At 40.0% G+C, this 65,476-nt stretch overlaps 1 protein-coding gene across 1 annotated transcript; it reads right to left on the reverse strand.

The window, feature by feature from the left end:
- Window positions 1–1,801: 1,801 nt before the first annotated feature.
- Nme8 (NME/NM23 family member 8) lies at window positions 1,802–48,962 on the reverse strand. Its single transcript, XM_004668829.2, has 15 exons — window positions 48,930–48,962; window positions 48,796–48,853; window positions 48,515–48,621; window positions 43,375–43,446; window positions 39,843–39,959; window positions 39,213–39,276; window positions 38,456–38,529; window positions 36,417–36,509; window positions 34,325–34,521; window positions 25,084–25,256; window positions 20,215–20,359; window positions 19,458–19,565; window positions 17,857–18,008; window positions 3,998–4,142; window positions 1,802–2,039 (listed from the first exon to the last, which is right to left on the reverse strand). Exons 1-15 carry the CDS (start codon window positions 48,960–48,962, stop codon window positions 1,802–1,804), a joined length of 1,776 nt encoding a protein of 591 aa, XP_004668886.2.
- Window positions 48,963–65,476: the final 16,514 nt, after the last annotated feature.

Genomic DNA, 65,476 nt, shown 5'->3' on the forward strand with positions numbered 1-65,476 from the left:
GAATCTCTGCTCATCCCCAGTGTCCTGAGAAAAGCTATTTTGGTTGTCTTCTGGTAATGTCTTCCATGCTCCCTTGGAAGTGTAGAGTGTGAAGCTGGGGTGCCCACCCCACCATTCTGCTGACATCATCCTTCTTGACCTCCAGCTCTGGGAATCTGTCCTACTCTAAGTTCACTTATCCTCTACTCAATAAGACCCAAACATAATTTACAGTGCTGCTTTCTAAAGTACTTCTCTTCTCTGTGGCCTCCTTCAGTGAATGACTAGGTCATGTATTCAGTTTCTGGAGTCAGCAACTTTGTATTTCTTCACCTCTTTGATAGGGTATCAGTCAACTATAAAGTCCTATGCATGCACTGCAGCCTTCCCAGAATCATCCCACTTATCATAAATTCATGGTTCAGTTCCCAGGCTAGCACAGACTTCTGCCAGTGTTGACTGTACTGCATGCCTCCTGCCTGAGTCCCTTGTATTTCTTTTCTCCTTCCTCCACTTTCAGCATGCATCGGTCCAAATCACTCGTGCTTTCCCCAGTACTGCAAGGTCACATATACATCTTCTCCCTACTGCTCTTCTAATCATAAACTTCATTAGCACAACTATGTAATCTAACCCTGCAGAGGAATCCAACATAGCAAGAGTTGAGAAAATGATTCTTCAATGTTTGAAACAGACTCACAGTGATGGCATTGGAGAGGATTCCCAGGTAGGCAGACTCATAATGTTATCTACCTATTTTTCAATATTCATGAAACATGTACTTTCTAATTAAGCAATTCACTTATTCTAAATCTCCTAAGTCAGTAATAATGCTGCCTGACACACACATACACACAAAGGAAATGCAGGAGTTAGGAGGGAGAGTCATCACTAACAAAAGCTAGAAGCAGAATGTAGCTCTGCTGAGAAGTCTTATTCTGATCAGTCATTCATTGCTTGCCATCCCACTGGGTTTGCATTTTCCTGGAAGTAGTAATCTTCACCCAACCAGTTTGTGAATTTACCACATATAAGCCATACATAAAAATACACATATATTTACATACAATATAAGTATCTAAGGTTAGCAAGCATGCCTTCACCTACAGTTAAATCACATTGTGAAACAAGCCTTGTTAGCACTATTTTTATACATACAATATTTTTATTCTGTGTTCTAACAGTCAGATAGAGCATGGATTAAATGGCAGTATGAGAGGATCGATATGCTCTTCCTGCTGCATCTTGCTGAAGGGGTTTCTTCACTTATATATTTTTTTAGGTTTCTTGGAACATTGAGTTTAATTTGACCCATGCCGTTGAGGACAACAGTCAATATACACATGGAGCTTATCATTGAAATGTGGACAGATTTCCTTCTACTCTGTGGTAGTTAACCTTCTATTATATTACACCATCATATATTACCACAGGTAGTTAGGAAGCTTCACATTCAGGAATATATGAAAAACAACATTCATATTTGAACGATCCTTTAAAGTGGAATCAAGAAAGGGACTGTATGAAAGTCTTTGTGATATGTCAGATAACAATTAGCTTAAGACAGAGACTTACAAACTAGAAGAGAAAGGTTTGTTCACCCTACTGTGTCCATCTCTGTGGCCTGAATGCAGTTACCTTAGCCAGCAACATGTAACAAGAATCCAGGTCACTAGAAACAAGACTTTGATTTGGTTCTGAGGTGGGCATAGAAGATGAGAATGGTTCTGATATTTGCAGGACAGCCTTATACTAGGCCTAGTCCTTGTAACCAGCAAAGGAAAATCATCCCTAAAGGAACATATGCCTTGTGGTACATACTCTAGTGTTCCTCTAGATTCTCAGATTCATCTTCTGCAAACATATTGTTAATGCTGCTTGATGCTTCATATAGATCAGATGCTCCATGGGCAGCATTTTTCAAAATATTTATTCCATATTTGGCTCTGATAGAGTCTGGGGACAGGAGTTTTGCTTCTTCTGGGTCTACTGGACCCATCATCCTTCTCCACTCTGCAATAGCTTTCCATTTGGTCAGAACCATGACCAGAGATGGGCCCCTGCAAACAACAATGTTTTAGAAGGCAGACTATTTCCAATGACATAGAATGCATGTATGGCTTAGGACAGAAGACCCTTTGGAGCATCCAGGGACTCCATCCTTTATCCTAACTAACATGATTGAGAGTTTTCTGTTTAAAATGTTTTTCCTTTTCCAACAAGATTTTGTGTTAGATGAGTGCAATAGTTTCATTCTAAAACATATTAGTGAGTGGATTCTTACTTTTGCCAGTTTGGGAACCATATAGGCATTGTCATGGACCAAGGATTTGTTATGTATATGGTAACCCTGTAGTTTATAGCCTTAGGGGAATGCTTTCATTACTGAAAGTCAATTTGCACAGACCACCCTTATTTCAGGGTGAAATATACAAAATGACTGGTATGTGTGAGAATGCAAAGACCTGTTCATCTCAACTGAACACAGAATAACTCAGGTGAGCCAAACAGAGGGATTGTCACATATGCACAACACTTTGCCTTCTCCCTCCTAACAATCCTCTCTTCATTTATCCTCCTTTCCACAATGTGTCCTAAATACAGTTTGAATCCTAAAGTCTGCTTCCCAGGAAATAGGAACAACAAATTTGAAAATTCATTTTATTTTTCTAAGCAGTGTGCAGTTGCTCAAATTCCCTAGGCTCTGTTTATATTATCTAAATAATAAATATTGGTCATTTGAACTCTCTGTGTATTGCCTTTCTATACTCATTGATGAAAGGTTAGGGACTAACTATAAAGGCAAGGTTTACAGTTAAAAAAAGACTTGTTAGTAAATATGTGTATAGAATACCAAAATATTTTAACTCAAAGTAAATTGATATAGGTGATCAAATTATTATGAATTCTGTGACATTAAGAGTATAGATAGCTAGTAGCTGATGATGACAAATTCCATCTCTAGTCCTCAGTTATTTCACAATAAAAGTGGAAGTTCTGATAAAATTTTTTTAATGAGTTGTTATAAGAATATCTCAATATTAGCCAAATGCATAAAATCAAGTAAAGAGCCAAAAAATGCTAGATTTAATTCTTCTGGAATGCTTTAAAATTATGAGCTTCCTGGAACAGATGTGGAAGATGGAAGTTCAAAAGCAACATGCTTGGCATTATAATATTTATGTAACTATATGCATCTCTTACATATAGATTAAGAATATGAGGGGCTCAGAAGAAGATCCAGCTAGTAAATGTGCTTTCTGATAAAGCATGAGGATCTGAGTCCAACCTTCAATGTGTATATAAACCTAGGGCATGTCATAAAAGCCTTTAATCTCAGCACTGGGTGGGGGACAGGTTCAGTGAACAATTCTGTCTCAGGAATGAGGTACATTGGTGACAGAGAGAATACCCCATGCCCTCCTATGGCCTCTGCACTCATGTGCATGGGATTGTGGGCATGTGGCACATGTATATGTGGTGTACACACACACACACACATATACACACTCGAAAAACATGTGAGAAGATGTCCTACACACACAAAAGCAAAAAAAAAAAATGTGAAGATAAGTTAACATGCCTTGAGTACTTAATATAAGTCACAGTCATTCCTATTTTTTTCCAATTTGTCAGACAGTTCTCAGAACCAACTGTGAGAAACGTTCTGTTGTTCTTCCTGCTTTATAGGCAAAGAAATGAAGGGGTACACAGTCATTATTGAAAAATCAGTAATGTGAACCCAAACAACCTTCTACTTGGACTGTGAATAACTAAAGAAATAGGAGTAGGGAGGTATGAGAAGTAAAGCAAAGTAGGGAATGAAGGAAGAAAAGAGTAAGGGAAGGAGAGGGAAAGGAGGAATAGTAAAAATAAATATGTCCAAAATGTTAACAAGATGTCTTTTCATGAATGTGAATTAATGAAAATTAATTACAATAATTTCTGCATTCCACATAGTTTCTATAACAAACATTTACCACTTTTACAATGCAAGCATTACATTTCAGAAACTTACTCAGCTAAGACTTCCAATACATTTTTATAAAATGGTTTGTCAGATATTTTGAAGTAAATTTTAATTGCATATTCTGGAGTCAAGACCATCTCCCTCATCTGGGTCAGATCAAACCTGGCTTCCTTGATGTGATCCAGGATCTCACCTACAGAAACAGACATTAGAATCTTTCAAACTGTTCACTTCATGTTCAAGTAAGTTAAAATAACAGGATAAGATACTAGTCTTATTTTTCTACTGTGGTTTACATATCCAAAGTTGTGTGAAAATAAATTTGATTTTTTAAAGCACTAAATTGTCTCTCAGGAGAGCTTTAGGATATTAATATTCAGTTGAGTCCAAGGTCTAATGTTCCAGAAACCCCTCAGAATACCTAGTAACCTATAAAAGTGGCAAGAAAGAGATCTGCTGGCAGATTGAGGCCTGTATTTTCATCTCTGGGATCCAAATGCCAAGGAGGTAAAGCTAGCTCTTTACTGAAGGGGAAAACCAAGATGCACTCTCATACCTACATGAGCAAGGAACTGCTGGGTGAATAAGGCAAAGAAAATATTGTCAAAAGTCACCAACAGCCTAGATTTTCAGAATTATATTATTATCTGCCTTTATGAAGATAATAACCAACTGAGAAACTGAAACATTTCTAATAAAAGAGGTGGAGAAGGAGAAGAAATAATAAAAAGAAGAAGGAGTAGGCTAAGGTAAGAAAAGAAGAATAATTTTCTTGCTCTAGGATAAAGGTACTCAAAAGTGCTAGTCAGGGAAGGAAGGTGAGTGTGACTTAAGCCATAGAAAGCATGAAAAAGGTTGGCCCTTTCCTGTTAGAAAGGCAACAGCTAGGATTTGCCCAACAGAAAGACTGTGCAAACAAATGTAAACAGAAAACAAAGCCTTCCTCAAGTATAAATTATCTGGTCACAGAGCCAAGCCTATACTCATGAAAAGATAATTATTATAAATAATGTTACATATGGATTTACAACTACAGTCAAGGGGAACTTCTCTTTGGAGAGCTCATGGATTTCATTTTAGAGATGTTGACCACTGAAGTATAAAAAGAATAAGGAGGTAGGTCATTAAGCAGGGAAAGGACGTAGCATGCAGTGCAAGCAATATATGATAATTTCAGAAGGGAGAAAGGGGTAGGATGAAAACTAGGAGTTGGCAATGTAAATGAAGAAAAGATTGTAAAGAGCTCTGTCTTGTGAAGAAACACAATGTAAGGAACATTTACAACATGCTAAACAGTACCATGTTCAGATTCTTACACGAGGAAGTTCATCTCCTTTGAGGGATGAAGGATGAATTAAGGTGAAACAGGTACAAATAGCATTGGAAACAAGATTTTTGTAGACTGATGCAGTCATTGGAAGGCACTAAAAGCAGTATTTTGGAAAAGAAAACTAGCTTGCCATTCTCGACTTGAACAGAAAGGAAGTAAATGGCTGAGGTTAGTGTTTGAGATACACAAGAATACTGTAGGAATGAGGCATAAACTCAATCTTTTGCCAAGGTGGGTCTATTACAGAAATAATTCCTTCATTGCATAAGACCAAGAACATATCCTGAATAGAGAAACGAAACAAGGAACCCTGATTCTCACAAACCTCTCAACTATCACAAGCCAATCCAACACATTAGCAATAAATGATGTGTGAACTCATCCCTGAATTCATATAATGGGAATATAGGAAATAAAGTCAGTTTTCTAATTAAAATTATGTTTCTTCCCCCACCAAGTAAATAAAGAAGATGAGAGTAAGGAAGTTAGGGAAAAAAGGGAAGGAGGGAAAAAAGACCAGAAAGCCCAAAGTATACTGTAAAACAATACTTAAACATGAAATTATGAATTGGAACTTCAGCCTCAAAAGGAGAAATAATCAACAAGTAAATATGAAATAAATGCTGACTGTACTCAAGAAAGAAATGAAAGAAAATGAATTTTGGGCAGAAATTGAGACTAAACTAAAAGATTCCTAGTGGAGGGGAGATTATAACTTGAACATTAGAGCCCAGTATCAACAAGAATAAAATTAGCTAAGAGAAGAAAAATCAAATAAAAACAGAGAAGTTAATTATAAAGTGAGTATAGGAGTTGGACAAAAATAAGCATATGTGTGTGTGTGCACATGTGTGTGTTAAATAATTTAATATTATAGCTAATTATTAAATTTTTAATTGGATGCTATTGATTAAATATTGAATACTTAAGTTATATTTATTTTTAATTTTTTATTGACAACTTCTATACTTACAGAAAATAAACCATGATATTTCTCTCCCCTCCCCCATATTCCCCTACACAACTCCACTCTCCATCATATCCCCTTCTCTCTCCAGTAGTCTGTCTTTAATTTTGATGTCATCATCTTTTTCTCTGATTATGAGGGTCTTGTAAAGGTATTTATGTTAATTTTTACTTCATCATACCAAAAGAAGGAAAAATTTTTAATTAAAAGTCATAGGTTGTTGTAGGTGAATCTCAATGCCAGGGGTAGGTCACCCATCCAAAGTGATTTGTTGGTCAAAGAGGCTGATATGAGAGACTTCTGGCCAAGATGGTGACCGCCTAGCTGTACTCCTGATACCAGGGGGAAAAAAGGCAAGTATTCAAGGGCTATTAGGGTCTTTTTTGCCAGTGGGAGCACACAGACTGGGAAAAACAGGGAAGCACACACTTCCGCACACCGTGACCCCTTTGCACCCCGATGGCCTAGCTCGCCCCTCGCCTCAGCATGCCCCGCATGCCCCGCCCCCCTGCGCCCCCCACACCCCCCCTGCGCCCCCCGTGCCCCGCCATGCCACAACGCCCAGCCCCGCATGCCCCGTGCCCCCCTCCACCCATGCCTCGTGCCCCGCACGCCCCGTCCTGCCCCCCGCGCATCCCGTCGTGCCCCCCACATGCCTGTGCTCTGATTGGGCACCCACCAGCCACGCCCACCAGCCTGCTGCACTGAACCTGCAACCTCCACCCTTGTTCTCTGATTAGTTGGCCAGCCACGTGGTGCTTGGTTTGCACGCCCGCAGGGGCCACCTCTGCCGTGATTAGGTGGCTGCCAGTTCCCCTGCTGCTGTGCTCCCAACACTTGCCGGCCGGCCAGCCTCTGCTGTGTCCTGATCCCGTACCCGCATCAGCTGCCTCTGCACTACAATTGCATGTGCAGTGGGCCCAATTCCACAGCAAGGGCCACACAAGTCCACACTGAGTCACTAGCGCCAGCGTAGGTGCCATACCCTACAGGTACATCGCCACCCACATCCCCCACTCCCCGTAGGCGGGAGAGCGCAGATTGTTTGCCGGTCCCAGTGTTCCCAGCCAGAGTTTGGGCAGCATCAGGGCTTGCTACCTCAGTCCCCTTTCAAGCTCTAAGGCAGGCAGCTTAGGTGCATTACTGGGTGAGAATTCAGGCAACTTTGGCGCCCCTGTCAGACTATAGATAGGCGGCATTGGCAAGAGAGAGCAAAAACCCAGGCTACTTGCAACTGCCCCAGGCTGCCTTGGATTCTCATTAAGCTAGCTAGATCCCAGGCTGCTCCACCCACCTACCTGCCCATACACTAACATGGGTAGACCACAGCGCAAAAGAAATAATGTGAAAAATAAAATGCAAGAAAATCCAGACAGATCACCCAGTCCAATAAGGATTACATCTAACCAAAACATAGAAGAGTGTTTAGGATCAGAACATCAAGTGGAAGCAATGAGCAATGCAACCCTGACCAGCCTACTGCTAGAACTGGCAGGAAAGCTACAAAGGACAGATAATCGTGTGGATACTACCATCACTAAGCTAGAGCAATATGATAAGACACTGAAAGGAATTCAAAGAGAGCTAAGAGAGTTGAAGGAGAGTGAAAAAAAAGAGGACCTTAAAAATCAGCTGGCCACACTAAATGAAAACATAAAGAAATGCAAGGATGATTTCCAAGAATCATCAAGAAAATCAGAAAATGAGATGAAAGGGAGCTGGACAAAGCGATGGAACTGATACATAGGAACGTAGTAGAAAATGCAAACTTAATTGAACAAGTCCAAAACTCACTAGAGGCTCTCAAGAATAGAGTCAGCGAAGTGGAAGATAGAAATTCTGATCTGGAAGACAGGATGGAAGAAACAGTTCGAGAGTCCAAAATTTCAGTAAGTTCAAAAGTTCCTGTGAACTGAACATGAGAGAATTGTGGGATACACTTAAACGTCCTGCTATCAGAATCACTGGAATACCAGAAGGAGAAGAATTTCAGTCCAAAGGCATGGAGAACTTATTTAACACAATAATTGAAGCAAACAGAACTCCTAACCGACTAGCCCAAAGGAGAAACTCCCCAAGACATATTATCATTAAGACTCTAAACATTGACACCAAGGAAAAAATCCTAAAAGCAACTAGGGAAAAACAGCACACCACTTTCAAAGGAAACCCCATCAGAATTACTTCAGACTTCTCAATGGAAACCCTGAAAGCTAGAAGGGCCTGGAATGATACTCTCCAAACTCTAAGAAACTATGGCTTCCAACCCAAACTACTCTACCCAGCAAAAGTCTCCCTTATAATAGATGGTGAAAGGAAAACTTTCCATGACAAAACTCAGCTTTATAATTATATGAACACAAAAGCAAACCTACAGAAAATATTCCAGGAAATTCTCCACAGAGAAGAAACAAATAACCAAACACAAATGCCTACAAGAAGCAGATCACAGCAACCAAACCCAGAGTAGATAGAAAAAAAAAGTAAATTCCATGGAAATGCCAACACATCTCTACCACCACAACATGACAGGGATCAAATCAAATTTCAAAGTCATCACCCTAAATATTAATGGCTTTAATTCACCCATCAAGAGACACAAGCTAACAGGGTGGATCAAAAAATTAGACCCCTCAATCTGCTGCCTTCAAGAAACCCACCTTACCACTAAAGACAGAAACCTCCTCAGGGTGAAAGGGTGGAAAACAATATTCCAAGCAAATGGGAAAAAGAAACAAGCAGGTGTAGCTATATTAATATCAGATAAAATAGACTTCAAATCAAAAACAATCAAAAAAGACAAAGAAGGATACTTCCTACTTATAAAGGGAACAATCCATCAAGAGGATATTACAATCATAAATCTGTATGCACCAAACACAGGGACACCACAGTTCATAAAACAAAACCTACTTGACAATAAAACAGAAATAACCACCAACACCATCATAGCTGGGGACTTTAACACACCATTATCAGTAAAAGACAGATCATCCAAACAGAAGCTCAACAGGGAAGTAAGAGAGCTCAACAAAACCATAGAGCACTTAGACCTAACAGACATCTGCAGAACTTTCCATCCCAAATCCACAGACTACACATTCTTCTCAGCAGCCCATGGAACATTCTCTAAAATAGACCATATACTGGGTCACAAAGACTGCCTCCACATATTTAGGAAAATTGACATAATTCCCTGCATGATATCAGATCATAATGCTATATTCCTAGAAATCAACAACAAAAAAATCAACAAGAACCCCAACGGCAACTGGAAACTGAATAGCACACTCTTAAACAATAAATGGATAGTGGATGAAATAAAAAATGAAATTGCAAAATTCCTGGAATTGAATGACAATGAGAACACATCATACCAAAATTTATGGGACACAATGAAGGCAGTCCTCAGGGGAAAATTCATAGCATTCAATGCCTTCATAAAAAACACAGAAAGATCCCAAATCAATAGCCTAACCATCCACCTAAAGTCATTGGAAAAACAAGAAAAATCCAACCCAAAGAGCTCCAGAAGGAAAGAAATAATTAAAATCAGAGCAGAAATTAATGAATTGGAAACCAAGGAAACAACTAAGGCAATTGACAAAACAAAGAGCTGGTTCTTTGAAAAAATAAACAAGATTGACAAACCTCTGGCCAATTTGATCAAGCAAAAAAAGGAAAGACTCCAAATTAACAAAATTCAAAATGAAAAAGGAGAGATCACAACAGACATAAGTGAAATCGGCAGAATCATCAGGACTTATTTCAAAAACCTCTACTCCACAAAACTGGAAAATGTGGAGGAGATGGATAAATTCCTGGATGCATATCATCTACCAAAGCTAAACTCAGAGCAGATCAATCACTTCAATGAACCCATCACACTCATGGAGATTGAAAAAGTAATAAAAAAACCTCCGAGAAAAGAAGAGTCCAGGACAAGATGGATTCCCAGCTGAATTTTATCAAACGTTCATCGAAGAACTCGAACCAATCTTTCTAAAACTGTGCCACACAATTGAAGAACAGGGAAAGCTTCCCAACTTCTTCTATGAAGCTAGTATCACCCTAATCCCAAAACCAGGCACAGATGCCACAAGAAAAGAAAACTACCAGCCTATTTCCCTAATGAACATAGATGCAAAGATCCTCAACAAAATACTCGCAAACCGAGTCCAACAACACATCCAAAGCATTATCCACCTTGACCAAGTGGGATTTATCCCAGGAACACATGGGTGGTTCAACATATGAAAATCTGTCAATGTAATACACCACATAAACAAGCTTAAACATAAAAACCACATGATCATTTTGATAGATGCAGAAAAGGCCTTTGACAAGATACAGCATCACTTCATGATCAAAACATTGGAGAGAATCGGCATGGCCGGTTCACATCTTAACATAATAAAGGCAATATACAAAGCTCCAAAGGCCCAAATAATACTTAATGGAGAGAGACTGGAGGAATTCCCATTAAGATCAGGAACAAGACAGGGATGTCCTCTCTCACCTCTGCTTTTCAATATAGTTCTGGAAGTCCTAGCCCAAGCAATAAGGCAGGAGAAGGAAACAAAAGGGACACAATTTGGAAAGGAAGAAGTTAAGTTAGCTGTATTCGTTGATGACATGATTGTATATGTAAGAGACCTGAGAGACTCCATCCTAAAACTCCTGAAGGTGATTAACTCCTATAGCAAAGTAGCAGGATACAAAATCAATGCACAAAAATCGGTAGCATTTCTGTATGCAAATGACAAAGACACAGAATAAGAAATAAAGGACATAGTCCCATTTTCAATAGCAACAACAACAACAAAATACCTTGGAATAACGTTAACCAAGGAAGTAAAAGATCTATACAACAAAAATATAAAAACTCTCAAAAAAGAAATTGAGGAGGACTTGAAAAGATGGAAAGACCTCCCATGCTCTTGGATAGGCAGAATTAACATTGTGAAGATGACAATCCTACCAAAGGCAATATATAGATTTAACGCAATTCCAATTAAAACCCCTACAGTGTTCTTCACAGAGATAGAGAAAATGATCTCAAATTTCTTATGGAAATGCAGAAGGCCTCGCATATCCAAACATATCCTCAGCAAAGAAATACCTCTGGTTGCATCACCATACCTGATCTAAAGCTATATTACAAAGCCATAGTAATAAAAACAGCATGGTACTGGCATAAAAACAGGAGTATAGACCAATGGAATGGACCTGAGGACCCAGATTTTGGGCCAAGCAACTATAGCTACTTGATATTCGACAAAGGCCCAAACAATGTAGACTGGAAAAAAAGATAGCATCTTCAACAAATGGTGCTGGACAAACTGGATAATCACATACAGGAAACTAAAACTTGATCCACACATTTCACCATGCACTACACTCAAATTCAAATGGATCAAAGACCTCAACATAAGACCAGAAACTCAAAAACTACTGGAAGAAAATTTAGGAAGTACTTTCCATGATATAGGAATGGAAAAAGACTTCCTGAACAAAACCCCAGTGGCTCAAGCTCTTAAACACTCACTCAACCATTGGGATCATATGAAGTTGAAGAGTTACTTTACAGACAAGCATATAATAAGCAAAGCCAATAGAATACCCACAGAATGGGAGAAAATATTTGCAGGTTATCCAACTGATAGAGGCCTTATCTCTAGAATTTACAAAGAACTCAAAAGTCTAAACAATAAGAAGACAAATACCCCACTCACAAAATGGGGCACAGAGTTGAACAGGCAATTCACAGAGGAAGATATACAAAAGGCAAACACACACTTAAGAAAATGTTCATCATCCCTAATTCCCAGAGAAATGCAAATTAAAACAACTATGAGATTCCACCTTACCCCAATAAGGATAGCCAACATCAAAACGTCAAATGAAAATAAATGCTGGCGAGGATGTGGAGAAGCAGGGACACTCATTCACTCTTGGTGGGAATGCAGGATGGTACAACCACTTTGGAAAGCAATATGGAGACTCCTGAAAAAGCTGACTATAGAAATACCAACAACCCCAGTTATACCCTTACTGGGCATCTACCCTAAAACCTTCAAACCAAAGGCCAGAGAGATTTGCTCAACCATGTTTTTAGTGGCTCAATTCATAATAGCTAAAAGCTGGAATCAACCCAGATGTCCATCATTAGAAGAATGGATAACAAAGATGTGGTATATCTACACAATGGAATTATATACAGCAGTAAGAAAAAACTACATAAAGAAATTTGAGGAAAAATGGTTGAACCTGGAACAGATCATTCTCAGCGAACTTACCCAATCACAGAAAAAAATTCGACACATAGTCTCACTCATCTACAACACCTAACCTGAATCTACCCAAGATACCTTACATACCCAGCAAGCACCTCATGGACTAGACAATAGGATGGATGGGAGGGTGGGGAGGGCATCGAAGGGTGGAAAACAGTAATCTGCACCCAAATGGCAATGGTACCATAAAATTCTACATCCTAAAAGACAGACCAAATGGCTGAACCTTGACTAGACCCTTACAGGAAACACCTGTACCACAAGACACTGGAGAGGGTAGGATCAAGACTAACCTAAATCTTCCACATCTTCCCTCCCTCCCTCTCCCCCCTCCCCTCTATCTCTCTCCTCTATAACTCATGTATATTAGTTATGTTCTTCCTCAATTTCTTAGTGGACACTGACCTGTAACCCCCACTTCCAGCTTGGGCCCCCATCCACAATGAGCTTTTGATTAGAGAAACCTACAAGGTTTCCCAAAACAATGACAGACTTCTGTCAGAGTACTTGATGACCCACCAAAGGCCAGTGCCAGTGATAAGACCCTATGCTGAAGACTCCATACACAGCTGACATGTAAAATGGAATGACATGGTTGGAAGCCAGGAGAGAGTCAGTCCCCAGACGGTCAGCATGTCTAGTGCCAGAAGGTGCAACATAGGTGACTGGAGGAAATGACCAAGATCTGTCCAATCAACTCATTGTTTAACCTAATTAGCAACAAATAACCTTATGTGATGCCCACACAAGTGCAATAGTGGTACACAGCCATGGTGAGGAACCAACTGTTCTTGATTTGGCTAACTGATCCACTCAGTGGTACTAGACCCATAGCTGGAGCTGGGAAACAAGTCAGAACCATACCCAAACGCAAGCCCACTCTACAATATCAAGCTACCATCAATCACGGGGTATAAGAGGGCTTACACCTATCAAACTGTCTATCAAAAAAGTGTTATCTCAATTTTCCGGGTGCTAACTTACTCTCTGTTGGAGAATCTGCTTCTCTTTTTCAGATAGATGTAGATCCTAAGGAGAGAGCTGCCCCAACATACCTCAAAAGGGGCCCGACTGAAACTAAGGACAACTGGCAAAACAAGCAAGGGTGATGTTTTCCTGTGAACCGGATACCAGCACAAAGGGGAAGGAGACCAACGCAGAGAAAAATCAACTCCTACCCAATCAGAGAGCCAAAGCCTCAGAGGCCCCCAACACCTCAGCACTGAAGCAGACCAAAAGTGAATCCAACATGGCTCAGGGAAATTTTGTGGAAGAGGGGGCGGAAAGAATGTCAGAGTCACATGTTGGGTCATGATTTGCAGAGACATTTATCATACCAATAACTGGGGGCTAACTCCACAATGCACGACCCATTTACATCAACAAAGAGGGACCAATGGGAGGGGTAGATCACAAATGAGCCTAAACAAGGGTACCAAACTGCCTGTATTTACTGAAAAGAAAACTAATAAATTAAATTTTAAAAAAAGAGGCTGATATGACCCTCAAAATAATGCAGGTCATTGTCAAAGCACTTGGCAACCCACCAGAATGAAATGGTAAGATCATAGTGCTAAAATGCCACAGATTGTGGTTTCAGTGCATCAAGAAATCTAGATGGAACTGAGATGGAAACTATGTCCATGACAGATATCTGCCATAGTGCAGAAAGGTGCTCTGTGAACTACTGTGGAAGAAAAGTCCTCAACAGTTTGAATAAACAGTAGATCCAGAGATCCAGCAAGCTACAAAATCAACCAGCCAGGATATATGTACACACCAGTGCAAAAATGTCACATAAGTTGTAGGAGTAACCAGCTTTTTTATGCTTGGATAAGGAGATCTGCTCAGTGGGAGGATAACTCACGCCTGATACTGAGAATCCAGTCACAACCTATGGTTTGAAAGGTCATAGAACCCAGAGGGAAGATTTCACTCTACCTTGGTTAAACGGAAACATTGTGTCCATCAAAAAGCCTAGACTGGGAAGATGGCTCAGCAGTTGAAGGTGCTTGCTTGTGAAGCTTGATGGCCCAGGTTTGATTCCCCAGTAGTCACATAAACCAAGATGTATATGCATCTGGACTTGTAGCGGCAAGAGGTGCTAGTGTGCCCAACATACCTCTCCCTTGTTCCCTCTCTCTGTTTGCAAATAAATAAATAAAAATACCTTTTTACATTAAGTCTTCTAAATGTATATGTTTAAGCCCTTTGATTAATCATTTACATACATAATATATAATATATATTATACATATAATATATATTATATTATATATAATATAGTATGATAAATATATGTATGTATGCACATATATATATATATATATATATATATATATATATATATATATATCATTGTATATTATGCTTGGATAAGGGGACCTGCTCAGTGTAAAGGATATATAGATGTATTGCATATATATATGCATGTGCGTATAGAAACTTACTTAAAGAGAAAAGACTCAGATGCTCCTTTAAAAGTAAGGACTGAACAGATTTTCCTAATAAAAGAAAAATTTTAAAGCTCACTGAATGAAAACAGTAAGTGAAAAATAACATGGGAAATAAATATAATTCAAAATAAGACAGAGTTGGAATAAAACATGTTTGAAGAATTTGCTTCTCTTTTTCAGATAGATGCAGATCCTAAGGACAGAACCACCCCATGATACCTCAAAAGGGCCCTGACTGAAACTAAGGAAAATTGGCGAAACAAGCAAGGGTGCTGCTTTCCTGATGCACCAGATACCAGCACAAGGGAGAAGGAGACCAACACAGAGAAAAATCAACTCCTACCAAATCAGAGAGCCAGAGCCTCAGAGGCCCCCAACACCTCATCACTGAAGCAGACCAAAAATGAACCCAACATGGCTCAGGGAAATTTTGTGGAAGAGGGAGTGGAAAGAATGTGAGAGTCACATGTTGGGTCATGATATGCAGAGACATTTATTGCACCAATAACTGTGGGCTAACTCCACAATGCACGGCCCATATACATCAACAAGGAGGTGCCATTGGGAGGGGGTAGGTCAAGGATGAGCCTAAGAATGGTACCAAACTGCCTGTATTTGCTGAATAGAAAACTAATAAAAAAAATTAAATTAAATTAAAAAAAGAAAAAGTAAAGAAAACAACAATAAAATAAAATCAAAATTCACCATGAATTCTGAATCACAAATATCTATGGAATAACCCATCTTTCACCATTACAATCAGAATTATAGTAGTCAACAAAATACTAGCAATGAATAACTAATACATTGTCCAACAGTCTAAGATCAGATTGTGAAAATGTAAATTAAGAATACTGATTATTAATCAATGAGTGAGATATGTTTACACAATGAGAGTAGAGAATACTACTTTCCCACACAGAATCTTTACAAATATTTAACATACAACAAACCTAAAATAATTTCAACAGAGAAATAATGTAGCAACATTAACTAATCTCAATATGGTAAGACAAAATACCAATAAAAATACCCTTTCCATATCCAGGCATGATGGCACACACCTTTAATCCCAGGACTCAGTACTAGGGAGGCAGAGGTAGGAGAATCACCATGAGTTAAGGCCACCCTGAAACTACATACTGAATTTCAGGTCAGCCTGGCCTAGAAAGAGACCTGACCTTGATGAAAAAAAAATTCACTTTCCAATAGAATTTTTAAAAATACCCTCTTTCAAAATATACTGAATGATTCTGAATCCCAAGGAAAAACAGAAACCAAATCACAAAATTTCTACAAAATAGTGATAATGTGAACACTATACATGCATTAGTCAGGATTCTCTAGAGGAACAAAAGCAGTAGAATGAATATGTATTAAAAAAGGGATTTACTTTACTAGCATATAGGATATAGGCTGGGCAGTCCATCAATAGCTGTCTGCAGGTTGAAGAGTTGAAAGAACATAGTAGCAGATCAGTCCACCAGGCTAGATGCAGACTAGGTTCTAATACCCTCAGAAGATAACTGAATGGCAGATACAACACATGTATGGGGCAAAGGGAACCAGAAATAGGCACACACCAGTGAATAGCATGGGCAGCCAGACAAAAGTGGCCCTTCTCCTAGAGCTTCCATTTATAGTCTCCCCACTGTGAGAGCTGACCATTGGAGGAAGGCTTCCTTCCTCCATTAATCCTTACTTAAAACACCCTCACATATCTGCCCAAAAAGCATGTCTCTCATTCAATTTCAACCCCAATCAAGTTGGCAATAAAACTTAGCCATCACAAGACATTAGAACCTATTATTTAAGAGAAAATTATAGAAAATGAATAATCTGGGAAATTTTTATCAAGAGAAGTAAAAGAGTAAAAATAAATGAATTAAATATCTAATTCAATAAGCTAGAATATTTTAAACACTACTGAAATACAGAAATAATCAAATCAATATGTAAGGAATTAGAAAAAAGAATTTCTTTGGAAGGTAATGACAACAACATCAAAAGGTAAGTGCAAAATAAAAATAAGCTGGAATCAGAGAAAATACAATAGTAAGAAATTATAAGCAAATTCCTTTAATTGCTGAACCATCTCCCCAGACCCAATAATAAGAAATTACTTTGATAACTTGGTGTAGATGTGTGTAGAAGAGCTGCAACATTTAAACAGATACAGATCAATATCTATGAACCATACAAAATATGTTTTCATAGGAAAATTCTACCAAATCTTCAAACTTTATCCCCACCCAGTGCTACTTGAACTTTCTGAGAAAATATTCATACTTTTCATGAAGTATGCAATTATTTCAAATTTGATGAAAATTTTATAAAAAATATAACAGTCTCACTTCTAATTCTCAGTAGTATAATCCCTAAAATATAAGCAAGTAACCCATAACACTTATTTTGAAATTCATCATGGCTAAGTAGAATTTTCACAAGAATAAATATATGGCTCAGGATAAGTAATAACATTAAGAATTTCCAAGTGGATATACTGATAGAGAGAAAGCCCATTATTCCCATCAACTCTGAAATGGCCAAAAATTAAAACCATTTTCCTGCTGCAGTGCTGGGGATTGAACATAAGGAAGGCTTCACCCATGATAAGTATGTGCTCTTCTACTGGAATACACCCAAGCCAAATATAATTTTTATTACAGGGTAGAGAAGAACAGGAGAGGGCAGGAGAGACAGATAAATAACACATGTAGACATAACAATTAGGTGCTCAGTCAAGATGAAGGGGCTATAGATATTCATTGTACTATTTCAATTTTTCTCTAGTTTGGAAAATTTCACAGAATCTGGATGAAACATGTACAGGTTTACTTTTATTTGCAAATATTTACCTCTTTCTTTGTGCGTTACGTGAGGCTTAATCAATGCTAAAGTGCTCTCAGGAGGAAAGAAATGCTCTATTTCTTTCTCAGCTATCTTGGTAGAGCTGCTTCCATACAACTGATTGATCGGCAAGCTTCCCATTGCAAACTGTGCACATAAACTTTGAAAAAGAGATCAAGCTTAGAATCCATCATAACACAAAACTAACTATGTAATGTGACTCTACTTATATAAGTTGCTGAACAATAATCAAGTAATAGCAACCCAGTTCAGATCTAGTTACTGTACAAAAAGGAATAATCACACAGAAGATTGGGAATGCTAGATCCTTTCAAAGTAACAGTCACCAGGAAGAAAAAGTGTGAACACTTAAATCACAGTAAGCATGGATATTGACAGGAAACCTACTAAAAAAGAAATGGGCACTATACTATAGTGAAACGACCCAGACTGGAATCCTGACAATTCTATTTCCTTGCTCTTTGACTCTGTGCGATGATGACATTTCTTTTTTTTTTTCCAAAGTTTTTACAGACAACTTCCATAAATGTAAACATATATCATGATCATAATCCCCTTCCAGTACCTTTCTTGTTCCCCTTCCCAAATTCCCCTCTACTGAATCACTTCTTTCTAACAAGTCTATTTTCTATTTTGACATAATCATTTTTTTCTCCTATTATGCAGGTCTTATGTAGGTAGCATTAGCTATTGTGGGGTCATAAATATGAATGCCACTGTCTGGGGAATGCTTACAGTAAGTATTCTCTTCCAGTTATAAAATGATGACATTTCTATGCATTTGTTGCCTCAGTTCTGCTTCAGAACTGCAAGAGTACTTTAACCTTGGAGTGTGATTTTGAGGATGCACTTAAGATAATGTGTCTTACATACTACTTCCTAGTCAGTTCTCAAGAAATATGTCTTCCCTTGCTTTCATCATTAACTGTTATCAAGTATTGTATGCCATTGATTCTATATCAAAGATAATAAATGATCAACATTGAACCAAGGAGGTACTATAATGACATTCCCAAAGGTATATTTTGATGATCAAAATCCAGTCAAGTTGACAATGAAGGTGAACAATCACAGCTCTATCCCTTGTCAACTCAACATTAAAATGCATCACTTTAAATCATATACCAGGTGCTATACCTTATGTTGAATTGATGACAAAATTTAGCTGATTTCTAAGCTTCATCAGTAAACAAATTAAATTGCCATCAACCTGTTGAGGTCATATTCAGTTAGTCATCAGTGTTTCAAGACATTAATGATTAATTAAAGCACCAAAAACTGTGATCACAATCTTTCTCAAAGAAATTTGTCATAAATAACAGGTAGGAGGGCAATGGCCTATTGGCTAGGCATTCACTTCTTGTTCCAAGGCCCAAATCAAACATCCCATAGCCTTTCCTTGCAAAAACATGGTAATTTGAATGCTTACCAGATTTCTATCATAAACCATCCACTACTTCCCCAAGAAAAGTAGCTTTACTGAGATGCTTTTTTGGATAAAGCTATAGTTTTTATTGTACTCCAGACCTATGAGGAAATAAAAATGCATCTCATGGAAAAAAGTAGAGGCTCATGATATAAGTGGTACCTCTTAGGATCATAATTACTGGCTTCTTCAACAGTTCTTGGTCCCAGTAACTCTTTCCAGTGTTCCAAACCATCCTCTCTCAATAAAACAAGAACAAGAGATGAACTGCTGTTAAAAGAAGAAATAGTTAAGGGTATGACTCAGTAACAATGGCATATAGATAATATAAATGTTTGTTGTTAAATTGACTAAAAGCATGCCAAAATGATCCTTGAGAGCTCTAAAATTATCATCCACTGGTATCCTTTCAAGAACATTTTTATAAGAGACTAGAGGTAGAAAGAACAAGGGAAGAGAACCATTGTGTCTCCTGTAGAGTGGTTGCTTCATGGTTTCCCCATTGCCGTATTGATTGTTGTCTTGGCTACTATTACAGTTAGTATCTCATTTATTTCTATAAATAAATCTATAGTACTTTTAAAGCCCTGACCAAAAGCAATCAAACTGATGCTCAGGTCTGTCAGTCCTCATCTTGCACTTGGTAATATTACATACTCTGGATTTCTGTTGACCTATTCTACTGAATGTTGACTGCTTCCTCTGGGACCTTCCCATTGCTCCAACAAATTTCCAAGAAAGTAAAAGAAGGCAGGCAGTTGATCCACAAATGAGGAAAGCAGCAGGAATGACAAAGAAGTAGATGAGGCAGCTGTTTGTATAATTTAGAAGTTTGCCAATCAAATAAAAACAGATAAAAACAGGTTGAAGTGATTCAAAATTAAGACACAAAATACATTCTAAAACTAAACTGTGTTACCTGATCATGTATTCTATAAGCTCCTTAAAATAGTCTTCATTTTCATATTCCTTGCACACACTTCTTGCTTCCTCTTCTGATAGTACTACTTGTCTTTCCATCAATATTTCAAACCCTTCATTATTAATAATATTTAAAACATCATCTAAGTGAAAATAGTCATGGAAAAGTTAGTTTCAAACTTCTTTCAAACAGTTCTCTGGACATATACACAAAGCACAATGTAGTATCATGAGGCCATCTCATATATTTAATTCTCATATGAATTATAAAAGTGCACAAACATAACTTCCCAATGATGCTTCTTTCAGTTTCTCATAATGTAGGAATCATGCACAAATACATATAGAAGGGAATCTCAGGAAATATCCTCTTTGGGATACAAGCACTTTGTCTGTATATGTATACATAATAACTTAAAGAATTGTCCAACTCGAGCTTGTCTTAGTAAATAATAATTATTCTTATTAGATACCATTAGAATTTATAAAGAGAAAACCTGTTTCTTTCAGAGAAAGAATTTTGACAAACTAGTAAAATATGAAGATTTAGAACTTGATTAAGGGTTGATTTGCTTTACTTAGAACAATGGAAAGAAAGTGTTGGCTGTTGGAGCATGGAAGTTCTCTGAAGCTAATGTCACTCCAAACAAAAGAGAACAATGTGGACATGGACACTGCGTTAACTACTGTTGAGAGAGGAAATGGAAGACTGCATTTGAACATCTGTTGGTCAACCTCGAGGACATGGGAAGCTTGGGCAGAAGATCAGTTGAAGTGAGGAGAGAAGGGGATGGATTTAGAGGTTTTCAGAGAGTGCAGACATCACTTCAAGCCTTTGAAAATGTGCCCACCACAGGAGAGTAGAAAAGTGAGGTATCTATTGAGAGAATGCTGGGATCCAATGATCATTTACAGTTTTTTTTCTGTCATTAAATTGTGTTTATTAACATATTAGAGTATATCTTTGGGATAATCAGAAAAAAATATAGTCTTGAAAAAAAATGGATGTTGGAAAAGAGTAAGGGGCATCTGCAGGCATGACGTTCATGGGAAGCAGAGATGTCATGTCATATGTTAATTAAGAAAGAGCCTTGTTTTTAAGGTGTGTCTTTCTCCCTCAGCCATTGATGGTGTTTATTCCTCTATAAAACAAAAAGGTATCAATGAAATTAAAACTCCTTCAACTTTCTGTCACCAAACACATGAGCTGACTTTCATGGCCCTTGGACCTATTGTTCTTTTTATAGAGAAGGGAAATAACTTCTCTGTGAGGCCAGGCCTTTACCTTTTCTATAGAAATAATTTCTCAATAAATTCTGCCTGTCCTTTCAGTCAATTGGCCAAATAACTCACATGGCACAATTAAAATGTGAAGAGCTGAGGGGTATAACTGAGAGAATAGGTGGTAATAGATACCATGACACTAGTTTCACCTCATGCAGGAAATCTTTTTTTATAATATTTTCAGTGCTTAGTATTACTGGCCAATGCCAAATATAGTTGTCTCCCTCCACTAATCTGCATCTGCAGATTAAACCAAGTGCAAATAATAACTGTGGCTAGGTATGTGATGGTTGTTAAATGCGTACTGAATTAGCAAAAAATTTCCTAAACATAGAATAAGAATAATTTATGTAGATTTACATTATATTACTTGCTACAAGTAACATAGAAGATGTAGAAACCACTGTGTGCATAAGTTATATACAAATAATATACTTCTGGATAAGGGGTTTGGTATTAATAACAATTCTTGGGGCCACCCAGGGAAGACTCCCAGGGAAGACTGTACTCAATAAATATTATTTAAGAAATGACTGAGGAGGGTCCCAAGTTTAATGGGGGCAGGGACAAGGAAAAAGATGGTACTAACATATGATATATTCATTCAAAATACGTTGTTAATAATAAGTAATAATATTAAAGAAAAAAAGAAATGAATGAGCAAAGATTTATAAATATAAACAGTTTGGGGTTTTGAATAATTGAATTATGAGGTATAAAAAGCATATCTTAAGTAGATATTCTAGAAGACATTTAAAAAATTTAAAACTGTCCCAAAATTAGACTGACAGGTTTGAGTAAAAATTAAAATATAAATAAAAACCTAAAGTGAAATATTAAACATTTAAAAAATAATAGGATAAGTACTCTTCAGTTATAAAAAATAATTATTCAGACCATTGAGAAACACACTAAGTTCTCAATTATTAATACATTATCAGCAAACTCGGAGATTAAAACTTTGCATCTTTGTGCCTGCAGAACCAATACAACACAGAACACACTCTCAAGTTCTGCTGCCAGCTTGGCATGGAGCTTTCCTCTCCATGGGCCACAGTTGCGGAAGTTTCTGTGTGCCTTCCAGGCTAAAACTGGGCAAACCTTCTCTAGGCAATTACTTTTGAGCAGGGAACCCCCATTAGCAACATTCTCAGTTTAGACTCTCTTTTCAAGTGAAATTGCATGTTCACAAGATGGAGCCTTTGATGGCTGGACTCTTGCCCTTTGTACACCTTTCCTATTGGCTTTGCAGAGTTCAAGGTTTCTCATTAATAGAACTAATGTCTTTAAGAGTTTCAGCTTGCTTTGAAGCTGCCTTAAAATCCCTCACACTCTTTTTTTTTTTTTTTCAAAATGGCACATATTTCATGCTTCTGCTCCACATGGTTCTTCTCCCCCCCCCCCTCTCTCTCTCTCTCACTGTAGACATGGACCAGATCAGTGAGAAGTAACCATGAATGCTATCTGACCTTGGTATTTCCTCCACTAAACAAATTTCTCCATTATTTTTTAATTCAGTCAAGTTTTCAGGACAGAGGCAGAATATAGACAGATTCTTTGCCAGAATGTAACTTAAATGACCTAGTTTCAATAAAGTCATTTCTCCCCACTGAAATCTGATTCACTAAGTTGCATTTCTCTCAGCATTTTGGTCTTCCAAACTTCTATCAGAATGGCTCATTAAGCTTGGATTACAACATTTTAGGGATATGCTACCCCTACCCACAAATTCCAAGACTTGCATATTCCTCCCTAAAACCAGTTCCATAGGGTCAGGTCTATGAATACATGGTCAGGTATATCAACAACAGCCCTACTTCTTGGCACCTAATTTTTATAGTGGTTACTTTTCTCATTGCTGTGACAAGATATATGACAAGAAGCTACTTTAGGGAGGATGGTTCCATGTTGGCTTATATATAAGAGGATAAAGTTCATCATGGTAGTAAAGATATGGTAACAGAAGCATGAACCAGCTGGTCTCACTCAATCCACAGGTAGGGAATAGAACAATGAGTGTTTTTTCTCAGCTTACCTTCTCCTTCCTGTTCAGTGTAGAACCATAGCCCCTAGAATGGTGCCATCCACAATTAGTGTGGGTCTTTCCACCTCACTTAACATAATCTAGAAATCCCCTCAAAGGCACGCCCAGGAATTTGCCTCCTATGTGATTATAGATCTTGTTAAATTGATAATATTTAACATCACCCAGGAAAAAGGCCCAAACAAATATTGTTAACTGAGTTCTGACACATGAGCAAAGACAGTACATTTGAAAGAGGGTAGTCTTGTCAATATGTAGAGCTAGAATAAGAATAAAACAAGTTTTATGTTGTAATGATTAATGCAAAAGTGTTAAGCTAAACAAAGGTCTTACAGCTTCACAAAAATGAACAACAGTTTATGGTTTATGGTTATTTGAAATATTTTACCTATTTGATCTCTAGCACCACAAAATATTAGAAAACTGTAAAAAGGAAAGAAGGGACAGGGGAGGCAGGGAAGAAGGGAGGGAAGAAGGTTCTTCTTATATCACATGCTAGGTGGAAATGACCTTAATTCAATAAAGATGATGAATAACATGAATGTTAGCTAACATTCCACTGACTAGTGAACCTTCTGCTGTAAGATCAGATGTCTCATCACATGTGAAATGTCAGCCAGTCCAAGGAGAAAAGCAGATGGGAAGGAAGAGGTGGCATGTCTCACAAGTCAGATGGCACTGCTGTCAACATCAATGGTTCTCAGTCTTAGTACAAAGCATATGACAACAAATGTCTGGAGACATTTTTTTGGTTGTTACAACTTGGGGGAGGAGGAACTTTGGCACCTGGTGAGTAGAGGAAAATGTGCTGGTATGTATACAATACAGCTCCCCACCACCAAGCCAGTAGGAAAGTACCTGGCCTGAAATGTGAGTATAGTTGAGGTGGCAAAACACAGGTTCTCTGTAGAAACTACCAAAGAGACCACAGCAAACTCCTATAACTAAGTTCAACAAGTCAAATAATAAGAGGTTAATACACAAGTGACAATTATCTTTCTAGACATTAGGTGTAAAAGAAATTAATACTGTCCATTTATGACTTTGTTCTGACTCTGGTGAATTACTCTCCATGTGACTATGAGATGATACTTTCAATGACCAGCACTTTGGGATGGTGCTGCAGCCCTGTGGCAGAGTGCTTGCCTGAGCAAGTTTGAGATCCTGAGTTTCATCCCCAGTACTGAATTATAACAGTCAAAACATAAAATAGCACTAAAATTGCCAAACATTCTAGTTAGGTTTCTCATTCTATTCTCAATTTTGCAAAGAAGAAATTGTTTTGGTAGAATTTCTTATTCACATCCCACTGTTAGTACTGCCCATAGCTCTGAATTGAGGTGTTACAGGCAGAAGGGCCCTTGGCATCTGCAATACAAGTTTCATGTCATGGTAAAATGAAGTCTAGCAAGGTCATAGGTTAGAAAACACTCTGGAAACTCTCAACTGAAAAATGTTTTATTCATTGTTATTGAAAAGCTAATAACTGAACATTCAAATTCTGTCTACAAAGTATGTAATTTGTATTTCATCTCCTACCTTTTCTTTCTGCACAGACGTTTGGTCGCAGCAATGCTAGAGTCTGTACTAATTTTATGCCTCTTGTTTTAAAATCAGGGAAAAATATATCAATGAACTTAGTAACATAAATCGGATTTTCTTCAACATCACAAAATTGAGATATATGTTGTCGTTCCAAATATTCTTGCAAACTGTTGAAATTCAAAATGTAATTTAAGATTACTATAAACTGAATTTTAATAGGCATGCAAATTAACTAATTATATGCTCCTGAATTAGTTGGAGCTTAGTAATACAAATAAACTAAATTTCATGTAAAGATAAGTCATAATTCCCTTTTGTGTTCAAGAATATGATATTTGACTCAAATTTTTATTAAATCACTCTAAAAATTAGTCACAAAGTTGTCTGTGTCTGTGTTGGAATTTGTAGCTTGCAATCTTAAATTTCTATTTTCCCAATATAGTGTACAAACAACAGACCAAAGCAAGATAGCTCCAAGACCATTTTGGTGAATCAATGAGTTTATGGGGATTAGTTCAAGAGCATGGCTGTCCCAGCAGTGCATCACCGGAAAGCTCCCCAGCCTCAGTGACAGCTCGTAGAAGTGGAGCTCATTCTGCCCACTTAGCAGACCCCCACTTGGTCACAGATTCTCCAATCCGACGTTTGGGGAGTTGTCTGCGGCAGGTTCTTGTGACCTTTCAGGTTTCAGCTTTCTTAAACTTGTTCAGCTGCTAAGCCTTCATTCAAACAGGTAATATTCCACTTCAGTGATGAAATTCGAAGGACATTGCTACACAACAGATTCTATGAGAATAAGCAATATTCAAGATAAAATGTTATTTTTATAATGAATTTGTTCTTTCCTCTAATTCCATCTTTTAACCAAGAATTTTTTGCATGTAAATTTCATATTTTCAAGTAAGTTTTTGTTCAACTTTTTTTTATCCTTTTTTTTTTTTTTGAGAGCGACAGACACAGAGAGAAAGGCAGATAGAGGGAGAGAGAGAGAATGGGCGCGCCAGGGCTTCCAGCCTCTGCAAACGAACTCCAGACGCGTGCGCCCCCTTGTGCATCTGGCTAACGTGGGACCTGGGGAACTGAGCCTTGAACCGGGGTCCTTAGGCTTCACAGGCAAGCGCTTAACCGCTAAGCCATCTCTCCAGCCCTTGTTCAACTTTTTACCATTTATTTCTTATTGTATTGGATTATAATCAGCAAATGTGCATGGCAAAATATTAATTACAATGTTTGTTAAAGTCTTATCTGTGAGCAAAGATAATTTATTTGGGACATGTAGGGATATTACATTAATGTATTACATATCTATTATATATTGTTTATAAAATATACATTTTTCATGTCTCCCTGTCACTGCTTATGTTGATCTGCTAGCATGTTATTTTTATCCATTTTGCTAAGTGATTGAATAAATTTATCTTTAGCTATTCAGTTGCTACATTGGTTGAATCATAATTTGTTGGGATACCATTAGAAATGTTGACTCCTACATTTTACTCTTTTTCTTCAAATTGAGGCATTTTAAATGAACAATTTTAATAATTTACTTTTCCTGGCTACTTTTCTGACAGTTTTATTTGCAGTTTTCTGTGTTTCTCCTAAACAAAATATAGAAAGTGAAATTGGTTAAATTTTTAATTTTGAAAAAAATTTAAATTAAAAAGATAAACTTGCAAGGAGACTAGGACAGTGACCCCTTCCCCATGTCCTGTCCATCTGACCCATGTGATCATCAGTGTGCTTCCCTTTTCTTCTCTTCAGCTCTCACCATTCACAAATGCAGGGCTGGAGGGGGGACCAAATATGACTATGCATTAGAAGAACCATTGAAAAGTAAGGTGCAGATATTTTAAACAGGTACACTTAAATAATGAAGGAAATTTATGTTGATGTGAATCTATTATCTCATGAACAGTCCACTTTCAAATTTCACCAGTTTCATACTCATCCATAACATTTTTTTCACTAATCCAGCATCATGTCATCTTTGCAGTTGTCCTGTACTTTTGGTCTTTAGTCTTCAACAGTGCCTCAAACTTTTCTGCAGCTTATAATACTTAGGATATTCATGTTATGAAGAGTCTAGAAGGCTGGATTTGCAGATCACCTTCCTTTTAAATGGTTTCAAACTTTAGATTAGCCCAGAGCTTTCCATTATGTTCAGGTTATGAACCTCTGTAGGAATTCTAAATTAGCAATCCCTTGTTCATAGTCCATCACAATAGGAGCTAGGTGATATCAATTTTTAAAAATTACTTATATATGTAAGAAGAGAGAAAGCACACATGCACACATAGAGACATCAAGAGAGAATAGGCATGCCAAGGCCTCCTGCTACTGCAAACAAACTCTAGACTCATGTGTTACTCGGTGCATCTGGCTTTACATATTTAGGAATTAAATCCAGGATGTCAGGCTTTTTAAGCAAGCACCTCTAACCACTAAGCCATTTCTCCAGCCCCAATATCAATTTTTTTGACATTAATTATGATGTCATCATGGCTAAGGTTAAAAAATACCCAGTCCCCCCCAAGCTATAATTTATCCTTTATAAATAATAAGCAATCCATGAGGGTAATACATGAAAATATGCATGTGTTTTCATAATGATTCAGTGCCAACTGAGTATTATTTTAATAATGTATTGCAATACATTTAGCCTTAATCTGTTAACACTATATTTAGTAGAGTATTAGTCTTTTGATAGTTAGGAGGATAGCCATAGTCTTTCCCCTATTTCTTTAATAATACATCATGATTTTTCTGTTAAACTGTGGTTTCTGTTTTAGTTCTCTCATTTTGCTGGTCTACATGTATTACTACCTATTCCATGATATTCCTTATTTACATAAAGTACTGTGGTTACCCAGGGCACAAATTCGGATTAGATTCCATATTTTCCTAATGACAGAGAAATATTCCATGTACTTCTTGCCTTCTAGCCTTAAAATGTCTTTGAACATCTTCCTGTGCCTTATCAGGCAAATATCTTGAAAGTAGGGCATATTCTTTTCATCAGTACCTGTGTCTGCAGATCTCTCTCTCTCTCTCTCTCTCTCGGAAATAACTTATTCTCAGTTGATGCCATGTGTGAAGCTGGTATATAGAAGTTACTTTAAATGCAAAGGAGATGAAAATTGATAATCAAGCCAACCCTGTATCAGACTATTTAGTATTTCCGCCTTCATCATGATTCCAAACAATGTTAGGGAAAAAAAATGAAACTCTTCAAAAATAGCTTTCCTCTTCTATAGCCTCAACAATTCCTGTAGTGGTTTTCTTTTTCTCTTTTCTTTCCACAGTTTTCTTTTTTTCTCTCTCTCTCTTTTCTTTCCATGGTTTTCTTTCTTTCTTTTCTTAAATTAGTTTTGTATTCAGTGAATACAGTCAAGTTGGTACCATTGACAGCCTCCTCCCTATCCTCCCCCCCACAAATCATGGGTTACAAGAGAGCCTACACCTATTAAATTATCTCTTAAAAATTGCCTATCCCATTTATCTGGTACTAACTTTACTCTCTGTCAGAGATTTTGCTTCTCTTTTGCAGACAGATGAAGATCCTAAGGATAGAAACACCTTATCATACCTCATAAGGGCCCCAGCTGAAACTAAGAATATGTAGTGTTTAATTTTTTAATTATTTATTTATTTGTTTTAGAGACAAAGATATATATATATGTATATATATATATATATATATATATGTGTGTGTGTGTGTGTGTGTGTGTGTATATATATATATATATATATATATATATAGAGAGAGAGAGAGAGAGAGAGAGAGAGAGAGAGGGAGAGAGAGAGAGAGAAGAAGAAGAAGAAGAAGAAGCAGTAGCAGCAGCAGCAGCAGCAGAGGCAGATAGAGAGAGAGTATGAACATGCCAGGGTCTCTAGCTACTGTAAATAAACTCCAGACACATGTGCCCCTCGTGCATCTGGCTTACATGGGTCCTGGGGAATCAAACCAGGGTCCTTAGGCTTCACAGGCAAACACCTTAATCGCTAAGCCATTTCCTCAGCCCTGTAGTGTTTAATTTTAATAGTATGCATGCATTCTTCAAGTTTGCACACATTTAGTATTGTCTGTTAATCTAAAATGTCATCTTCAGAGGCTAAGGCAAGATAGTCCAATATACAGTACTTATCTGGCTTTTGTGGGTGCTTGGATTAGATTCATACAAGAAAAAGCAAGATTAAAGAAAGAAAGAGAAAGAAAGGAAGGAAGGAAGGAAGGAAGGAAGGAAATTAAAAGGATAGAGAAAATGAAGGAAGAAAAAGAGAGAAGAGTTGAGTTTCTGGAATTTATTGTGAAATGGAAGTTTCATAAACCTCTGACTAACAAATATCACTACATGAGAAGGCTTGATTTGAGGAAGATCATTGACAGGGCTTCAAAAATTAAGCACATATTTAATCACCATTTCTTTGCTGTAGGTTAACATTGCCTCATCTTCATAAGGGAGTTTTTGTTATTACTTGGTAAATGATAACATCATACCAACCTATTCTTTCTTTTCTGTGTGGAATTTCTCTTATCTGTACACATAGTATATTCTCCCGCTAGCTATTTCTGCTTTCATGTTATCTGTGTAGCTTCTTTTCTTCTTGCTTTCTGTATTTGCATTTGATTCACAAATTGTTTGTGAGGCACCAAGTCTGTGCAATAGAAGCCAGAAGGCTATTCCTCGCCAGCAAGAACAATTAAGAAAAATAAAATAAAAAAGCAGTGCTATTGAACCTCAAGTACAAATCTCAGGAATGCTACTCAACTTCACCATGTCTTTTCAGAGTTAAGAAAGAGCTATGAAATCTAATATCAATCTTCCCCTTGCAATCACAAGCCTGTTTGGTCTAAGGAAAGCCTGGAGTTGTCTCCAGGTTCCTCCTGCTGAGCTCAGGTGCTTCTCAGTCTCCCAACCTCAGTGGAGACTGCTCCATACCACCCTCACCATCTCTCAAACTGGGCGCCTCAGCTAACCCTGTGGCCAACTGTTACTGTGGGCCCCTTTTGTTTCTGGTAATGGAAGAAGAATCAGGATGCAAAACACACACTAACTGGATCACAGAAACAGCTTTAGAGCTTGTATTAAGGATTGTATCTTTTTTATGAAAAGTATGAGAGTGCCTATGTTGTGTGTTCGCAGCTCTGCCTCCTCCTCCTAGTCAGCCATTGGAACTTCAGGACATCACTGACATGGAAGAAGTGTTCTTGTGGCATGGGAGTTTTCCCTGTAGTCAGGACAAATGTGAACAAGTCCTATGGCCTGCTGTTCTTGACACAGCTCATATGCATGGAAGAGAACAACAACCATTCCCAAGTTCGGAGCTAGTGGGAGACATGGCAATTAAAAAGCAAAGTTAGGTAACGCTTTTGATGTGTTATTGAATTTATTTTGTGGGAATTTTGTTCAGTATCTTTGCATCTAAGTTCATTAGGGATATAGGCCCATGTATTCTTGTATCGCTGTCTGATTTTGGTATTAGGGTTATGCTAATTTCATATAAGAAGATGGAGATTCTCCTATTTTCTAGTTGTGTGAAACAGTTTGAGAAAAATTGGTTTCCGTTCTTCAGTGAAGGTTTAATAGAATTAGGCTGAGAAGCCATCCAGTCCTGGACTTTTCTTTTGGGGGAGGTGTTGATTACATTTTCAATCACAATGAATGTGGTAGGCTTATTTAGGAGATTAATCTGGTCTGAATTTGATTTTGATAGGTAGTATGTGTCTAGGAATTCATTTATTTCTTCCAGATTATCCAATTTTGTGGAGTAGAGGTTTTGGAAGTAAGTTGATTATTTTCTAATTTCACTGATGTGTGTTGTAACCTCTCCCTTTATTTCTGGTTTCGATAATTTAAGACTTCCCTTTTTCTGTTTGATCAAATTGACCAAGGATTTGCCAATCTTATTTATTTTTTCCAAAGAACTGGCACTTCATTTCATCAATTATCTTAAATGTTTTCTTAGTTTCCAATTCACTAATTTTTGCTCATTTCTTGATAATGTCCTTCTATCTGAAGCTTTTATGGTTGGATTCTTCTTGTTTTTCCAACACCTTTAGGTTGATTGTTAGGTTATTAACTTGAGATCTTTCCATCTTTGCTATGAAAATATTTAGTGCAATGAATTTTCACCTTGCCTTCATTGGGAGAAAATTTTCAAGAACTATACCACTGACAGAGACCTAATATCTAGAATTTACAAAGAACTAAAAACTAAACAAAACGTAAAACTTGGGGTAGAGAACTAAACAGGGAGTTCTCATAGGAGACATACAGATGGCTAATACAAACTTCAGAAAATGTTCAGCACCCCATTATGCAAATTAAAACAAATATGAGATTGCACCTTACTCTGGTAAGGATGGCAATCATTAAAAAAAAATCAAACAACAACAAATGTGTGGAAAAAGGAACCTTCATTTATGGTTAGTAGTAATGAAAACTTGTACAATCATTATAAAAATCAGCATGGAAATTCCTGAAAAAGATGAATATAGAACTACCAACAGACCCAGTTTTCCCCTTACTTGGCAGTTACCCTGAATGCTCCATACTGTAGTACAGAGATATTTGCTCAATCATGTTCGTAGCTGCTCATTTCATTACAGTTAAGAACTGGAATGAGTCAAGGTTCCCATCATTGGACAAATGGATAACCAAGTTGTGGTACATTTACACAATTGAATTCTACTCAGTAGTAAGAAAAAAAAAATATACAATGAAATTTGTAGGAAAATGGATGTACTTAGAACAGATCATACTTAGAAACCACACACAATTACAGAAAGACAAACACTGCATGTCCTCACTCCTCTGTAGTTCCTAACCTGGATCAGCTTGAGTTGCTGGCATAACTGCTAGACAGCTGGAGTTCCAGACAATAGGAATGGAAGAGTTTGGAGGGAGGAGAAGGGGATTTGGGGGAAAATAAACACAAAACCAAACCCAAAATGAATTGGTACCATCAAAACCTTCCTTCTGGAAGGCCGACTAAAAGAATTAACCCTCACTAGGACTATAATGGGGACATCTGAAAAGAAGGGTCCTAGAAAGGGTGGGATAAAGTACAATCTTAAAAAATTGTGGCTGTAGCCTGTAACTCACAGTACCAGAAATGTCAGTGCTACCCACAGTAAGCTGTTGATCAGAGAGATCGACGAGACCCCCCAAAACAAGACAGGCTTCTGTCAAAGCACTTGATTACCCACCTGAGCTATTGCTGAAGACGTCATATATTGCTGACTCAGAACACTGAGAGACCCAGCTGGAATCTGTAAGAGAGCTAGTCCCCAGACAACCTATCTATTGCTGGAAAGCACTACATGACTACATGACTACATGAGCTACTGGGGGAAAGTGGCCAACAACAGTGTGAGCAACCAGGGTTCGAAGCTACTCAGAAACAACTAGCCTGACAAGAAGAACACAGCAATGCAGTAGTGGCACACAGTCTTGGAGTGCAACCGATGGCTTTCTGATCCACTCAGTGGAACCCATATCTGTAACTGGGAATCAAGTCAATTATCAAGGAGGACACAATGCCTCTGGGTATGGTGTACCAACCTGTGGCTCTTACAATCTTTCCACCCCCTCTTTCACATAATTCTCTGAGAAATGGTGGGTGTGTTTTAAGTCTACTTCAGTGATGAGCTCTTAGGAGCTTCTGAATTTCTGCTTTGGTTTGTGTTGAGTAAACTCAGTGTCTGTCTCCTTTACCCTGGGGCTGATAGTCAGGCTCACCATGGAGCAGCACTCCATTTTTGCTCATCTCCCCAGTTCCTCTGTGGGTTCACTTGGGCCAAGGGCAAATGGAATCCCTTAGTTTAGAAAGAAAATGATGTGGACCTGGTCAAGGCAAGGTTGCCAGTCTAATTTCATTCTCACTCTGCCAACAAAAACATTTAAATATTTTATTTATTTATTTATTTACTTATTTATTTATTTATGAGAATGGGCACACCAGAGCCTCCAGCTACTGCAAACAAACTCCAGACACATGTGCCACCTTGTGCATCTGGCTTTTGTGGGTACTGGGGAATCAAGCCTGGGTCTTTAGGCTTTGCAGGCAAGCACCTTAACTGCTAAGCCATCTTTCTAGCCCCAATCAAAACATTTAAACTGTTCTTATTGTTATGAGGCTGTGGAACAACCAGAATCCATTACTTCTCAAAGTTGCATGTAATGTAGGTTTATTTCCTGAGACAAGGCCCTGGTGAAATGCTGACTCCTCTTGCTTCCCTTGTGATGGCTGCTTTGTTTCCCTACTTGTTTTGAGTGGATCAAAAATACAGGTATAAAACCTGTTATCTTAAAAAAATACCCAACACTCCCCATTCAACACTTCCGTCTGTTCACACATCTCTGTTTTCCTCAAACCCTGGAATTAATGCCCATGGTTTATGAATCCCTTTGTCATCCACTGAAGTCCTGTACCAGGTCCTTTATCCTGCTTAAAACTTGGAACTCAGGACATTTTAATTTCTGCTTGGGTTTGGGAGGTGCCTCAGTGGTAGAGCATTTGTCTGGAATGCACAAGGAGCTGGGTTCCATCCCCAGCACTATAATAACTAAAGTCTAGAATTTCCTGATGAGTAAAAAGTGTGGCATTACTAGGAAGCAGGAGAAGTAGCTATTCAAGTAATTACAGCAAGGAAAGATCTGGAAATTCTTAGAAAGTGAACATACTACATAGCAGCAGGGGACCCACCCACAAACACTGTCGGGCATCTTTCAGTCCATCAAGCTCCTTCATCTAGCCTGCAGCATCACATAGAATGAGCAGCCTGCATACACTTATGTTCAATTTCAAATATATAAAAATTTGTTAATAAAAATGTACAATTAATTATTTTGTTATTAGCTATTTAGAACCAGTTACTGTTCAATTTAAACAGTGGGTCTAATGTTTTAGGGCACACTTAAAAGGAAACAAACTGTTGGGTGATGGAGGGGAGATTGTGTTTGAAGTGATTATGCATGGTTCCAACATACCCATTGAGCCTCAGGCCAGACTGGAGTGCCCAGGTTTACAAATACAAAGAGAGTTCCCTTTCTAATGTTCTTATAAACCTGGGAAAGCCTATCTTTTCTGAATAGATAGTATTTTAGTTTGGTTAGAAGAAATATCTGTTGTCTTATCATTAAAGCATTTGTTTTTAGGTGTTGATATATTTTGTTATTATATTCCATCATTTAAGGACACATTCTAAATGAGAAAGTCCTGATTTAGCTACCTGTCCCGTTTCTTCTTTGCCATCCCAAGTTTGGCTTCAATGTCATTCTCCACTTGTTGCTCTGATAGTCTTTCAGATTCCACCACAGGCTGAGTGTCAGTTTCCTTCTCATCACTCAGTGGTTCTTCTCCTTGTGATATAATGAGCACACAGCTCAGACAAGATGTCATGAAAGACACGAATTCTTCAAAGTCAGGCTATAAAATACAATGGTAACTGTCAACCCAAGGTTTCTTGTGTAGGTGGACTAAAATGGCAGCTATTGTGTGAAAGCTTCATGATCACATGACAAATTCATGCTATCCTCATTAACCTTCTGTTTGTGGAGACTTTTTGGGGCAGTAGAAGTTTACTTCTATCAGAATTGACTTTAAAGCTAGTTTAACAGGACTAGGGAGATTTCTCAGAGGTTAAAGTCACTTGCTTGCAAAACCTGTTTGCCTGAGTTCAATTCACCAGAAGTCATGTAAGACCTGACACAAAAAGTAACACGGTTTCTTGGCATTCTGTTTGCAGTGGCAAAAGACTCTCTTGGCATGGTCTCTCTCTGTCTCTCTCTCTCACACACACACATATGAAATTATAAATAAAATTTAAAAAAAATTAAATGTATTTTAACAGCTACTTTCAAGGATATTGTTATTTACATGTCATCTGAGGGGCTTGTAAAAATGCAGTTTTCTGGAGCTCAATCCTAGAGTTTCTAATTCAGTAACTGTCATAGTTTGGATCTCAACTGTCCCCAATGGCCTGCAAGCTTCCAGTGGGAAGAAGACAGGTTACTTCCCTTGAAGGGGTGGGTAGGTCCCTAGCTCCTCTTTTCTGTCTCCTGTTACTTTGTGGCCTTCATGCAGTGAGCAACATTGACCTACCCATGGGCTCCACATCAAGATGTGGATTGAACCTTCTGAAAAAAGTGATCCAATATGAAACCTTTCTCTTTGTATGTGGATGTTCTTGGGTATTCTATCAGAGTGATGGAAATTTAACTGACACAATGACTTTTAAGCAGTGTTTGTAAGCTAAATTTTCTTAAAAGTTTAAAGTTGTTGCTGAGCAGGCTGTTCTAATCTTTTGTTGCTCACATGTGGAAGATAGGCCAAGAAAGAGGCCTGGAGAGGTGCTGCTGGCTCTAGAGGTACCGCTTAGTAGAACTTTCTGTGAGGCAGGCTCTCCACTCTCCAACGTAGCACCGGCAGTGCTATCGGATACTTGAAATACAATGAATGCAAGATAAGACTGAATTTTTACTATTACTTAGTTTGAATGAGTTTAAATTCAAAATTTCCCATAATGTTGGACAAAGCATTTTTAGAAGCTAAATTTCCAATCCTCCCATCAGTATGTTTTTCAATACATGCCAGTACCACCTTCACCATGTTCCTCCAGGCAAAAGAAAAATTAACATGAATATTTCCCTAGAAGAAAGGCTTCACCTTAAGAATGTAAAAGAACATTCTTCCATTTTTTCCTAGCCAATGACTAGGAACATCTTTAGCTCAGGGTAAAAAGTGGTAGAAAATACTGGCCATTCACTTCCAAAGACAGGAACAAAACTGAGTCAACAAAACATAACTAGAATATTAAGTTTTGCCTGGGTGTGTTTATTTCTACTGGAGAAATCAGCAAGACATAGAAACCATCGGCACATCAGAAGCTTGTTTAGGTAGTCAGACTTACTACTTTCCTTTATTTCATTGAAGAAATGTAAAGGAATCACTGTATCTGAGTATACATGATTACCCAGTGGCCTTTATAAAGTTTTTTGTGGTGGTTTGAATGCACAATGTCCTCTCTGGCCTGATAAGCTTCCTACTCAGTCCTCATCTGTGGTGGCTTTGGGAGACGGAACCTGGCTGGAGGAGTTATGCTGTTGGGGGGGATGGTGAGGGGGCTGGTTCGTGCGAGCTCAGAGCTCACTCACTCAGCCTGCTCTTGCACACTGCTGGTCTGCAGGTTGTGCTTTCTCCACTGCCAGGAAGCTTCCCCTTTGAAACTGTGAGCTTGAAATTAACCCTTTTCTTCCCATAAGCTGCTTCTAGTTGGGTGTTTTGTCCCAGCAACTTGAAAGTGACTGGAAGAGCTTGCTTACCTGATCTGCTACTTTACTGTAGAAGTCTCTCACTTCTTCTTCAGTGAGAATCTTCTTAGTTTCTTCTTCAATGACAAATCCTATTTTGATAATCTTCAGTTGGGGTCAAGTCAAATCCAAAAGTGATATTGGACCACATGGAAAACAAATTAAGGATGTTTTTTTTTGAAGGCCTAATCAATCACCCAGAATGAATGCATTTCATGAAAAGACCCCAGCAAAATCCATAGGGCAATAGGTTGTAAATGATTTGGAAATTCTCAAATAAGGCTTCTTTCACACTCCCTATGTATCTACGCTTTCAAATTTTGAACAATGATTCCAAAATAATTATATTATGGTGAATTGCTTCAAACTATAAAAACACTAATATCATTTGGAGGAAAGAATTTAAAAATTAACCATTCTTGTTCTTTCAATGACCGAGTTCAGTTTCTCTGTCATTTAAGCATAATGAAGTATAACAAAATGAAGTTTTGAGGCAAATATGACAATCTTGATTGGTCCTAAATGATTAAATAAATGTGGATACTAGACTTAAAGCAGTCCAGTATTATTGCAATATTATATGTCAGTAACATCTGCTCCACTTCACTTGAATTTATCTAGCACCTGACACACTACTCCAATGATGGAGATAAACTCCACTGGTTTTCCTATCTTTGTAGAGCTTTGCTCACATCTCAGTGACATTCCTCTGCCTCTTAGCTAACATTCCACTTAAACAACCTCTAAAATCCCAATCATGCCTGCAGCAAGCTTCATCACAAACAACAGAAAACACTGTAAGCACCATTAAGCTTCATGGTGTCTGCTTCCCTATATTTTAGAAATGCAATGTGTTCATTTTGTTTTTATGTAAAATGCTTTGCACTGTATCATTCTGTAACCTCTTAATATAGATAAAGATGAGGAAATCTGCAGATATTCAATCCTGAAATTTGCATATCATGCTAGAATTAAAGAAGTTTGCAATGAACCAATGACTAATAGTATTGCCTCTACTGAAAGAACTGTAGCTTTGAAAATTTTCACCATTTGTGTTTTAAAATATGTTCTCATGAGGAACAGTAAACCATTGGCATGTGCTATGATTTTTTAAATAGTTGGTAAAGCATAAACAATAAATTTGGGAGTAGAGGGCAGTTTGGTGGTCTGACTTCACCATATATACATGCCAGAACCTGGAATTAAGATTATCAAGAGGCAGTAATATTACTAAAAGCAACATTTGATTTGACAGACTGTATGTGTCTTACAATCTATGGACCATATACTTATGGTGAGTTAATCAGTATTAATGCCTATACAACTGAAGGAGCTCACCAAGATATAACCACTTCCCCTGAACACAACACCCTATGGAGATCTTCCACTGCATAAGCAGACTTTCTTTGAATTTTATTATGATTTTGTTGTTTCAACACTGTCATTATTCAGAAGTTGGCAAACTATAGGCTGTAGTTAAAAACTGGCTCACAGCCTATATATACAAATAATGTTTATTGAAATATGGCCACACCCATTCACTTACATATCATTATTGCTGCTGTAGGAAAACTTAGGCAGTGAAAAGACTGTCTACTTCTGAATTAGAAAGCTATTTACAAATGTGTAAATGTAAGTTAACTTATAGTTATTTTAGAAATCTTTTATATTTAACACATAGTTTAAATCATAAACACATATAAAAGATTAAATCCAGCTTGAAAAAATCAATGAAAGATTCCTTTATTATATATTGAAAGGGACCACCACTTGTGACAGCATACAGGAAATGAAGCAACTGGTGTCAGTGTGTGACAATGTTACATTGTCAGTAGCTGAACAAAAATAACATTCATTATAACTCAATATAAAACTTAGAGTTTTACAGCTTATACAGGATGCTGTAGTACAATCATTAAAAGAACATCTTCGTGAGTACAGAATGGAATAGAATGCTCAAAACCTTTGAAGGTAGCTAGTGCTAGCAAGTCAGTTATTCTAAGGTGGCATGTTACAAATAATGTAAACAATTCTTGGTAAATATTACTTACACTTTCTTTAATTCCTTGATATTTTCTCCTAAGAATAGCTTCAGGCTTGATAATAGCAATACTGTAAGATTCCCCTAGGGGGAAAATAAAATTTAGTTTTCTTGGCTCTAAGCCAGGATAAGGAAGGATATGACAATTAGAAATATAATTTGTAAAGTGTGGTGAATTTTTGTGTATTCCCAGCTATTAAGTATGGTACCTTTTTATACAACTTCAATTCCCATCAAGTTTCTACTTACAAGCCAAGTGTATTTCTTATATTTACAGACAAGGGGAACACTTGTTTGTAAGGAGACAAAAATAAAAAGAGTTTGTAGGTATTTGCTATTTGTATTTAATTGCATTTATTTTGTATTTAGTTGGAATTCCACTCATTACTTATATGTCCTGATTCACCAGTGAGGGCAGCTTCAGTCATAATCTATGCAAGTACCCAGTGAAGACATGGAATTTTATAAACCAAAAACACTGACATCATATGTTTTTGGAATATGGCAGATGAACAAGGCATCAGCTGCTATCAGGCATCAGACCACACATGGTCCTGGCTAACCTTTGAATAGTCCTGAGTCAGAAAACAAAAGTATAAGGCAAGGGGATCATTATTTTTTTTAGGTCATCATCTTTGCACTTGAAAGGACTGAGTTATCATTTATCTGAGTGGCCTGTACTGACTGACAGTGATGTTACCAGCTTTTGATGTTACAAATATTATTGCAATGAACATGTGTACATATAAATTCTTGCCATTACTTACCAATACTGTCATGTGATTCCCCCATTTCTTCTTCAGATAAGTCTATGAGTGGGATTTCATGATACTAGAAAAGAGAGAAAAAAGTAAAACACAGTTGTTTTAATGTGACAGTAAAAGTGGGTTTAGAAATGATTCTGGGAAATATTTGTAGTCAAGGAGCAAGAAGTGTAAAGAAACACTCTTTTACTCACATCATTAGCATGCTTCCCCAACAGGTTGTAACACTAAACCTATGCTTTGGATCAATTGTCCCAGAGTTCCATGGTTTAAAGATTTAGTCCCAACTCTATAATGCTAAAGGGTCAAAGTATAAAGGGGTAGGGCCAGTTATAGGAAGTTAGGTAACTGGGGACACCCTCAAAAAGGTCTGAGGGAAACTGATCAACTCCTCGATTATTACTTTTTCACTGCTTCTCCTCCATCGTTTACAAACTGCTTGCCATGGTTCACCTCCTAGTCACAGCCCCAAAGCAGCCAAGATAACTCTGAAACTGTGAGTTAAGTCAATTATCTCAGCTATTTTACCACAATGACATAAATCTGCCTAATACATACACTTAGGAAAAATGTTTTAGGAAAAAAATGTGGTACATTTAACAAATTACAATAGTTGCTGATCAACAGTATTACCTGAGGACGAGCAATTTCACCTGCTATGACTTTCCTTTCTTCATTGATCAAGCTTATAACTTTTTTGTTAATAAGTGGTGCATTTGCACCCTGTATCTTTGCAATAATTTTACCATTCTGCAAGAAAAAGGTAAATATGAAAGAAATGTTCATTATCAGATTGAACTGAGAGTGAACCAGAATTCTAGACCACATTGCCTCTCCCTGCTCCTCATCTTTACCAGTTCTCTTCTAGCTAGTTTAAAGTAAAATGGTGATCATATGAAAGCTTGCCTTGATTTGGCAAAGTCACCTCTGAGTGCCATATTCAATCTGTTGTTCCTCCTGTAGCCCCAGAAACCTTACAGTGCATCATCACCCTGAGGAACATTCACATGATGTCTTCCAACTCTTCTCTGCCTTAAATCTGAGAGATTCTGGACAGGCTTCCCAACAGTACTCTCCCTACTTTGTTCGGATGCTTGACCCTTTGTCTATATTTCCAACTTACATTTACTGAGCATATACTTACTGACATGGGAGGACATAGGATGGTATGGAATGAGAGGCCTGGTAAATAGCTTCATTACACAAATCCACACAAAACTACAAAAATGTGGAAGAGCAACTAAAATAGGTACCACTAAGAGAGGCTGAAAGCACTCCAAGCACCTACATGAACATGTCCTGATCAAGGAGATCTTCCAGCATGAAGGATTGGTGAGAGATAAAGAAGTGGAAAGGAGAGCATACTATGCACAAGGAACAGCACACACAAGGGTGTAGTCAGCAGGAAAATGAGGAGGCTGGCTGGGAAAGTGAGGTTGAGCCCAGCATGTTGTGCAGATCTAAACACAAAGGTGTACCCAGATCATGCAGAGGCCTGGGCATTTTGGAAGAGGCAGCTTCCCTCCTAAGTGCAGTGAAAACCAGCTGTGCCCATTGTTTGTAAAGATTCCTTTATCTATTGTAGGGGGAGTGAGAGAAGATGATGTGTACACAGTTTAAGAGGTTTCTCAGCCTGGCTGAGGTGATCAAAATGAGAATAGTGGAAATAAGCACATGAGTATGATAGACTTATGCAGTAAATGTGGTAGGTTCATTTGTGGTTTGGATTGGATGGAAAGTAAAGAAAGTCACCCTTTGTTAACTTCTTTTGCTCCCATGAAACTTGGAAAAATCATGGGTGATGTTATTTTTCAAGTTAGAAACACTAAGGAATGACCCCCCTCAGGGATGTGTTTATTGTTAGATGTCTTGGAGGAGAAATAAGCTCCAGTTTGGTGCTAATGTCAGGGCAGCAAAGGTAGTAATTAGTGAAAGATAATGTAGATGGGCAGACAGATGGTAATCACTATAAGTGTATAGTGAGGAAGTTTCCCAAGAAGAATATCCAGACTGAATTGGAGTGAGGAAGGGGTGCCTGCAGAAAAGACAGGGAATCAGTATCTAGGAAGGTGAAAGTGAACCCAATTCACAAAAATCAAAGACCAAATGCACCAGCATTCATTTGAGTTGTGCAAGGTGATGAATGCTTGAAAATTCTGTTCACAGTCACCAGCAGGCTGGTGAGTACCATAAAGGCAATTGCAATCTTGGTGTCATATCAGATAGACGTTACAATTAATGGGGTGGGGGATGAATGGTATGGGAAAATGCATATATGTATATATATGATCTATGTATCTATGATATATATCATAGATATTAAATATAATTATATTGTATTTAGTCTCGTGTAGTTACTTAGCTATGATGTGAAGAGGACAAATTAGTGATAGCTGGAAATAGGCCAGGCATGGCATCAAAAAGAAGTGTGGTAGGACACACTTGTCATCCCAACAGTAAGTAGGCTGAGGCAAGAGAATTCTAATTTGGTCTGGAAATTCACTTGAGCAAAGCTCTGCCTCAGAGAAGGCAGTGAGCCCCAGAGATGTGTCTACTGGGAAGGAATGAGTGTTAGAAGGGCTACACATGGACAGCAGGAATAGTTTGTTATACCACGACATTGACTGGAGGAATGAGAGAACACAGGCTGATGGTCCACTTCAGCAATATGGGCATTTGTCCTGGTCAGACTGACTCAGGTGGCTGGGTGGTAGCCACCCAAATCTCCATACTCCCTAGACTTGCCCTACATGCTGGTCTTCTTCCTTAGATCAGTGTTCCTAACCTCTACTCCTGCAAGAGCCTCCTCATGGTCTGTGAACCAAACAAGCCCATTTCTTCCTTGGAACTGTTACTCACCTTGATTCCTCGAACTACATCTATACCAGTTGTCATCAGACTGTGTCTTAAAACAAAGACCGTATTCAGTCCTTTGTAGAAAATGATGGTTGATTGTTCATCTAAGTCATCAAATGCATTATTTTCATTCAATTAACTAAGAAATTCAGTTCCTTAAAAGAGTAGTAATGGGCTGAAAAGATGGCTGTGAAGCCTAAGAACCCAGGTTCTACTCCCCAGAACCCATGTGAGCCAGGCACAGAAGGTATGCATGCACACAAGGTCACACATGTGAACAAGGTGGTGCACATGTCTGCAGTTCAATTGCAGTGGCTGAGGCCCTGGCATGCCAGTTCTCTCTCTCTTTCTCTTTCTCTCACACACAAATAAACAAAAAATAAAAATAAATAAAGAGTTGTAACATCATTATTTAATATAAGCAAGGAATTACACCCAAGAACTGTTTTAAGTAATTATTTCTAATACTGAAAACTATTATACGCCAGAATGTATACCAAGGCATATGTATTTTCTCTGCAAAGCCTCTCTTACCCTCCCAGTTCTCACACTTGCAGACTCTTTCTTGCTACTAAAATTATGTGTGTTCATCAAAAAATGCTGAAAAAGTACAAAAAGGTATAAAGAAGAAAAATATACAGAGCCTTCCACCACACAACTATAGAAACAATTCATTCGATATTATTTCTATGCATTAGTAAATATAGAGATAAAACTACATATATATGACAAGATTGTGACAATGGAGATCTCATTAAAAACACAGGACTTGGTCTGGAGAGATAGCTCCACAGTTAAAGGCATTTGCTTTTCATGTCTGTTGGTCCAGGTTCAATGCTCCAGAACTCATACCACATGCACAAAGTGACACATGCATCTGTAGTTCATTTGCAGCAGCAAGAAGCCTTAACACAACCATTCCCACTGCTCCCTGTCTGTTAATGACTAAAAATATTTTTTTAAAAACAGGACTATTTATGACCAATTCTTGCCTGCAGTTCATTTAAGAAACTTTCATTTTCACTCCTGTAAGTACTTCATCACATAAATCTCTGATAATTCCCTTGGTAAAGATAAGCACCACCTTGTTTTTTCCTTTTTCTAACAGATCACTGGATAATAGTCTTAGTTGTAGCATCATCCGTTTCAAGCTCTCAAAGGTCCAGTGATTAAACATATTATTAGATAAGCAGAGATAAGACAAACAAGGTATGGTATCAATCATAAGCAAATATTTCCATGGTAATTTCTGGCCCTATTTGTTCTTCAATTGGAATCTGATAATGTGGCAAAAAAATGTTATACTTACAAGACTAAAGAGAAACACAGGCTCACATTTATCTCTAAATGCCTGTAAGGTCACAATGTTGTCAGCTTCTGCCTGAAAAAATAAGCATTTTATGCAACAATAAACTATATCCATGGCATTCAATACACTGTGTTGGACCAGTACAGAGATATATACATTTTTTTTTTTTTTTTTGCTTTCAGCAACATCTCCTGGTCTGTGACACTGTGTTGAGGATCGCGCTGCGTCTACGGCTGTCGCTTGGCATCAACACTACCGTCCAGTGCTCTACTTTATGCGCGCTGGCCTTCAGCCGGTCTCGCTTAGCGCTCTCTGCCTTCGTCGTGGTCTACTCTTGCCAAACCTTTACAAGTTAGCCCAAAGGTGCTTTCTTTAAGGAGTCTCCTGTACTCCCTGCTGCTGCAGATCATTTCTGGCTCCACACTGTACTACACTGGCCCCTCTCCCAGGGAGGATTATTCTTTTCAATACTGTTCCACAGGCAGGTATGTCCCCTTTGCACCTGCTTTGTTTTAAGGAAAAAAAATCAATGGTTCTCCAGCTGAGACTTCTGGGCTCCATCAAGAGCTGCCAGAGACGCTGAGGGGAAGCCAAGCACGCGTTCCTCAGCCCCATGTCAGCAACAAAGCCTGTGTTGTACTACTTTTAGCATTTTGGATTCCATGTAGTTTAATATGAAACAAAGTTTCTACTGCTTTTAAGTGAAAAAACTAAAATATATGAAAGGAACTAATTTATAATAATATGTTCAGGAAGCAAACACTATGTTTAAAAGTAGTCTTGGTATCATCATTACAATGTTTATATTACATAAAAAAAGTTTTAAGTGTTAAATAATCAATTTTAATAATTATGATAAATAGTATTTATTGATTTTTACATGTTCATGTCATGCTGTAGGTTATAAATTTATATGTATTTATTTATATAAATTGCATATATATATGTTCATATATATATATATATATGTATATATATATATACACATACACACATACATACATACATATATATTCTATATCCATGAACCTGGGTCCCTAGATTCATCCAGCTGGGGATGGAAAACATTAGAGAAAAAATTGCCAAAGCAAGCTCAGGGAGAGGAAGGAGGGCTGTGGAGGAGGTTTTCTGGCCCTGACTTACAAGAGCACTTTAGGCAGACAGGCCTAAAGAGGATTTTATACTGGGAAAGAGATGAGTGAAAACCAAAATAAGGGCTCCAGTCACCAGATGGACACCTTCTCCATGGTGCCCTAGATCCAGCAGGTGGAACAAGTCCCCAGGAAGGGGAACATCTTCATTTAATTGCTGAATATGGTGGTAAACTTGCAAGAGATCATTATGGATCACTTCAGGCCACTGACAACAAGGTAGATGCTGGGCCTGTGGCCAGAAGAAAAGAAGCAGCAAGAAGACTGGACAGGCCACTTAATGTACCAGATAGTCAACCTCATATGCTTGGAGGCTGTTGGTGGTCTGAGGTTCAAAGAGCCTCCCCTTCCCACTGTCACAGGTAGGAAATGGGCCCTGTCATCAAGGCAGCCTGACCAGTCAGGACCCTAGTATAGTGATTTTGAAGTTAAGCTTGTCACCTGTGTCCTGTCCTAACATAAGGTTGACATCTGACTCTTACTATGTGTTTCCAGAACTACGAGGTCTACCAGGGAAGTCAATACCATAGGACAAGAACCTTTGGGCTTTCTCAACCTTAGCACCAGTGAGAACATGCTCTGTCTTGACCTGATGACCAAAACGTTGTGTCTGTGTGATAGGAACTGCACAGAGAAGATGCTGCTGCCATAGCCTGACTGAAATGGGTGTGACTGTGTGAAATGAGCCACACAAGGAGGTCTTGCTGCAGTATTCCACATGCAGAGGGCAACCCTTCCCACAGGAAGGTGTGACCTGATTCTTCACCTACTGCTGCAAGGCATCTACCCAGCTTGGTCCAGAACATGTGCTGTATTAACTGGCTCCTACTTGGCCTTCACTGCACTGGTCATGGTTCTGTGTGAATCTAATAAGGCCATGCTCGTCCTCACACTCTACAATGGTGGCTCTGCCACTATTTCCCATCTGTCTGTAACAGTCAAGCTGGTTCCTGTCTACCTCGACAGGGAGGTCGCTGAGGCCAAATATATAATTTCCAGCTCACTGTGGAGAAATTTGCAGTTTCCCCGCTTGCATCTAGGATTAAGAAACAAAATGTGAAAGGCCTTATGTTGATCACCCCCATAATCCTCTGGGTGATGCCTTCCTCCCTAGACTCACTGAAGGGATATCTGGCCTTTGCCACAAGCCATAGCCTAAGTGTGGTCATAGCTGAAGACTTACATGCTCTTCACATTTGAAAAATATGCCACACCCCAAAGTGTTCTAACTCTGATAGAACCCATATGATCCAGAAGACCAGTAAGTATTTCCATATTTCTGGCTTCTGCTTAGACATTCTCTATACCCTAAAGGCAACTTTTGCTGTGTGCTCTATTGGCTAACTCCATGGTATCCCAAGGATCTGTTGACTACTCCAGGACAGAGGATGGATGGAAGGGGGTGTATCTGCCTACTAACTACAGCTAGCTCCAGGAAGTTCACTGGTACATCACTAAGAAGCTGAAGAAGCTGAAGGAGGTACAGGTCCCTTTTCTCAGTCACAGTTCAGGACTCTATGTTTGGATCAACTTGAAAATGTACCTAAATCCATGTACACAAGAAGAACTGACCTTCAACCATCACTTTCAAACAAGCTGAAGTTTTCTAATGGTAAATCCTACATGTGTGAGGAGCCTGGCTGGTTCTGCCTCATCTCTGCAGAACCACTGAAAGTAGCCATTTGTCAGCTCCATCTGGTGCTAGAGGAACAGCAGCAAGGCTGGGTGGAGAAGCAGCTGGAGGAGATACTGACAAGAGAGGCCATCTACCCTCAGCAGTGGCTGCAGCCATGCTCACTGCATACTCAGGGACCCTCATCGCAGCCTCTGGCCCAGGAGATTAGGGGATTTTCCAGGTGCTGTGAAGCAGCCATTAGTAACTCCTCTGGGGATAGTTTTGTCTGACCCACTTCTCCACTAGTGTCTGATGTTTGTGGAAGCTTTGCATTTTTTCTGTCTTAGCTAACCACTGTTTATGTAAAATAAGGCTTTTATTGGAATTGGGATGAGAAGGACTAGAAACATTTGGAAGAATAAAGGGAACTGTCTGATTATAGGGTATCAAAGGTAAGGGAGAGATGATTTAAAGTATGTAGTTTACACCAAATATACCGCATTTTCTTTTTTTTTAATTTTTATTTATTTAAGAGTGACAGACAGAGAAAGAAAGAGGGAGAGAGAGAGAAAGAATGGGCACGCCAGAGCCTCCAGCTACTACAAACGAACTCCAGATGCATGTGTCCCCTCGTGCATCTGGCTAATGTGGGTCCTGGGGAACCGAGCCTCGAACTGGGGTCCTTAGGCTTCACAGGCAAGTGCTTAACCCCTAAGCCATCTTTCCAGCCCCATATACCACATTTTCTATGAGCAGCATTTGCATCAAGTCTACTGGGGACCCTGACGAATATTGCATTTATCTCTAGTGTTCAATATTTTTAAAAGGGTGTGGCAGAGAAAAACTTATACTGACTTTCCAAACTCCGTGTGTTTTAGCACATAATCAGCCAGTTTAGTTTTACACTTAAGTTGACCTTTCCAGAAAAGGTCCCAATTCCTTGCTTAACTGCAGTAAACAAGCCTTCCAGTAGAAAGCAGGCCCTCCTCCCTGCACAGCTACTTTGAACAGATTTTGGTTCATAAATGTAATCTGAGTATGTGGTTATACTAAAGCTGACCAAGTGCAATCACAGCTGGAAGCAAACTACTCAGAAATACTGCATGTGTGCTGCTAAATTAAACACATGCCAGAACTGTGGGTAGGGAACATTTAAAAACAACTTGCAGTACTAACACTTATCAGTTGAGTAGCCGTGGTAGAGACTAATTCCCGCTATGCATCTACTAGTATCAGCCTTTCTTTTTCAGAACTACAAAGTTGTGCTGATTGAATGTCAGAATAAATTATATCTAAAACTCTGTGTGCTAACTAAAACATGAGTAATAAAAAAATTAAAAAGAACATGGCTGGATAGATGGCTCAATGGACAAGGCACTTGCCTGCAAAGCCTAAGGACTCAAGTTTGATTCCCCAGTTTCCACATAAAGCCAGATGCACAGTGACATATGTATCTAGAGTTCATTTCCAGTGGCTAGAGGCCCTGGTGTGTCCATCCTCTCTCTTTCTGCCTGCCTGCCTCATTCTCTCTCAAATAAATGAATAAAGAATTTTTAAATGAAAGAAAAACCTTGATGGTATAGTTCACATTCTTTTTCTAAATGAAATCTCAAAATTTAGTGTGCATATATTTACTTACAACATATCTTAATTGACCTTTACTTCTAAATTATTTAATCTAACCTTAACCCTATCAAAAATATTCACATTGCCAAATTGTCCCAAACTTAAATTTTACAATAGCCTAATCTAATAATATCAATTTAAACTTTAAATTACTTTAAAATTTAATTCTTAAGTTGTGGGAACACATTTCACATGCTCTATACCTTTTTTTGTATAATAGCTACCATATTGGATAAAGTCCTAATTAGCTGATAACTTAGTGTAGATGAATTGAATAATCTATACAATTAAATAAAATTAGTTTGGCTGTAATATTTTAATCTCTTATCATATTTGGTAAGTAATAAGTGAGGGGGAAATCGCTACTGTTAGAAAATTTATAACTGGGTAATTCCCCAGGGGTCTATGCCATGACATCCAGGAAGCAGCTCCTATAGACTTTATTCTAAGCAATACACTCTGATAATGTCATAAGGCAAAAGAATCAACTCAATTGAAATATATCCATTTTTATAACTTTGTAAGGTTCACAATCATGGTAAGTGACTACAACATCATAGGAATCAGAGAAAAATCACATTAACTCCTAAATCTATAGAACTAAGTACAAGGAAAAACTGCCTGCTAAGTAAACATTGTCTGTATTGAAGACTGGCAGGTTGTTTAAACTAAGTGAATACATAAAAGTATTAGAAGACACAACCTAATGCAGCAGTAACTAACAGTTTCATGAAAATGAAAACCTTACAACAGCAAAATGAAGAATTTCATCCTCGTTCAGCTCATTTTTCAATTTTCTGAATAAAGTTTGCACTGCTTTGCAAGGTCCACACCAGGCTTGGTAAACATCAATCACTAGAAAATAACAATATTTATGAAACAAAAGAAGCAGGGACTCTAGATAATCAGCATACCCATTTACTGGATGAGGAGCCAGGGAAAGGATGGAAGGAATTCAGGGTTAAAATGGGGAAACTGGTGCACTTGGACAAACCCAGGATGGCCAGACATCTGGGGAGCCCCAAATACCTGTTAAGCCCTTGTTCAGCAACATCTCATCCCAAAGGCTTTGACTGTTGATGACTGACTGCAAAAAGCCAAACATTTAAAAAGGTACCAAATGTCATTGTACCAAATGAAAGTTACTGACATGCCTTACGCACCTGTAATTGGACTTCTCGCTTCTTGCTTGCCATCAGTCTACTTTTCCATGAGAAAAAGAAAAGAAATACAAAACATAAGGAGGAAATTTAAATATTGTTTTCTTTATGTACTTAACATCTTAATGTTCTATGGGGATATTCCTTTCACAAATAATGGCCCCAGGCAGACTTTCCATTTCTAGACTCTGAGGTCCCAGGCATTGATTGCATGCTCCACATGAGTGCCCTATTTTCCTAACAAACCTGAAAAGAGCAAGAATATTAGCAGTTCTGTTTTATCTAAAGCAAGTCTGCATGTTTCTGAAACATTACCATTACCAAGAGCTTTCTCCATTTTCACATATATAGATCTTACCTGTGCAGGAACACACTTAGCTCCTTCATGACTATTCACAGCAAGATCTCTTGTTTGTTTGGAACAAAATCACTAGTGTTCTCCTGGGCACGGCATACATTTTCTATGGGTGGATTTCTACCTAGTGCATGTTATCAGGCCCCAGGTCACAGACACTGGAGAAAACAAAGCAATGGACACTAAGACTACATCCCAGCAGAGGTGCTGTGAACCCCAACAGGAGAAAACCTCTAAGGTGGGGGGGGCATTTAAAGGAGAGATGTGCACACGCCAGGGGTTTTAAATCAGCGCCTTGCCAGGGCTGAGGCTCCTTGCAGTATGAACTTCTCCATGTCACCTACCTTGGCCCTGGGGACTGGCCTGCCAAGCGTCACACATCTGCTGTGCTTTCTTCCCCTGCGGGTCCGGCTAAAGGGAACTGATGTGATAAGGAGGGCAGGACAACGTCTAGTCCTACAGCCCTGGCATCTCCCTCTGGGCCTGAGCCTCCATGGCAGACATACTGGCCTAGGTTAGACCCTCCTACTGGTTCCTCTACCTCCTCAGAGGCAACAAGGACAGCCCAGGAGCCCCACCATTACCATTCCTCGCTGCCTCAGAAGCCTCCTGCTAGTCCTCCAGACCAACCCATCCTGGCTCCTAGGTGGCTTCCCAACAGTCAGCTGAATCACCTCTCTCCTCCGCTTTGGATCCTCCTGGGCACCCGGTTGAGATTACAGTAAAGGATGCGTATTCCTCAGGTGAAGTGCTGAAGGTGCTCTGTCTTCTGGCACCACTTGACTCTCCAGCTCCGCTGGGTTTGCCCTGGTGGGCTCTCCCCTGCTGTCCGCCCCTCCCGCTTACAAAGTGGGCTCTTAGACTTCCTCTTCTCCTCTGTTAACTGTTTAGAACTTCAGATGCTCAGGTCCCACACGCCCCTCCTTCAGGTTCCCCTAAGATTAGCCCATTTTCTAACCATAATATAGTCACCATGGAAACTGGGATGCATCAATACGGGGCTTAACTACTCTGTAGACTTTACCAATGCAGTGTTCTCATTAATGTAGTTTTGTCTGATCCAGGATCCCTTGCCGAGTTCTGCAACTTATTTACGTGTCATGACTCCTACAATCCTTGATAATTCATCTGCACAGTTTTTGTCAACTACAATTTTGTTTTATTTCTTTGATTATCACATTTTTAGAATTGATACCAAGAATGTTTTTTAAATAATTTAAGGTAGTATTATTTGAAAAAATAATAAAAATTAACATTTAGCTATATCTGAATGTTCAGTTCATTAGGGTTAATTACATTCACATTGTTATGTAAACCAATCTCCAAGACATTTTCACCTTTCAAAACTGGAATACTGGACCTACTGAACAACAACTCTTTATTCTCCTACCTAGATCCCTGGAAATTGTCATTCTCCTTGATTTCTATAAGTAACTTTAAGAAATTCTCCTCTTCTTACATTTGACTTATATCTTTTACACTTACCAACACATCTTTTAGCTTGCTCCCACTTGTTTTTGGAACGCAAGTTCTCCCATTTGATGGATCAAGAAACTCTTCTTTGTGATGGCTCTTCCTAATGGTGTTTGTAATGCTTGACTGTAAGTCCACCTGTAGGATGTGTTTGCACAAGGTGCTGTAACAGCCTTTTTCCTTACCTTTCCCCACAAACATCTAGGGTGCCAGGCCAGCGTATGGTAATTTCTTAAGTTAGCTTTCCTATTTCACACTGACAACTGAAAAATATAAACTTGTGTCTGTTGATGGTATAGTCCTGGCTTCTGAATTTCTCACCTTAACATTGTTTTATAGGAAATAATAATTTGATATCACCCCTGGTTCTGGAATAGAGCTCCTAAACTTTTTAGAATTTCCTAAGTGCTAAGGATATTAATAACATTTTTTGTTCATACTATTTGACCTTTGTTCCTAAAACAAATCTCCTAAGCCTCTTCAAATTTCCTGAATAATAGGAAAGCTTTTTGTTATAATGCAGTGACTGTGGCAGATGGATTCCTGGATACCATCAGAATGAGGCCCAGTGGGGTCTTGGTCTTTCATTACATGCTTGAGACTTTTAGTCTACCTGCTACCCACATATCCATGGAAGGAAAAGAACCTGAAGATTGAGTTTAAAAATCAACCATATCTACATGATGGAACTTCCATAAAAAAATCCCTATGTGACTTTCTAAGTTAGTGAGCATATCCATACATTAAAAGGGCAACAAATGCCAACTCAATGGGAACAAAAATCCTTTCACTATAGATTTCCATCTCTATATACTTTATAATAAGTCATAATCACAAGCAAATGCTTTCCTGAGTTCTATGAGCAGTCACAGCAAACTAAATAGAGGAGAACATAACTGGAACTCCTAGACTGTAGCCCAGTTGAACAGAAGTATGACCAACCTTGGGACCACTAGTTAAACTTAGGGTCTGAAATATGGGGTATTCTTGGGGGACTGAGCCCTTTTTCTTTGGGATCTGAATTAACTTCAAGTGGTTAGCATTAAATTACTGTGTTATATTAAATTAGTGATGTTGGGATCATTGAGGAAGAGAAATAAGAGGGGTTTTAGCTGTGTATAAGTTATCTAAACTGACCATGGTGGTTTAAGTATAAATATCCCCATAACCTCGGGTGTTTATGATTGAGCTTTCTGTTTGGTCCCTAGTTAGTGGAATCTTTGGGAGGTGTGTCACTGGGGGCTGAACTTAGAGTGGAGAAGTCTAGCCTCCTATGTGTTCAGAGCTACCACAAGCATGCTGCATTCTCTCTTTGCTGTGACTGGGTGATGAAGCAAGCCAGGTTCCTTCATCATGAAGAAGCATGCCCTTGAAACTATAAGCCTTCCCTCCTATAAGCTGCTTCTGCTTAGGTGTTTTGTCCAAGCTACAAGAAGCTAACTGCAACTGCAACATTTATCAAATAAGGTGAAGAACAGGGCTCTGGAAAAATAACAAAATTGGTCTGGGCAGGTGCTGGCCAGCTTTCATGAAGCCTCTGTCCAAGGAGCACAGCAAGGCCCCATCACATTTCCCCTAGCAAACCTCAGCTTGATGGATGTGGCTTCCTTTACATATGTTCCTGCATCTAATTCTTCTAGTTATAATACACTGAATTGTGAGAAAAAGGGACTTTCTTAAAGCCTCCACGTGTTATGGGAAATAGGTGACAAAGGAAGGAGAAATCATAGAACAACACGCTTACAAGTGCAGATACCAGAAAGCCTGTTGACACTGACTTTTTGTTTGTTTTCATGGTAAAGGGTGTACTTACTTTCTGCTTTTTCCCTCTTGCCTGCTAAAATAAAACAGCCCTTGATTATCACTTGGCTATGTGTATATGTCTGAATTTTTCTACTGAGGAAGCACAAGAGCTGAGACTATTGTTACAACTAAGATTGGAAAGAAGTTGGGAGGAGGAACATCTCCCTCTTTAGTGATGCCGCTTTCTCTAGAGGTGAACAGGGCTGACCCCTCTTGTTGGGCTCACCATGCTTGAGTTCTTCCCCTTGAAGTCTGACTCTCCAGCCCCCGCGCCTTCTCCCTGCTCTCATGTTTCATACTGTGCCGAACGCTTCTCTTCTGCCTCTTTTCTCTAATTGGGAATGCTAATCTCTCTGTGTGTCTCCATTTTGGCACTATCCACACTTTCTGACTTAATTTATGTTGTCACTTAGCATGGCTATTTCACTTTTTTCTTTAACCCAAGAACCAAAGTACTGTGGCTGTCTTGGGTAGTTTAACTTTTGTGACCTCTAACTGAGAACTTAAGGTGGACCTTGGGGACCAATGGTACTTTGTCTGGGAAAATCTATAAATGTTATACAGGAGACAAATACTCTGGCTCAGCTTGCCATTACTGGACTTAGTACCAAGTCTCCTGTCCAGCCTGTACCACAGGATAGATTCTCTTCCCTTGGTTCTTCAGGAAAAATAACCATCTGCTACTTCCCCCAGTTGTTCAGGAGAGTAACTGACTTTTGTTTCCAACACTACAATTACCAAGTTAATATATAAAGATTTTTGACTCTCAGTGCGTTTTCTGCCCTGTCTTTTCTGGCTTACAAGATAGTTTTCTATACAAGGTCATTGGAAGCTCTGTTATCTTGTCCAGCTCTTGTTAGAATATAATATTCTATAACTCTGACTTACATGAGATCAAGAAAACAACTATGTTAAACTATCTCAAAGAACCTTTCTTGAAAAACAATTCAAGCAGGGGCTGGGGGGATGGCTCAGTGGATACACGCTTGCTACACAAGCTTGAGTTTGTATCCTCAACACCCCTGTAAACACATGGCTGCCTGTTTATAATCTCAATGGAGCAAGGGGTTCCCCAAGGCAAGCTTGCTAGCTATGGTAGTCAAATTGGCAAACTTTTGTTTAAACTGGGAAACTCTGCTGGAGAATATAAAGTGTAGAGAAATCAAGGAAGACATCTACCTCTGAACTCCATAGAGCACAGACACAGTATATATGCACACCCATTCACACATGTAACCACATATGAACATAGATCACACATGCACATCATCCCCACACACATATGCATTCCAGAGAAAAATCCAAAAGAATTTTTAAATGAAAACTCCCAAGCAGAGAGCTTATCTTGGAATTGAACCAGCAAATACCCAAGAAGATACCTTGGAAATGAGAGGGAAAGCTGGGATCTGCCTAGGACATGCAACAGACAAAAACCTTATAGTTTAGTAACATGTAGACAGGTCATCTTAAGCTGTGACATTGTGTCATGAGTGTCATTTGGATTCAATTATCACTCTTTTCATTGAGAATGAGTCTCATTCTAGCCCAAGCTGATCTGGCATTGACTCTGTAGTCCCAGGCTGGCCTTGATCTTCCTACCTCTGCCTCCCAAGTGCTGGAATTAGAGGTTTGTACCACCACTCCTGGCACAATTATTTGTTAATTAAATATTGTATTTATTTATTGGCTTATTTGAGAAACAAAGAATGGCCCTGCCTGGATCTCTAGCCACTGCAGCTGAACACCAGAAACATTCTCCACTTTGTCATCTGGGGAATAAAATCTGGGCCCTTAAGCTTTGCAGGTTCCCCCAGTGACCCATTTCCTCCAACAAAACTCTACATCCTAAAGGTTCCACAACCTCCACCAACAATGCCATCAGCAAGGGACCAAAAGTTCAAGCATGTGAGCCTATGATAAATAGTCACTTTCAAACCAGAATAAGAGCCTAACTGTTTTACTCTTACTGTATAGTTAATACCTTTCCAGATTCACTAATGATGCTCTTATGTTTTCATTTACCTGCCCTTTTTAACTTTATCCTAGCACAATATATAATAATCACCTTTTTCTTAAGATACAAGTTTATTAGCATCTATTTTTTCCATTTGCATTTCCCCAAGATCTCTCTGTATACATATGAAGTCTCAGAGAAAAGAGATTAGGTTGCCAGATTGTTTAATTTACTCTGTTCCACTCAAAGCTCTGTCTGGTACTTAGTTTCACTACTTGGACAAAAACACTCAAATATCAGTAAGTGAGTTCATTTCAAATAGTAGATATTCATGATACTTTCATGAACTCACAAGTGAGGATAAATAAAGCCCTAGTTTAAAAATTCAAGCAGTCTTATTCAGCAAAGTAAATAGATAGTAAGGAAAACAAATGGTTAGGGACTTACCTTTCCTCAATTCAGTTAGAAGTAGAAGTGACCTAATGCTCTGTCTGACAGAATTTTCAACAATTGCCCTTTACTTTCTCCTATGTCTTTTAGATGAAAATGCTCAATTTTAAATCCAACTTTAAAAGTCACCTGAATTAATCATTTTCTTTTCCCCCTAAATATAAAATTATGGTATTCAAAATAATAAAAATCTTAACATTTAAACTTAAAGAACATACCTATTGCTGCCACATCCTACTTGGAACTGGAAAATTAATGGGCTTGGAATGGACAATAGCTGCTGGCCTAAAATTAATCAAGAAGACACTTAGAACATCCGTGTCTACTCCATGGCTCAGAGGCCTACAGGTTTTCAATAAATCAAAACAGTAGCTGCCTTCTGACTTTCAGGGACTTGTTTGTAAAGCAACTGAGGTAATATTATGTGACCATCTGTATGTTTCCTACTGTGTATACAGAAGGTCACAAGTCTTACTACACAAGCAAGGAAATTGCAGGGTAGTAAAGAACAAGCTAGTTGATATCTTTACTGTCAGAATCTGGTAAAAATTGACAACCTAGGGTTGGAGAGATTGCATAGTGGTTAAGGTGCTTTCCTGTGAAATCTAAGGACTCTTGTTTGACTCTCCAGGTCCCACATAACCCACAGAGTGATGCCAGTGCACAAGGTCACACATGCACACAAGGGGGCACACAGGTCTGGAGTCCAATTGCACTAGGTGGAGGCCCTCGTGCAGCAATCTCTTTCTCTCTCTCTTGTTCTCTCTCTCTCTCATGCACAAATGCACAAAAAATGACAACCTGATAAAAACACTACAGTTTTAATTGATACAAGTGATATGTAACACAAATTACAATCATAAACTATACAATGCCTTTTACTTCAAAATATACACAGACAATTGGTTTTTACACATTTTATTGACTTTGACCAAACTCTTGGCATCTGCAGCCAACTTAATGGCTACAAATCATTCAAAATATGCCAAAATTAAATTATGAATAAATGTTTGTTTATGATCTTATTTAGCATCATGTCACATGAATGTGTATGGGAATGCTGATTAATGTTTTCATTGGGTAATAACCATGACAAAGTAAAATGGTGAGACTTATGTTAGAATTTCACCTAATCAATAATGACATAGATGAATTCTTGCTAAATCAGATTAGAGTTTGCAAATACTCAGAGAACACTGTTCAGTGGCCAAGAACTGGGTTGTTGGTGAAATTTAAAATTTTTATTTATTTTAATTCGCCATTAACTTTTTAGAGTGAAGGCTTGCACTGCTTAAAAGCAACTAAGTTAGCCTAGACCTATGGCTTATACTTTTAACTCCAGAAATTTTGAGGCTGGGGTATAAGGATGGCTATGAGTCCAGGGCCAATCTAGGCTACAGAGTGAGTTCTAGGTCAGCCTAGACTAGATAAGACCCTACAGAAAGAGAGAGAGAGAGAGTTGATTTGGGATGACAGTGTCATTTCCTCCTGTTAAATTTGTAGTCTAAGACACCAGACTTGAATCACAGCATTCCTGTTCCAAAGGCCAAAAAGGCCAAAGGTTTGTGGATGTGCTTATTTCACCAAAGATGATGTGTAGGCCAAAGAATCTTGGGTGTTCAGAGATTTCCAAAGAGAAGGGCAGACCAAAGACTGTCTGGTTCCCAGAGTTGAAGGGTGAACTAAAAGCATAATATGCACCCTGCTCCCCAGGGATAAAGGTTGGGACAAAGACCCTCAGGTACTCAGATCTCCACATAGATGGACAGATAAATAATCTTGGGTAAATGGAGCTCCCCAGAAATGAGTGGTGGGCTACAGCTTCTAGAGTGGGCAGATTTCTCAGAAATGAAGGTCAGAGCCAATGATTCTGGAGTGTGTAGAGCTTCACAGAGATGAAGAGTGGGCCTATGGATCTTGCTAATGATTAACTTTGTATAATGTAAAGCTCAGTGGTTTCAAATGCAGCAGGGAGAGTTTCATAAATTGCTACTGTGATAATCAACAGAAAGAACATCCTATGTCTTGGCTTCTACCTACCTGGAATCACACTGAACTGCGTGTCAAAGAAGCAGGTATGAAGATGTTGATTCCAGTCTGGTCCATCAAAGTGAAGCTACAGAAACTACTTACATGTTTAGAAACAGGGGAGTACTTTTTCTCTGGTGAATAGAATTGCTGTTGGATTTGGTGGTTCAGGAGTGGTCTCCCAAACTTATGAAACCCAATATTGGGGTCTTAACCTATTTAACAAGGAATTGATAAAAATGAACTCAAGGAATATGAGTTAATGAGTTTACTTAGGTAGAAATAATAAATTGTGGGGGTTATTTAGGGGAAATTAGGGTCTAGGAAAAGGCTGGAGCAGAGTTACAAGCACATGGAAGATAGGATCTAGGAGCTGATGTAGGGAGACTTAAAAGAAACATAGACTCATGGGGAAGGCATACCATCTGCCCTGAACACTTGGACACTAGCTGATGGAGATTTGGGAACTAACACCTCCTAGTGGCAGTATCTTGTTGGTGGCGGGCTTATGGGTATCATAGCCAGGTTTCCCTTGCCAGGATTTGCAACACTCTCTTGTTGTGGTTGTCCTCCTGATGTTGGCCAGGAGGTGACATTTACCCTCTGCTCATGCCATCACTTTCCATTGCCATCATTGAGCTTTCTCTCGTGTCTCTAAATCAAAATAAACCTGCTTCCTCACAAGCTGCTCTTAATCAGGTGTTTTCTGCCAGCAATGCAAACCTGACTGCAACAGTGTCTTTATACTACAACAATCTCTTCAATTTTTCTGATTTAATTTCTAATTGTAATCTAATCTGTAATGTCTCAGTATTATAAAGAAAAATTACATTCATTATAAAAATGCTATCAGAAAAGGAGCCTTCAGTCATGGGGAGGAGCATGACTCTTCACATAGGAAAGGAGCTGCAGGGAGGAGTCTGACTCTTCACATAGGAAAGGAGCTGCAGGGAGGAGCCTGACTCTTCACATAGGACAGGAGCTGCAGGGAGGAGTCTGAATCTTCACATAGGAAAGGAGCTGCAGGGAGGAGTCTGACTCTTCACATAGGACGGGAGCTGCAGGGAGGAGTCTGAATCTTCACATAGGAAAGGAGCTGCAGGGAGGAGTCTGAATCTTCACATAGGAAGGGAGCTGCAGGGAGGAGTCTGAATCTTCACATAGGAAAGGAGCTGCAGGGAGGAGCCTGACTCTTCTACATAGGAAAGGAGCTGCAGGGAGGAGCCTGACTCTTCACATAGGACAGGAGCTGCAGGGAGGAGTCTGACTCTTCACATAGGAAAGGAGCTGCAGGGAGGAGTCTGAATCTTCACATAGGAAAGGAGCTGCAGGGAGGAGCCTGACTCTTCACATAGGAAAGGAGCTGCAGGGAGGAGTCTGAATCTTCACATAGGAAAGGAGCTGCAGGGAGGAGTCTGACTCTTCACATAGGAAAGGAGCTGCAGGGAGGAGTCTGACTCTTCACATAGGAAAGGAGCTGCAGGGAGGAGTCTGAATCTTCACATAGGAAAGGAGCTGCAGGGAGGAGCCTGACTCTTCTACATAGGAAAGGAGCTGCAGGGAGGACTCTGACTCTTCACATAGGACAGGAGCTGCAGGGAGTAACCTGACTCTTCACATAGGAAAGGAGCTGCAGGGAGGAGTCTAACTCTTCACACAGGAAAGGAGCTGCAGGGAGGAGTCTGACTCTTCACATAGGAAAGGAGCTGCAGGGAGGAGCCTGACTCTTCACATAGGAAAGGAGCTGCAGGGAGGAGTCTAACTCTTCACATAGGAAAGGAGCTGCAGAGAGAAGTCTGAATCTTCACATAGGAAAGGAGCTGCAGGGAGGAGCCTGACTCTTCACATAGGAAAGGAGCTGCAGGGAGGAGTCTGAATCTTCACATAGGAAAGGAGCTGCAGGGAGGAGTCTGACTCTTCACATAGGAAAGGAGCTGCAGGGAGGAGCCTGACTCTTCACATAGGAAAGGAGCTGCAGGGAGGAGTCTAACTCTTCACACAGGAAAGGAGCTGCAGGGAGGAGTCTGAATCTTCACATAGGAAAGGAGCTGCAGGGAGGAGCCTGAATCTTCACATAGGAAAGGAGCTGCAGGGAGGAGTCTGAATCTTCATATAGGAAAGGAGCTGCAGGGAGGAGTCTGAATCTTCACATAGGAAAGGAGCTGCAGGGAGGAGCCTGACTCTTCACATAGGAAAGGAGCTGCAGGGAGGAGTCTAACTCTTCACATAGGAAAGGAGCTGCAGGGAGGAGTCTGAATCTTCACATAGGAAAGGAGCTGCAGGGAGGAGTCTGACTCTTCACATAGGAAAGGAGCTGCAGGGAGGAGTCTGAATCTTCACATAGGAAAGGAGCTGCAGGGAGGAGTCTGAATATTCACATAGGAAAGGAGCTGCAGGGAGGAGCCTGACTCTTCTACATAGGAAAGGAGCTGCAGGGAGGACTCTGACTCTTCACATAGGACAGGAGCTGCAGGGAGGAACCTGACTCTTCACATAGGAAAGGAGCTGCAGGGAGGAGTCTAACTCTTCACACAGGAAAGGAGCTGCAGGGAGGAGTCTGACTCTTCACATAGGAAAGGAGCTGCAGGGAGGAGCCTGACTCTTCACATAGGAAAGGAGCTGCAGGGAGGAGTCTAACTCTTCACATAGGAAAGGAGCTGCAGAGAGAAGTCTGAATCTTCACATAGGAAAGGAGCTGCAGGGAGGAGCCTGACTCTTCACATAGGAAAGGAGCTGCAGGGAGGAGTCTGAATCTTCACATAGGAAAGGAGCTGCAGGGAGGAGTCTGACTCTTCACATAGGAAAGGAGCTGCAGGGAGGAGCCTGACTCTTCACATAGGAAAGGAGCTGCAGGGAGGAGTCTAACTCTTCACACAGGAAAGGAGCTGCAGGGAGGAGTCTGAATCTTCACATAGGAAAGGAGCTGCAGGGAGGAGCCTGAATCTTCACATAGGAAAGGAGCTGCGGGGAGGAGTCTGAATCTTCATATAGGAAAGGAGCTGCAGGGAGGAGTCTGAATCTTCACATAGGAAAGGAGCTGCAGGGAGGAGCCTGACTCTTCACATAGGAAAGGAGCTGCAGGGAGGAGTCTAACTCTTCACATAGGAAAGGAGCTGCAGGGAGGAGTCTGAATCTTCACATAGGAAAGGAGCTGCAGGGAGGAGTCTGACTCTTCACATAGGAAAGGAGCTGCAGGGAGGAGTCTGAATCTTCACATAGGAAAGGAGCTGCAGGGAGGAGTCTGACTCTTCACATAGGAAAGGAGCTGCAGGGAGGAGTCTGAATCTTCACATAGGACAGGAGCTGCAGGGAGGAACCTGACTCTTCACATAGGAAAGGAGCTGCAGGGAGGAGCCTGACTCTTCACATAGGATAGGAGCTGCAGGGAGGAGTCTGACTCTTCACATAGGAAAGGAGCTGCAGGGAGGAGTCTGAAACTTCACATAGGAAAGGAGCTGCAGGGAGGAATCTGACTCTTCACATAGGAAAGGAGCTGCAGGGAGGAGTCTGACTCTTCACATAGGAAAGGAGCTGCAGGGAGGACCCTGACTCTTCACATAGGAAAGGAGCTGCAGGGAGGAGCCTGACTCTTCACATAGGACAGGAGCTGCAGGGAGGAACCTGACTCTTCACATAGGAAAGGAGCTGCAGGGAGGAGTCTAACTCTTCACATAGGAAAGGAGCTGCAGGGAGGAGCCTGACTCTTCACATAGGATAGGAGCTGCAGGGAGGAGTCTGACTCTTCACATAGGAAAGGAGCTGCAGGGAGGAGTCTGAATCTTCTACATAGGAAAGGAGCTGCAGGGAGGAGTCTGACTCTTCACATAGGAAAGGAGCTGCAGGGAGGAGTCTAAATCTTCACATAGGAAAGGAGCTTCAGGGAGGAGTCTGAATCTTCACATAGGAAAGGAGCTGCAGGGAGGAGCCTGACTCTTCACATAGGACAGGAGCTGCAGGGAGGAACCTGACTCTTCACATAGGAAAGGAGCTGCAGGGAGGAGTCTGAATCTTCACATAGGAAAGGAGCTGCAGGGAGGAGTCTGAATCATCACATAGGAAAGGAGCTGCAGGGAGGAGCCTGACTCTTCACATAGGAAAGGAGCTGCAGGGAGGAGTCTGAATCTTCACATAGGAAAGGAGCTGCAGGGAGGAGTCTGACTCTTCACATACGAAAGGAGCTGCAGGGAGGAGCCTGACTCTTCACATAGGAAAGGAGCTGCAGGGAGGAGTCTAACTCTTCACACAGGAAAGGAGCTGCAGGGAGGAGTCTGAATCTTCACATAGGAAAGGAGCTGCAGGGAGGAGCCTGACTCTTCACATAGGAAAGGAGCTGCAGGGAGGAGTCTGAATCTTCACATAGGAAAGGAGCTGCAGGGAGGAGTCTGAATCTTCACATAGGAAAGGAGCTGCAGGGAGGAGCCTGACTCTTCACATAGGAAAGGAGCTTCAGGGAGGAGTCTAACTCTTCACATAGGAAAGGAGCTGCAGAGAGGAGTCTGACTCTTCACATAGGAAAGAGCTGCAGGGAGGAGTCTGACTCTTCACATAGGAAAGGAGCTGCAGGGAGGAGTCTGAATCTTCACATAGGACAGGAGCTGCAGGGAGGAACCTGACTCTTCACATAGGAAAGGAGCTGCAGGGAGGAGCCTGACTCTTCACATAGGATAGGAGCTGCAGGGAGGAGTCTGACTCTTCACATAGGAAAGGAGCTGCAGGGAGGAGTCTGAATCTTCTACATAGGAAAGGAGCTGCAGGGAGGAGTCTGACTCTTCACATAGGAAAGGAGCTGCAGGGAGGAGTCTGAATCTTCACATAGGAAAGGAGCTGCAGGGAGGACCCTGACTCTTCACATAGGAAAGGAGCTGCAGGGAGGAGCCTGACTCTTCACATAGGACAGGAGCTGCAGGGAGGAACCTGACTCTTCACATAGGAAAGGAGCTGCAGGGAGGAGCCTGACTCTTCTACATAGGAAAGGAGCTGCAGGGAGGAGTCTGAATCTTCACATAGGAAAGGAGCTGCAGGGAGGAGTCTGAATCTTCACATAGGACGGGAGCTGCAGGGAGGAGTCTGACTCTTCACATAGGAAAGGAGCTGCAGGGAGGAGTCTGACTCTTCACTTAGGAACGGAGCTGCAGGAAGGAGTCTGACTCTTCACATAGGAAAGGAGCTGCAGGGAGGAGCCTGACTCTTCACATAGGACGGGAGCTGAAGGGAGGAGCCTGACTCTTCACATAGGAACATAGCTGCAGGGAGGAGTCTGACTCTTCACATAGGAAAGGAGCTGCAGGGAGGAGCCTGACTCTTCACATAGGATAGGAGCTGCAGGGAGGAGTCTGACTCTTCACATAGGAAAGGAGCTGCAGGGAGGAGTCTGACTCTTCACATAGGAAAATAGCTGCAGGGAGGAGTCTGAATCTTCACATAGGAAAGAGACTGCAGGGAGGAGCCTGACTCTTCACATAGGACGGGAGCTGCAGGGAGGAGCCTGACTCTTCACATAGGAAAGGAGCTGCAGGGAGGAGTCTGAATCTTCACATAGGACGGGAGCTGCAGGGAGGAGTCTGACTCTTCACATAGGAAAGGAGCTGCAGGGAGGAGTCTGAATCTTCACATAGGAAAGGAGCTGCAGGGAGGAGTCTGAATCTTCACATAGGAAAGGAGCTGCAGGGAGGAGTCTGAATCTTCACATAGGACGGGAGCTGCAGGGAGGAGTCTGACTCTTCACATAGGAAAGGAGCTGCAGGGAGGAGTCTGAATCTTCACATAGGACAGGAGCTGCAGGGAGGAGCCTGACTCTTCACATAGGAAAGGAGCTGCAGGGAGGAGTCTGACTCTTCACATAGGAAAGGAGCTGCAGGGAGGAGCCTGACTCTTCACATAGGAAAGGAGCTGCAGGGAGGAGCCTGACTCTTCACATAGGAAAGGAGCTGCAGGGAGGAGTCTAACTCTTCACATAGGAAAGGAGCTGCAGGGAGGAGTCTGAATCTTCACATAGGAAAGGAGCTGCAGGGAGGAGTCTGACTTTTCACATAGGAAAGGAGCTGCAGGGAGGAGTCTGAATCTTCACATAGGACAGGAGCTGCAGGGAGGAACCTGACTCTTCACATAGGAAAGGAGCTGCAGGGAGGAGTCTGAATCTTCACATAGGAAAGGAGCTGCAGGGAGGAGCCTGACTCTTCACATAGGAAAGGAGCTGCAGGGAGGAGTCTAACTCTTCACATAGGAAAGGAGCTGCAGGGAGGAGTCTGAATCTTCACATAGGAAAGGAGCTGCAGGGAGGAGTCTGACTCTTCACATAGGAAAGGAGCTGCAGGGAGGAGTCTGACTCTTCACATAGGAAAGGAGCTGCAGGGAGGAGCCTGACTCTTCACATAGGACGGGAGCTGAAGGGAGGAGCCTGACTCTTCACATAGGAACGGAGCTGCAGGGAGGAGTCTGACTCTTCACATAGGAAAGGAGCTGCAGGGAGGAGCCTGACTCTTCACATAGGAAAGGAGCTGCAGGGAGGAGCCTGACTCTTCACATAGGAAAGGAGCTGCAGGGAGGAGTCTAACTCTTCACATAGGAAAGGAGCTGCAGGGAGGAGCCTGACTCTTCACATAGGATAGGAGCTGCAGGGAGGAGTCTGACTCTTCACATAGGAAAGGAGCTGCAGGGAGGAGTCTGACTCTTCACATAGGAAAGGAGCTGCAGGGAGGAGTCTGAATCTTCACATAGGAAAGAGACTGCAGGGAGGAGCCTGACTCTTCACATAGGACGGGAGATGCAGGGAGGAGCCTGACTCTTCACATAGGAAAGGAGCTGCAGGGAGGAGTCTGAATCTTCACATAGGACGGGAGCTGCAGGGAGGAGTCTGACTCTTCACATAGGAAAGGAGCTGCAGGGAGGAGTCTGAATCTTCACATAGGAAAGGAGCTGCAGGGAGGAGTCTGACTTTTCACATAGGAAAGGAGCTGCAGGGAGAGTCTGAATCTTCACATAGGACAGGAGCTGCAGGGAGGAACCTGACTCTTCACATAGGAAAGGAGCTGCAGGGAGGAGTCTGAATCTTCACATAGGACAGGAGCTGCAGGGAGGAGCCTGACTCTTCACATAGGAAAGGAGCTGCAGGGAGGAGTCTGACTCTTCACATAGGAAAGGAGCTGCAGGGAGGAGCCTGACTCTTCACATAGGAAAGGAGCTGCAGGGAGGAGCCTGACTCTTCACATAGGAAAGGAGCTGCAGGGAGGAGTCTGAATCTTCACATAGGAAAGGAGCTGCAGGGAGGAGCCTGACTCTTCACGTAGGACAGGAGCTGCAGGGAGGAGCCTGACTCTTCACATAGGAAAGGAGCTGCAGGGAGGAGTCTGAATCTTCACATAGGAAAGGAGCTGCAGGGAGGAGCCTGACTCTTCACGTAGGACAGGAGCTGCAGGGAGGAGCCTGACTCTTCACATAGGAAAGGAGCTGCAGGGAGGAGCCTGACTCTTCACATAGGACAGGAGCTGCAGGGAGGAGTCTGAATCTTCACATAGGAAAGGAGCTGCAGGGAGGAGTCTAACTCTTCACATAGGACAGGAGCTGCAGGGAGGAGTCAGACTCTTCACATAGGAAAGGAGCTGCAGGGAGGAGCCTGACTCTTCACATAGGACAGGAGCTGCAGGGAGGAGTCTGAATCTTCACATAGGAAAGGAGCTGCAGGGAGGAGTCTAACTCTTCACATAGGACAGGAGCTGCAGGGAGGAGTCTGACTCTTCACATAGGAAAGGATCTGCAGGGAGGAGCCTGACTCTTCACATAGGACAGGAGCTGCAGGGAGGAGCCTGACTCTTCACGTAGGACAGGAGCTGCAGGGAGGAGTCTGACTCTTCACTTAGGACATGAGCTGTTTGTGGTGCCTGACTCTTCAGCTGGTCTAAGGGCTGCTGAGGTAGGATGAGTCTGGCTCTTGGGATAGAATAGGAGTTGGAGGTGGGGGATTTTTCCTTTAGCTAAATGAATTCCTTCTCATACATAACATCACAGTTCTTTAAGCATCGGGGCTCCACTATGAATTGGTAATGTAAATAATCCAGGTTGCACTTTTGAACATTCAAATATCATCCCTGATCAATCACATTCAGTTTTTAAAAGTTCTAAAAAATATATAAAGTACTTCTTATCTTTCATATGTGGAAATTGTAATGCCTGTTTTCACTATTGAAGTCCTACTATTTGTGAAAATATTTGTAATTGTCCAGTTTTTTATAGTGGACACTAATGAACTATGAGTTGTTTCAAAAAGCAATAATTTTTCTCAGTTCTTAAAACATCACTCTAACTTTGAAGGGACAGATACCATTTTTTTAATGAAGCTCTTAGATAGTAGAATACTGATAATTAATCAACTATGAAATTCTTTTTGAATAATACAAATAAATCTTGCTTGTGGTAAGATAAACAATAAAGCTATTTCTTCTTTTCTATGGTCTATATGTTTGTCACTTTTTAAACTCACACTGAAATTTG

Source organism: Jaculus jaculus, chromosome 16 (genome assembly GCF_020740685.1).
Source record: "Jaculus jaculus isolate mJacJac1 chromosome 16, mJacJac1.mat.Y.cur, whole genome shotgun sequence".
NCBI lineage: Eukaryota > Metazoa > Chordata > Mammalia > Rodentia > Dipodidae > Jaculus > Jaculus jaculus.

Excerpts from the sequence above, each read along its gene's own strand:
- Nme8 (XM_004668829.2), bottom strand. The coding sequence starts at position 48,962 with ATGGCAAGCAAGAAGCGAGAAGTCCAATTACAG. Across the intron at positions 43,447-48,514 it reads AAATTCTTCATTTTGCTGTT|GCAGAAGCTGACAACATTGT; the intron begins GTAAGGTTTTCA and ends TTATTTTTTCAG. Across the intron at positions 2,040-3,997 it reads GTATTGGAAGTCTTAGCTGA|GGGCCCATCTCTGGTCATGG; the intron begins GTAAGTTTCTGA and ends TGTTGTTTGCAG.